Source organism: Convolutriloba macropyga, chromosome 8, assembly GCF_964194025.1.
Source record: "Convolutriloba macropyga chromosome 8, txConMacr16.3, whole genome shotgun sequence".
Lineage (NCBI taxonomy): Eukaryota > Metazoa > Xenacoelomorpha > Acoela > Convolutidae > Convolutriloba > Convolutriloba macropyga.
The window spans coordinates 4,964,724-5,036,812 of record NC_134475.1 but is presented as its reverse complement, the minus strand read 5'-3'; the positions used below and the strand labels follow the sequence as shown (position 1 = coordinate 5,036,812).

At 34.9% G+C, this 72,089-nt stretch overlaps 3 protein-coding genes across 6 annotated transcripts in view; 1 reads left to right on the top strand and 2 right to left on the bottom strand.

The window, feature by feature from the left end:
• LOC142344330 (uncharacterized) overlaps positions 1 to 19,317 on the top strand; it is a 46,570-nt gene extending 27,253 nt beyond the window's left edge. Inside the window, exons 3-5 of the mRNA XM_075395918.1 lie at positions 1,241 to 1,396; positions 11,174 to 11,954; positions 18,492 to 19,317. Coding sequence (XP_075252033.1) covers positions 1,241 to 1,396; positions 11,174 to 11,954; positions 18,492 to 19,210 — 1,656 coding nt within the window. The 3' untranslated portion in view covers positions 19,211 to 19,317. The remainder of the gene's footprint in view (positions 1 to 1,240; positions 1,397 to 11,173; positions 11,955 to 18,491) is intronic.
• Positions 19,318 to 25,879: 6,562 nt separating this feature from the next.
• On the bottom strand, positions 25,880 to 37,685 carry LOC142343887 (peroxisomal membrane protein PEX16-like). The gene is made up of 8 exons (XM_075395263.1): positions 37,520 to 37,685; positions 36,864 to 36,902; positions 33,573 to 33,649; positions 32,713 to 33,085; positions 28,559 to 28,784; positions 27,599 to 27,745; positions 26,755 to 26,819; positions 25,880 to 26,134 (listed from the first exon to the last, which is right to left on the bottom strand). The coding sequence occupies exons 1-8, from the start codon at positions 37,623 to 37,625 to the stop codon at positions 26,073 to 26,075; spliced, it is 1,095 nt and encodes a 364-aa protein (XP_075251378.1). The 5' UTR covers positions 37,626 to 37,685; the 3' UTR covers positions 25,880 to 26,072.
• A 10,226-nt stretch (positions 37,686 to 47,911) lies between these two features.
• LOC142344408 (patatin-like phospholipase domain-containing protein 4) lies at positions 47,912 to 68,936 on the bottom strand. Of its 4 annotated transcripts, XM_075396024.1 has the most exons (7): positions 68,808 to 68,936; positions 67,997 to 68,523; positions 57,530 to 57,774; positions 51,424 to 51,547; positions 50,396 to 50,551; positions 50,040 to 50,211; positions 47,912 to 48,354 (listed from the first exon to the last, which is right to left on the bottom strand). In XM_075396024.1, the coding sequence occupies exons 3-7, from the start codon at positions 57,588 to 57,590 to the stop codon at positions 47,956 to 47,958; spliced, it is 912 nt and encodes a 303-aa protein (XP_075252139.1). In that variant the 5' UTR covers positions 57,591 to 57,774; positions 67,997 to 68,523; positions 68,808 to 68,936; the 3' UTR covers positions 47,912 to 47,955. The 4 variants fall into 4 exon arrangements, with proteins under 4 accessions (XP_075252139.1, XP_075252138.1, XP_075252140.1 ...); XM_075396023.1 differs by lacking the exon at positions 68,808 to 68,936 and having other exon boundaries at positions 67,997 to 68,654; XM_075396025.1 differs by lacking the exon at positions 68,808 to 68,936 and having other exon boundaries at positions 57,530 to 57,791; positions 67,997 to 68,561.
• Between the last annotated feature and the right edge of the window lie 3,153 nt (positions 68,937 to 72,089).

The following is a 72,089-nucleotide window of genomic DNA, read 5'->3' as shown; positions in this document are numbered from 1 at the left end:
CACAATTCCAGTGAGCTATCTATATCAGTCATTTTAACTTAACGACTTAAGTTTCTACTTAGACAAATTCGGATGCTTTGAAACACGCGCCTGCAAGTTTCAAAATTGCAGCTGGCTTCAGTGCCAGATTCTACAATGCCCGTATAAAGTGCAAGATTTCAAACCTGCAGGCATTATAAAACTTGCAAAGCAAGTGTTTCATCCCGGGTCGAATTTTTTCGCCCAAAAATATTGAAGAGCGGAGCTACAATGGGGTGATTTTTTAGAAAAGCAGCTCGAAACTTGAATTTTTAAGTCATTTTGGGGCTTCCAAGAAGGGCAAAATGATAAAAGAGTGAGAGGTAAAAGATAGGATTTTGGCCAGGGGAAAATTCCTTAAAATTCCTCCCACTGCAGCCCCGCTCTTACATCTTTTTGCCCCCCCCCCCCCCCCTCAGACCAAATTACCCCCTCACTCTTACCTCAATTTACCCACATAGGACAAATTACCCATCCACTCATACAACAAAATGGAAGGACTTTAGGGAGGATATTCGACCCGGAAAGCTAGGTTACAAGACTATATTATAGTCGCTTCGAAATTCTGCTTTACATCTCGGGCCGCTTCCCGGTTTTCCATTTATGCCGAATTTTCTCAGTGACTCGTGTTAGGTGACTTCATCAGAGTAATGTAAGCTGTACATGTGAATTCAAGTTACGGTTATAATTAGACATACCAGAATTTATAAGCACCAATGAGAACGAGAGAGGGGGTGCTCTTAACTTCAATAAAATAGCATCAGATGAATGTTGATTTATTCGCGAATTGAGCAATCTGAGTCTCCCATTAGTTAGAATTTGATTAGAATTTTCCCAGATATTGACGGAATAAAGTTCAAGTATAATTTACATGACTCTGCTTGAAGTCACTGAGAACTTCTGACGTTTATCGAGAACCGCGAAGCGGTTCGAGATGTCCAGCCACAATTTCGAAGCGACTTCTGCAAAGTCACGTAACCTTGCTTAAAACGCGAAACGTGTGCGTTTTAAAATGTCGGAAGTTCAAGGAAATCAATTGCTGGCTAAGAATATAGGAACTTCTGGCATTGCAGACTTCGGCATTTTAAAATGTGCACTTGAGTGTTTTAACATTAATTTGAATTTTCTGCTCAATTTGCAACCTTTTCCGTCCATAACAAAATTGGGATCTATTCTGCCCCCTCCCCCACATTTTATCTGTTGCACCTTGTATCTTATCTAGGATCTTCCTGGTCTGGATGACAACTCGATGATGGAGTTGTTGACTCTGGGTTTCCGGACCCGCAACTGGCCAGAGGCTCTGAACCCTCACATCACAGCCCCAGACAGCCACACCCTCCTCACACAGACATTCGTCAATATGGCAACCTACCAAAAGGTACCAACCAATCCCAAAACTCCCTATGTTGAGGTCCCAGACCAAAGTGACCTCTAATAAGATCATATCATCGGATCTTTTCTGCTACCGCCCAAGCCCCCCCCCCCAAAACCCCCCCCCCCCCTCCCAAACCCCCCCCCCCCCCCTACCCCCCGCCCTCGCTAAGTTTGGCACCCCCCATTTATAAATGTTTAAACATATTGTTAAAGTTAAGTAAGTTTTTACATGAACATGCATGAACAATATGCATTTATTAAAAGCTAGCACAGCTATGGTTTGAAAGTATTACGTATTTGAACCGAATTTGTTGCATATAACGTAAGGATCAATACAAATTTCTGTATTAGATCATTTTTGGTTTTATCGGCTACAATAAGGGCTTGATTTAAAAAAAAGAATGTGGAAATTATTCTAAAAGTGCCTTCAATCTGCCTAGACACTCTTGTTTTAATGAAATACAAAAACTTCTCTTACAATTCGCCGAAAATTTAGATTTTGGGGGTGCTAAATTAACGACTATATAGGGCTGGGGGGCTAGGAGAAAAAGATCCGTATCATCTGCGAGAATCAAGCGAAAACTGCGCTCGAAATTGCTGGGTCTGACATGCGGTAAGAACACTGGAATGTCTGATCAGATGTCATTTTGTTTTGGTAAAAAAAGAAATTAAAAGAAAAAAGAAACTTTTAATTCATACTTTCTTTATCTCTTTTTGAACTGCTTCTAATTGAAACAATTTAATTGATAATAAATGTGATGATCTGAAAAAAAAACAATGAAGAGGGGGATGGTTTTGATTGGCTTCAATCTGCTGCCAAAACGCGCTGCTCCTTTATTTTTTTAAATGACTTCAGAAATATCCACTTAAACAATGAAAAAACTCAATACTTCTGCAGAATATAAGATCACTGTCGAAAAATGTTGACGATTTCAAAATACTTCAAACAGGCAATTGTGATTTGCTTAACTGAAACGTTTGCTTAACTGAATCTAAAGCCAACAGATAAGAAACGAATTTTTATCTAGCAAATTACAGTAGCTTATTTAGTTCGGAAAGAAAAAAGAGGGGTGGTGGCGTTGGAATAATTGTAAATTGCGGGGCTAATGCAAAATTGCTTGCAAAATTGGAAAAAGACTCAATTCAGGCTAGATCAGTTCTGATAAATTATAGAGGGACTGAATTGGTTATAACCTGTGTATATATACCACCAAACTGCACCAATGAAGCTACGTTTTCAACTTTAGGAAGTTATTTAGATGAAATAGTTCTCAAACCAAATACGAAACAAATACTTTGTGTAGACCTGAATGTTAATTTTTTTCACAAAGGTAAAAATATGACAAGCTAATATCAACACTTAGCGCTATTGGGCTCTCTTTTGTGTCATCACAAGATGCAACAAGAGAAACCAATTACTCAAAAACCTTACTTGATGTGTTTTTTACGAATTTTAAATCCTCTCAAAAAGTGCTGAAAACAGCTGTAAGCGATCACTATACCATTAGATTACTATTTTCTGAAAATACCAAACTTTCCACCAAAATATGTAATAAGATACGAGTAAGGTCAAAATTACAGAACACAGATACTCTCAATCAAATAAGAGCAAAATTGTGTCTTGCAGCAACTTTCTTCTCAAGAAAAAATTAAATTCCATCATTTGCAATGAGTCATTGATTAATTTCCATGAATTTTTAAACATTGAACTCAACAAAATAATTCCGGAAAAAACCCATCTGTTAGAAACAAGAGAAACTGGATCGACAACGAAGTAAAAAATGTTGCTACAAAAAACATCACGTAAGGCAATTGTATTTTAAAAAAATCTTCATCAGCCAAAAAGTAATATGGAAATCAATCCAAAGTAATAAAGAAAATTGTCAGGAAAAAGATGAGACAATACAATCAAACAAAAATAAATAAAAAAAACTGGTCGAAACACCTGAAACTTTTTTGATGCTGTGGGAAGAAATAATGGGTGGAGCCAAAACTCTAGAGCCAAAATTCTAGAGCCAAAACTCTAGAGCCAAAAAAAATGGGTGAAGCCAAAATGTTGCTACAAAAAACATCACGTAAGGCAATTGTATTTTAAAAAAAATCTTCATCAGCCAAAAAGTAATATGGAAATCAATCCAAAGTAATAAAGAAAATTGTCAGGAAAAAGATGAGACAATACAATCAAACAAAAATAAATAAAAAAACTGGTCGAAACACCTGAAACTTTTTTGATGCTGTGGGAAGAAATAATGGGTGAAGCCAAAACTCTAGAGCTCAAAAAAGTAGAGTCAAAACTGGAATCGTTTAATAGTTTCTTTGCAGACATGGGGAAAAACTTACAGAAAAGTTTAGTGCTAAACGCAAAAGTTTAGTCCAACAATAACGGAGTTAAGCAAAATTTTGAGTGATATGAAAAACAAATGCAGTGTAGATGCTTTCAATTTAAATAAATATTGCATACGGTTGCTTGCGCCATCAATTTCAAATTTTCTCTGCGAAGTCTTCAACTCTTGTCTAAATTTTGGTTTGTTACCTGATTGCCTGAAAATTGCGAAAGTAATCCCAATTTTCAAGGAAGGGAACGAAAGTGATCCATCAAATTATCGTCCGATATCACTGCTACCGGTGGTAAGTAAAATTTTTGAAAAAATTATTTACAACAGAGTTACTGTTTTCCTTAATAAAGGAAAAGTGTTAAATTAAAATCAATTTGGTTTTAGACAAAACCGCAGCACAATTGGTGCACTGATGGAACTCAGCAAAAATGTCCGATTAAATTGGCTAAATAGTAAACAGAACTTTTTTGGACCTCAAAAAAGCCTTTGACACCGTGGACCACCAAATCTTACTAGCGAAGTGCTCCAGTTGTGGTCTAAGAGGACATGTTTTGAAAGTTTTGAAGTCCTATTTGAGCAGTAGACTTCATTACACTCAATTAGGCTCGATGAAGTCATCCATGAGGAGCATAGAAATTGGTGTCCCACAAGGCTCAATAATGGGTCCTTTGTTTTTTGTTATATACATAAATGAGCTAACCCTAGAAACATCTGACATAAAATCCATCCTCTATGGAGATGACACTGTAATTTATATAAAAAGTGAACCCAAAACAAATGAAACTAAAATCAATGTAATTCAGAAAACAGACTCCTGGTTGAATCGAAATCGACTGACTTTAAACGTTGAGTAGACAAGATGCGTAGATTATTTGAAAAGAGTGCAAAAGAAGTCTGAAAGGGTGTATATTAATAGTAAAACAGTCTAAAATGTAGAAACTTTTAAGTATCTAGGTATTCAGGTAGACCATAAATTAAGTTTTCAAGAACATGCTACAAATTTAACGAAAAGAATGTTAGGTTTCTGCTCACTTCTCCACTGAATAGGAAAGTCCTAGCAACAAATCAGTTAGTTCAAGTCTGTCGAACAAATGTGCAATCAGTATTTCAATACGGAGTCTTAGTTTACGCTTACACAAGCAATCAGGTGTAACCCTTGAATCAAACCCTTGAATCAAATGGTGAAAAGAATAACCAGAATCATAACATACAAAAAAGTTTTACTCCACAACAAGTAAGCAGAAAGAACTGCTACTCTATAATGTATCAGAGCTCCACCTGTATGAAATACTCAAAATGGCAAAAAAATAATAATAAAAGAATGTGAAATCCCAGTTTTAAAAAACTGTTTCTCAAGGGATGAGCTTCTCAAAATAGCAAATGCGCGAAACATTTCTCGCAAATTGTGTTTATCTAAGAACAAGTTCGACAACATCTCACTGCAACCAAAAATTCGTTAATTGCTTGCTAAATTTTTTTCTCTATTTTGACAAATTTAATTTTGATCTCTCAAATGGCAAGTAAAGGACTTTTGTCACAAGCTTTTGCACTTATATATTATTGACAACGATGGGTTGCTATCTTGGTTTAAAATGTAAGAACACACCGAGTACTAAACTCGAAGCTTTCAACAGTTTTTTAATGTAGCTAGTAAAATTTCATAATCTTCAATATAATCTTTGATTTTTACGATCTTTTTCGCTAGAGACACTTGAAAACAGGCCAACCTTCGCCTAAAAGTGTTCTCCTGGAGTATTTAATTCATTGGTGAATTTCGATATTAACTTCTAAATGTAAAAGTGCAAGTTTCTTTTTTCTCTAATCAATACTCTGGAAACAATTCATTATTATTATATCAGCCTGGTGGGTTCAAGCAAGGATTGTCGGAAATTTTTTGTCTCCCTCCCCTCGCTCTTAGTAAAAAGACATCATCAGTTTGAAATACTTTTAGAGGGATTCGATTTATTGTTTCTGGCGCTCAAATAATCGAAAAAAGAATTAAGACGATCGATTTTTTTAAAATTTAGTTTTTACTAGAACCTGTTATTTTTTAGGTTAAAATCAAGGTAGTGCATCCCTAATTTTCAGGTAATTTTCAAGTGATATTCAGGTAAGTTAAGTTGATTTTTCAGGTAAATTACCTTGATTTTTTACCTTAAAAAGGGCAAAATTGCAGAGTGCTTCAAATTTTAGAGTAATTTTTGTTGCTTACACCTTCTTTGAATTACTAAAAGCTGAAGCCTGAACAAGAAAAACTAAATGCTGTTTGGCGCTCTAACGATTACGAGAAACAGAGCAGCCGACGAATTGGCCAACGGAGGGTTTAGCCGATAACCAGAGATTAAGAATTTAAGCCGACAACCCGACCGCACATCAATTATAATGGCATGACGAACTAGTTACATTTTGAGCGATCCGATTTGTCAAATAACCTGAATAAGGCGTCGGCTAAATTTCTCTTTTTTTACCTGTCGGCTAAACACCCTGTCGGTCAATATTCCTAGCACTGAGAAACAGAGACCGGTTTTGACTCAATTCGATGAAACTCCCACCCTTCATGTCTACGAATTTGTCGAGCAAATTGCTGTTATATCATGGCAATGTTTGCAGATTATTAAAGTTCTAATGAACTAGTGAATTAGTGAACTTTGAACCTAATCTTAAGTCAAACTAAACGTGACAAAATAGTTTAAATTTCTAGAAATTTTGTTTAAAACAATTAAATGGTGACATTTTGTCACCGCAATTTCTTGACAGGGGACATTAGTCTAGACCATTCTGATCTCAGATGTTTACCATGTCATTTCAGACCGCATACAATCAGCTGTCACGAGTTTGCTGTGCTTTAAGCCATCAATTCATCTAAATGTTGGCAAGCATGTTTTTTTTAACGAAAGCCTAGAAATTGTTCCGGCAAAAATCTTTGAAGCGAAGACGTCAGGCGAAATTGCTAATTTTTGCAATCATTTGAAGTGTTCATTTTTAGTTTGCAATCACGAACTTGAAAGATTTGTATTTGATTTTTAATTTTTATGCCACATTGCCTTTCCAACAGTGTCATTTTGTATAATTTTTTTTTGTCGAATTATAGTAATTGTTGTTTTATTTATACTCAACTCTGGGGTAGACTGAAAATTGGGCGTCTATAGCCCCGTTGTCTGTCCCCTCCAATGCAATATATTGTGCAGTAATTTGTACGTTTTTTCATTGGAGTAATTAATTTATACTTTCTTAGTTGTTCGGCCCAGTGAGCTAAATTTTTGTAACTGGCCGTGTAATTTTTGATTTGATTTAAATTCAGATGGTAGGTGATACAGAGCATTTTATACAGAATATTAAGTTTAATCAAATTACCACCTTGGACACCATACGAGTCAAATGACTTTACAAGAGGTGCCCAGAGAAAAAACGTGCAATACCTAAAAAAAACAAATCGAAAACATCTTAGTTATCCAAATAATATGCCCTAAGTTTAGTTCGAATCGAAAAAATCTGTTCTTTAGATACTTGTTTGGGTAAAAGACTTTCTTTAGCAATGTAGTTGAACATTTTTATTATTGAAAATCTCAGGGATTTCTTCTGAGTCTGTGTTTTAAATTTTGGTAAAGAGACGAGTGACTTAATGGATGCCCGCGTGTTCGGCCTCTTACTGTCAACATCAAGAAAATTCAAAGGAAAAACTTTTGCAACCTGATCCAGGATCTCTTTTACAAGAGCGTCAAAATATAAGTCAAAAACTGACAGCACGTTGTAACGCTTGAAAAGATAGCATACATGGTCTCCTCTCTTTTTGAAAAAGATAGTCTTTAAAATGCGTTTTTGTAGACAGAAAATCGAACTGAGTTTTGTTTTTTTTTTGCGGTACCGTCAGCTAAAATGGCGTACGATATCATTGAAATGGCATAACTATTATACATTTGTAATAGAAAAGTTTTCGTAAAAAAATTTCTTGCTCGGAACAGCATTCCGTTGAATTTTGCTAATTTTTTGCCAACATATTCAATGTGTATATCAAAATTGAGATGCTTATCTATGAACACTCCTAGATATTTGAATGAATTTACTTCTTCAAGCACTTCGCCTGATAGCAGATTTTTTTTTTCGTACATTCCGGCCAAAACCAACAATTTTACATTTCTTACTGTTAATGACAAGTTTGTTTCTTGAGGACCAATTTTCAATCTTTTTCAAGTCATTATTGAGCTTTTCCTCAATTTCCAAATTATTGCCTGATGTTAAAATTGTCGTGTCGTCTGCAAAAAGTGCTATTTTTGAATTATCTTGAACAATTTGAGGCAGATCATTGATAAACAAAAGAAACAGCAACAGGCCCAAAATTGATCCCTGTGGAACACCTACATTAATTTCCATTTTTTTTCGACTCTTTTGATCCGTGGACTACAAATTGTTTTCTATCTGACAGGAATGAAGCAATGAGTGTACTAATTTTTCCTCGAAAGCCTAGATTTTGTAATTTTTTTATCAGAAGTAAATGATCAATTGTGTCAAATGCCTTTTGAAAGTCAATGAAGCAAGCGAAACCCATTTTTTGTGAGTCAATAACATTTCGCATCAGTTCTGTAACTGATGCGATAGCGTGTGTGCATGAGCGTTTTGGCCGGAAACCGAACTGTTCGTTTGAGAGATGATGTTTTTCGAGGAATTCAACCATCCTTGTATTCAAGACTTTTTCAAACACTTTGCTTAGGGATGACAATAAACTAATTAGTCGATAGTTTGAAGGGTTTTCAAAACTTCCATTTTTATGTAGAGGAATTACCTTAGCTGTTTTGAGACAAACCGGAAAAAACCCTTCTTGAATGCTCCTATTTATCAGCTTAGCCACATGATAGCTAACTACAGAAGCTACAAGTTTTAAAAGTTTATTACTAATTCTATCATGACCCGCTGTGCTTTTGTTTTCTAATGAACTTATTATGTTGAATATTTCAATAGTGTTGACGGGAAATAAGAAAAAAGTTTTATCGTGACATGGTAAACCTGGCTCACTGTCTACATTGTGAAAATTTGTGTTACTCACTTTCTTCCCTACGTTGATAAAAAATTGATTAAATTCTTCCACATCAATGTCTTTTACTGATTTTTTCCTTTGCCCTAGGAATTCTTTGAACACTTTAAATTTTTGTGCTGGACTACCTGATAAAGTTAGTTTTTGATCATAGTGTTGTTTGCGAGCATTTCGAACTTCATTTGTTACTAAATTACGTAATTGCTTGAACCGGACTTCATTTTTACTATTTGGGTGAGATATGAGTGTATCATGTGCCCGATCTCTTTTGCTAATGAGATTCTTTAACCTGTTTGTCATCCAACTGTTTTTGAAGATTTTCTTCTTCGTGATTGGACATTTATCATCAAAAATTTGTAGAATGATTGAACTTAGTTCACACCATGAACTTTCAAGATCACAATTATTCATCTTGTTTAATCTATGTTGGAGAATGAAGAGGAAATTCAAATAATTCTGTTCATTCTCAAAAAATATAAAATCACGACTGTAATAAAATTCATTAGATTGAGAGCTAGAGACTGAAAAATCAAATTCATAAATTAGAGCGTAATGATCGCTGAAAGACCATTTCAGGTTTGATACTTATTTCGATTGTTTTGACAAAATATGATCGATACATTTGCTCGTGAACTTAGTTACTCTTGTGTTCTTAGGTTCTGCGTTTTGCATTTCATAATTAAATGAATTGATCAAGTTTTGGTACTGTTGATGATATGCATCAGAGATATCAATATTAAAGTCACCACAAATAATAGTTTCCTCTTTCATCGCGTTTATTTTGAACAATAAACTTTCAAAAGTCTCAAGGAAATTTTGAATTTTTTCCGAGGGAGGCCTGTATAGAACACAGAAATTTATTCGCTTTTTTCCGCTCTCTATGGATAGAAGATGTTCCAGATTTTCCTCAAAAAAGAAATTAGATATTATCTTACAATCTTCTCGTACAAAAAAGCCAACGCCTCCTCCTTTTTTGTCGTTTCTATTTTTTACTATCAATGGTTGATACCCTGTTATGAAATACATATCTATGGGATCGTTATCAGTGAGCCAGGTTTCGCATACAGCTATTACAGCTGGTTTGGTTTTGAGGTCTTCTAGTTGACAGCACAGTTGGTCATGATGGGTTCTTAGGGATTGCACGTTTATAAACGAAAGCGCTTTCGAGTGTTTATCCATTTCCAAGTAATAGATGATTGTCCAATTACTTGATATTAAAACTGTTACAAAAACACGAAGTCGAAAAGGAAGTGTACACTGCGCCTGTTTTTTGAGCCGCGTTATTTAATGTTTGGACAATCATCTATTGGGTGGAGTATTGTTGTCATTAATTTTTTTTCCAGCTGGTGTTGCTCCCATGTGATAAATATCGTCAAAATTATCAATTTCAATTGCATCGCCAGGTCGTTTGTTTCGTCGCTGATTTGACAATTGGTTAGTATTCCAGTTGTTGGCTTGGTTGCGTTGATAAGATATTTTCTTTATTGCCCGTGATTCAAGATTTTCAACTGCTTTAACACTATCAACAGGTTGTGTTACACGCCCATTCTCAGTTTTTAAAAACAGTTTTACTCTACAGTTGTAGGTCGTGGTGACCAAATCCAGCTCGTTAGCGCGCTTTTGAATAGCCAAATCATGTTGCGGGAAACGTTTTTTCATATATACGGGTTTACCATTTAGTGGGTTCCTAAAGTTTGCGAGCATTGGTCGACGATTGTATAATTCAATTTTATCGTTGTAGTAAATAAACTTGACAATTACCGCAGGGCGGGGGGGTGTTACCTTTCCAAATACCCAAGGGATGACAGGCTTTGATTGCGTCCGGAGACATCGAATAATTCAAGCATTTGTTAAAGAAAAATAGATTTTGATCCGTTATGTTGGCGTTACCAGGTTGCAGAGGGGGTTTATTTATAATAATTGTGTCTTTGGAACTATACCGCTCCAATTGAATCACTCTGGATTCCAGTTCGGTAACTTGGTTAGTCAGAGAAACTATTTGGTCGTCTTGTTCAATAAGTTTTTTATGGAAATAAGTAAGAATGTTTCGCATTTTTTCGTCAGTAATTGAACAAATTTCAGATTCGAACGCGAATTTGGCCATGATTTTTACGTAAGCAGTGTAATAGTTTCAATTCAGTTCATGAATTAGTAAGCGACTGTTTTCGAACGTTGCTCTTTTTCTCTTTTGTGAAATTGCGTGAACATTAAATTGCATGAAAATCATTTTTATAAATTTTTAAATTTATAAATTTATATTTTTAAATTTATTTTTTAATGGATATTTCTTGCAACTTTGAGGCTGTTTTGTCTCAAGATAACCATTTTATGCAAGAATCTTTCAAGATAACCATCTGGTCTCAACTGGGGAAGTTAATTTATCGTATTGAGTAATTTTATTTTTTGCTTTAATTAGGGAGCATGGCTATACTGGGGTGTGGAACAGCTCACAGATTTCGACACCGTCAAATATTGTGCCCGAAAATTCTACCATCAATTCTCGGTTGTCTGTGCCAATATGCCCCAATTTCTCAACCTCCTCAGCGAATGCACAGTTCACAAAATGGAACCCAAAATCTCCGACCCTATGGGTGTCGTTTTGACCTCTTGGCTCGAAAAAGGAGGAATGCCTATCGTCATGATATCCAAAACCGAATCCGGATCAATAGTCGTTTCTCAAACTCCGAGTTGCAAAGCTCTCGACGAAGCCTGGATATGTCCGGCTAAGAACTCTATATGGAAAGTTCCATTACTCATAACTGACGTCAGTGGAAATTTCCTTTCCTGGGAGTATCTTAATGCGCGTGAACAAATTTTTCCAGGGTACGAAAATGTGGAAGAAATGTTTTTCAACTACAATTTGACCTTTCCGTTCAGCGTTCAATACTCAAATGACCTCTGGGATAACCTTTGGAACGCGTTTAAGGAAAGGAAAATTGACACTTTTCAGGCCTGTTTAATCACAGGTGACCTGAAGAATAACATAGATGTTGGAACTGCCGATATTTACCCAGCTTTGAGAATGTTCCAAGTCTTCAGTGCTGCAGACTACGAGTACTACAAGATGATGAACCCGTTTCAATTTCTCTATTTTCTTCAATCTACAATTCGACTTCCCCAAGAATATGAGGAGCGCTTTCTTAACTTCTTCATTGAGACGGGAAACCTCATAAAATTCGATGATTTCTGTGGATTGTGTGAGTATTTTTGCATTTATATATTTATCATAACCCTAGTCAAACTACGAGGGTTAGATTGCAAGATCTTGCAAAATTATACAGAATCATACCAGGATCCTGCAAAAAAACCCATTTTTGTCAAGATTCTTGCAGAACAACCGTCTGCCACAATCACTATTGACACTATTGACCCCTATGCAAAATTTTCAGGTGCCTCTCTGGGGAAAATAAATAACATTGGAATTCTCTTATTTTTAAATTTGCTTATGATGACTTTTAAATTACTTCGCTAAATTAAGATTTCGCATGACGTTTTACTCATTTATAGATCTTTGCAGATAATGCGGAATCTTGATAATTTAAATCAAAGTTCCGATCATATAATCAGACGCGATTATGTTAAATATTTTAGACACATATCACGCAACATATTGACAACCATTATTTGTAGTAATTAAGGAAATGTTAAAATACCCCATATTGAAGTTGAAACGTCTGATCGGCACAAAACAGTCCCAGACAAAACAGTCCCGGACAAAACAGTCCCGAATAGCAAAATATTCCCAGACAAAACAGTCCCAGACAAAACAGTCCCAGACAAAACAGTCCCAGACAAAATAGTCCCAAGGCCATTATAATAGCTCTCACACGTATGATTTAACAAGCGGATAATTTAATCCCATGTTCGGTTGTGATAGTTTCATATCAAGGGTTGTTTAGGCTTTCTATGATATACCAGACATACCAGAACCAAGAATAGCAAACGGATGGTCGAAAATAGTGTTACAGAACAATAAAAATCAAATCCGATTGAAAATGAAGCATCGGTAAAATTGTTTTTGATTGGTCGTTCGAATTTCAGACAGTTCGAAATTGATTTTTGAATATTTTGAGTTACGCGTTCTCTGAAATGATCACTGATCCAAATTAAAGCAATTTTATAGACGTTTTCAAAGCAGGTTTAAATAACCTCGTTAGTTCCAGACAGCTGGAGTACAAAATCGGGATTCCTTAAATTGAAACTAAGAAAATCGGATCTATTCTGTCCCCCCCCCCCCCCCAGTGTTTTTATGACCCCCAGTGTTTTTATGACCCCCAGTTACAAATTATATGTTGTTATATAGCACGTTACTATGTAAGAAAATAGCACGTGCGCCTGGGGGTCATATAAAATTTATGCTCACTGAACTGGGGGGGGGGGAGACAGGACAGAATAAACAGAATAGATCCAGAAACTCAACAGCCTTGACCTCTTGCCGAAAATTGGAAATGAAAATTTCTGGTTTTTTCTTGTGATCATTATCCAGTTCATCTGAATGTGTTCTGATTAGATGGAAGCCGAGGATATTTTCCAATTGTGAAATTTAGCCAATCGTGCGAAGCTAGAGAAGCGTTTTCGGGCTGTGGCTGTTGAAAGGGTTCCACTCTGCTCGCGTCGATTGCTTTTAAAAGATTAATTAGGTCTTACGGTTAATTAAGTTTTATACAAGCTTAAAGCAATGTCCCGAGTGAGAAAACTATCCATATGCAAAAACTTCGTGTCCGGACAAAACAGTCCCAGACAAAACAGTCCCAGACAAAACAGTCCCAAATTGCAAAATATTCCCAGACAAAACAGTCCCAGACAAAATAGTCCCAAATAAAATGTACCTAATGCCATTATACCCAATGTACTTTGAAATGTTCGTTCAATAATCCGACAACAAATTAGCAGTCGCTATTACCCGTATGTTTTAACATACTTAATGGCCATGGCCATGCCTCAGCGGCCCGTGGGACTTGATATGAAACTATCACAACCGAACATGGGATTAAATTATCCGCTTGTTAAATCATACGTGTGAGAGCTATAATAATGGCCTTGGGACTATTTTGTCTGGGACTGTTTTGTCTGGTTTCTTGGGACTATTTTGTCTGGGACTGTTTTGTCTGTGAATATTTTGCTATTTGGGACTGTTTTGTCCGGGACTGTTTTGTCTGGGACTGTTTTGTCTGTTCACCAAAAACTTTGCCAAATTTGTCAGTTGATTAATATCTTCTTTATTAATATTAAAAAACCTTTTGCCTGCGTTGTCATCTTACATGCCGTGAAATATTCATTTCAACAAATTTCTTGCCAGAGATGCCAGTAAAGAGCTGTAATTTTTGCGGGAATCAGTGACTGTTTTAAAAAAATAACAAGAATTGGTCGCTCCCAGGACTTATTTGTGAGAAAATGTTATTCAACCGCAATTGATAGCATATGAAGAAATCATTCATTCATTGCGAGTAATTTTGAGGGAATTAGTGCTATCTGCACGTTGATAAGTCTTTAATTTCACAGCCCTAAAAAAAGTTATTATAACATTCTTCGCTACCATTGTCTATAACACGCGTTTTACTTTTTGATGTCACTCTAAAGAAATTTCTCTCATTGCATTTTTTGTTGTCCAGATGGCAAAAACTTTTATATCAAGATTTGCTTATATATTTTTTTTCAGAAAATATGGTTTAATTGCATGCATTCAAATTATATCAAACTCTGGGAGTTTACGAAGAGCACTTAAAATAAAAAATAGTTATAAAAACACCTGTCATTTATAAGAATATTATAAAATATCACAAAATTGCAAAAGCTGCACAAAATTTGCAAAAGTGGGGCAAGTCTATCCAAGACAAAGGAATTTCAAGTTCTCAGCTTTATGTATTGATCAAGTGAGTACTATTTTTCGAAAAAAAATAGTGACAAGGTGTGTCATAAGATTGATTAACTAATGAAAGATTTGGGTGCATTTCGACTTCAGAACATTAGCTGGACAATTTATTGCAATATGCGCTTAACTTTTCCGTCTTTAATCACGCGCGTGTCACAATGAGTATCTCTCCTGGCACTGAAGCAAAAAATAAGTACAAACAAATCTCTTTTCAAATCCTCACCACCATTAGTAAAATGACGCCTCGATCTTTCTCTCTCTTTCCCTCTCTGTTTGTGTGTGTGTTTGTTTGTTTGTTTATATGTTTGTTTGTTTGTCTCTTGGTTTATTTGTTTGTGTGTTTGTTTGTTTCTCCCCCTTTTTCTCCTCTCTCTCTCTCTCTCTCTCTCTCTCTCTCTCTCTCTCTCTCTCTCTCTCTCTCTCTCTCTCTCTCTCTCTCTCTCTCTCTCTCTCTCTCTCTCTCTCTTTCCCCCTCTCTCGCTGCCGTTTTTTGGAACCAGTTTTATATTTCGAAAAATAAAACTTTATAGGCTCAAAGTTGGATTCCTCAATTGCAAATTATTCTTTGTTTTATAAGAGTCCGTAAGTTGCGTAAGTTGTTGAAATTGGGTGAAGAAACGGTGTTTCTTACTTGCTCTTTTGAGATTTTTAACTTTTCTAAGAAACATTGTGTTCGGTCCAAATCGTAGATTTCCGATAACAACCTGTCGAACGTCTCAGAGAACTCTATTTTTTCTTCTCAACACAAAAATGTGGAAATCCTAATTTACACAAGACGCTGCATGTTGTTGAATGAAGAACAGATAAGCACAAGATTTTGCCAACTCAGCGTTTAATCCTCGATATCAGTTTGCAATCTTTTACATCATTTGATTGAGTTATAAGTCAGTTAGAACCTTTTTTAGGTTATATTTCAAATTTTTTTTATTGAAAAGTGCCTTAGTCAAAAGCACCAAGTTTAAATGCTCGAAAAATTGAAAGAATAATTTGTGATTTTTTTCAAACATAAAAGTACCTTACAACATGCTCTAGTCAGTCTCAGGTATTTCATACGGAAGAGAAAATCCAATGTTTATTTTGAAAAACGAAAGAAATCGTCAGACAATTGTCCGACAGCTTTTCAGTTTCAAAGAAAAAAATTTGTGGTGTTCGTTACGAAATATAAGAAACACTCGGTATTTTCAATACAGTTTTTATATAAAAAGTTGTTTATAGTTTAAAGTCAAACTTGTCTAGTATCTAGTTTCCTCAAATGTACGTTTAAAATTTTTATAAATGACACAAAAAGTAGCATAAAATTTGTTACTGTCCTAAACTGTCACCAACGTGTTGAACATTGAAAGAGAAACCGGCTCAATAACTGAGACTCCTCGAGTTTTGCAATGACCCTGAGGAATTTATTGGACCTTCTCATTTGTTTTTTTTTTCGTTGTTTGAAAACGCTAATGCTGTTTATTTTTCTGCCATTAAAATCAATTTTTTGTAAATAGTGGGTGTGCAATTTTCTAACTTGAATTTCACAGTATGCAAAATTGTCTATCGTTTAGTCACTCTAAAGAAATTTCTCCCAATGTTTTTTTTGTTGTCCAGGTGGCAAAAATTTTTATATCAAGATTTGCTAATATATTTTTCAGAAAATATGGTTTAATTGCATGCATTGAAAATATATCAAATTCTGAGAGTTTACGAAGAGCACTTAAAATAAAGAATAGTTATAAAAACACCTGTCATGTCTACGAATATTATAAAATATCACAAAATTGCAAAAGCTGCACAAAATTTGCAAAAGCGGGGCAAGTCTATCCAGAACAAAAGAATTTCAAGTTCTCAGCTTTATGCATTGATCAAGTGGGTACTATTTTTCGAAAAAAAATAGTGACATAGTGTGTCATAAGCTTGATTAACTGATGAAAGGTTTGAGTGCATATTGACTTCAGAACATTGGCTGGACAATTTAATGCAATATGCGCTAAACTTTTCCGTCTTTAATCACGCCCGTGTCACAATGAGCATCTCTCCTGGCACTAAAGCAAAAAATAAGTATAAACAAATCTCTTTTCAAAATCTCACCACCATTAGCCAAAAGACGCCATTCCCTTGATCTTTCTCTCTCTTTCTCTCGCTGTTTGTGTGTGTTTTTCTTTGTTTGTTTATTTGTTAGTTTGTTTGTTTCTTGTTTTATTTGTTTGTTTATTTGTTTGTTTGTTTCTCTCTCTTTCTCCTTCTCTCTCTCTCTCTCTCTCTCTCCCGCTCTCTTTCTCTCTCTCTCTCTCTCTCTCTCTCTTTCCCCCTCTCTCGCTGCCGTTTTTTGGAACCAGTTTTATATTTCGAAAAATAGTACTTTATAGGCTCAAAGTTGGATTCCTCAATTGCAAACTATTCTTTGTTTTATAAGAGACCGTAAGTTGCAAAAGTTGTTGAAATTGGGTGAAGAAACGGTGTTTCTTACTTGCTCTTTTGAGATTTTTAACTTTTCTAAGAAACATTGTGTTCGGTCCAAAAATGTGGAAATCCTAATTTACACAAGACGCTGCATGTTGTTGAATGAAGAACAGATAAGCACAAGATTTTGCCAAATCAGCGTTTAATCCTCGATATCAGTTTGCAATCTCTTACATCATTTGATTGAGTTATAAGTCAGTTAGAACCTTTTTTTTAGGTTATATTTCAAGTTTTTTTTATTGAAAAGTGCCTTAGTCAAAAGCACCAAGTTTAAACGCTCGAGAAATTGAAAGAAATCTTTTTTGTAATTTTTTTCAAACATAAAAGTACCTTACAACATGCTCTAGTCAGTCTCATGTATTTCATAAGGAAGAGAAAATCCAATGTTTATTTTCAAAAACGAAAGAAATCGTCAGATAACTTTCCGACAACTTTTCAGTTTCAAAGTAAAAATTTTTCCGTGTTCGTTATGAAATATAAGAAACACTTGGTATTTTCAATGAAGTTATTATTTAAAAAGTTGTTTATAGTTAAAATTCAAACGTGTTTTTCTTCTAGTATCTTCAAATGTACGTCTAAAAATTTTATCAATGACACAGAAAGTAGCCTAAAGTTTGTTATTGTTCTAACCTGTCGTATGGAACATGTTGAACATTGAAAGAGAAACGGGCTCAATAATTGATACTCCCCGAGTTTTGCACTGACCCTGAAAAATTTATTGGACTTTCCGGTTTTTTTAGGATTTGAAAACACTAATGCTGTTTATTTTTTTGAAATTAGAATCAAATTTTTGTAAAGTGTGGGTGCATTTTTCTAACTCGAATTTCTCAGTATACAATCTTGTCAATCCTTTAGTCACCTATACTTTTCATAAGCAATCCACTAAAATTAAAACACATTTTGAAATGATTTTCAATAGTTTGAGCTTTTTTCTTTTTATGGAAGCATTTTTTTAGGAGACTACACGACAAATTTATTTGGTCAACTGACACTAGCAGTGGAACTTTTCTAACGTTTCTCCTAGAAACGATTTCATACCTGAAGTAATGCATAGAAGTATTTTTCGACGATTTAAATCGAGAAAATTGAGAATGAGATTTATTGTCGAGCTAAACTCGCAAACTCAGAACCGCTTTCTTAGTTCCAGCCAAAGTCAGGGACAAATACTGCAGTCGAGCCAAATTCTTTTCATAACAATTATCAATCATGGATGATCTTATCTTACCTACTAACGACCGATGACGGTCTTTGCATCAGTCGATGCCTCAACTAAGGTACTTTTGTCACGAACGTATTGACACTTTTCGATGGCGGTAAAAAGATGTTCTCTAAGGCTTATAAAGCTTTGACTTTTTTTGCAAAAGATAAAAAAAATAGCCGATACAAAGGTCAAATTTGACATATTTACATTTTGTTTTAGCCGAATCTTTTGGAGGTCACGAAGGCAACAAGTATTCATGCATGATGTATCTGAAAAACCTCTGTCGTCACAACATTTCACGATGTCGAGAACTTCTAAAGGAACGCCGAAACACTCCAGAAAATCCGAACTCATTCATGTTCCCAAAAAGCGTGAACTACCTTAGCATTCTGCGTACTTTAGTCGACGATTATGACCGAAGTACTAAGCAGCGGGCAGAATTTATAACTAGCAATATTAAAGTTGATACCGAATTGATGACGTTAATAGTTGACGAATCTTCACTTGAAGTCATCTGGGACAAAATTATTGAAATTCTTTTCGACGAAGTTCAAAATGATGGCTATGTCAAAACCGATTTGTTCATTCGTGATGTTCTGCAAACGAACCCGAAGCTAAACGAAATCATAACCAGAAAGTTTATGACAAACCTCACCCAAACAGTATTGCAAAAATTTTGGGTGAAAAACAGAACAGATTGCGAGCTGGGATCTGTAAAAATATACGAAGTTATGTCCATATATGCAACATTAATGTTGCAAAGTTCACAGGAAAGTATAAAAATAGCGACCTCTGTGAAAAAAGACATTTTAGAGAAAACTAAACAACTCAAATCTGAATTAGTGCCAATGACATTAAGATTGAACACTTTCGATATTCATTCAAGAAATCAGAAAATGCTGATCAAGTTTCTTGATAATAAATTTAATAATGGTTAAATTTTGTATCAATTTACAGACAATTATTATGCTTGTATTTGATTGAAAATTGATTTTCCATTACTTTTTAATAGTACTTTTTGTCAATTAATTCTTTGGAAGATAAAGTTTTTAAAGCTGTCAGGCAGATCAATTTGAAGCAGAATTGTCCTTTTTTAATTGTTAATGTCTCAAACGAAAATTCGGGCGACGTCTTATTGAGATAATTTCTTCTGTAAATTACCCTCAAAATAGAAATATTTGTCAAATACACATCTAGAGCGGAAACAAAAAATTTTTTTTGGGAAGTGTGACAAGAAGATAAATGTCCATTTGGTGTTTAAGTATATATTAGAACAAACATCTCAGTCGCAGGAGTGACTTAAAACCTGCCACGAGAGCACCTGCGCCCAAGTGTTGGGAGGACTAGGCACGAGAAGATTAGGATTTAAGTTTTAATTCAATTCAAAACCCTGATCAAACTACTCTCCCTCTAATTGTTTCCGCACTTTTTTGAAATTAAAATGGGAGAACATTATGCTAGCACCTCTTTTTTGTTCCATCAATTTTTGACTTTTTCCGGGCATCTGAGGCTATCATATGTGATATCAATTCTAAACTCTCTGCGTCTAGAATTTCACTTCAAAAAGAAATTTTAGGAATTTAAGTTTAACGTCGTCTTTTTACAGGAAACAAATATCATAAATCTCTTTAAAAGTTCATTATTTCATTATTGATGAACGTTTAGCCTTCCTGTCCCAAACAAAGCAATTGAAGGGTCGGAAATGCCCTCCAGTAAAGTAAATCGTCTTCTTTCGACAATTGTACGTAGCTTAAGGTTCTACCAAAATTGATATTATTTTACGAGAGCTTAATTTGCTAAGATTTGTGGCTCAAATAACTACAGAATTCGTTCTCGGATTGTCAGAACCAAAAATACAACGTGTCTGTTACAATTTTTTAGATGATTCAAAGATTTTTTTATACAAATTTACAGTTATATATGCTATCAAAAATTTGTTACTAATTCAGTGTTTTCACATAGAACATCTCAAGATCTGAAGTAGAAAGCTGGACTCCACATTGTTTAAATCGCAAATCTTTGAGTGCCATTTTCCCAAAACTTAGTTTCGTTTGCATTTTTCATTCTTTATATTGTTGGTTCTTTTAGCAGCTATCAAATTTAGCATATTTAGGAATAAGTGAGACGCCACCTGTTTCGAAAAGCAGAATCAGATATGCCAATTTTTGCCCGCTCTTCAGCTCACCATAGAAGTTTTTATTATAACAATTTTATAACATGGTGTGGGTGCTGCCTCAGGATTATTATCTCAATCTGTGTATTAATATAGTTTTTGGTTCGTTTGCAACCACAGGTTCCAATTATTCAATAAAACCTTTTTCTCTATTGTTTAACGCCAATTGATTTATCTTTAGCAGAACCAGTCTGTAGTCATCAAATCAAACATTGGATCAGATGTCAATTTCGTTGTTGTTTATCTTGTTTAATTTGTATTCCAGGAATTTTCTGCCGTGTATATCAATTTCTCAAACAGATTGATTCTTCTCACCTGTTTTTGCCGCTTGATAAAACAACTGTCAAAATCAATTAGACTTTTTCATGCTATTCAAAATCTTCGTTTCACCGAAACACCATTTAGAGGACATTGCAAGGAAAAACCTAATAAAATTAGAGATGATTTTGTCCCATTGATAATGTATGCCACAAAATTGGAAATATCACAATCAATAAAAAAAAAGTCTCTGTTTCTAGTTTTTTGTAATTCTGGAACAAAATGTTACGCCTACGATACATTTAAAATGAGTAGAATTTCACTGATTAAAAGTGACGAGAAGCTAATGGTTTGTTATTGGTTTTTGGTTCGTTTTCATTATGTTGACAAAACAACAGAACATAAAAGTCTGTTGTAACTGCGACAGCCACATTTACCAATGTTTTCGACTAAAACAATTTAGCTCAGAAAATTAGAGTATTAATAACAGTTAGTTTTGAATCGGAACTAATCGATTTGGCCTCTGAATTGTTTGAGAAAATCGTTAATTTCTCAAAGAAAAATAGAAAATACTGGACCAAGCTTGATCAAATTGACAAAACTTATCTGATATTCTCTATCATAATTTAAGTGCAACTAAGTACTTTGCAATTAGAGGTTACTCGAGTTTTTTTGTTCCTCTGAAAATTCATAATTTTTTTCCTGCTGTTTCTGTTGCATTCTTCAGCTAAACAACTCGATTTATTTTTGTGCAATGTTTTGTGCTATCACAAACGATTCCGAAGTATCATTTTTAAAAAGTTTTATTCTCCAAAATGTAATTTTCTGAATGAGGCTGATAATATCTTGTTGAGTTTTTCACCGATCGACTGAAAATCATGAACGTGCATGGTCTTCCTCTTCAAATATTCACTAAGGATTACAGTTGTTGCAATTGTATTCAGTTTTTGTCTTGGCATGATTTCCTTGTTTTTTCTTAAATCAAGCAAAGTTTGTCTCCGGCCTTTATAAAAATTATTAGAAATTTTCATGAAAAAATTAAGTAGCCAAAAGCCCAAACAGTTAACCGAAGGTTGCGCACTTTACTAAGCATAGCCGGCAGACTGCCGGAAAAAACCGCGATAGACGCTTGTGGCCTTCCATGAATTGAAACAACTAAAAAAAATAAGACATACAGATCGACCACCAGTCCTTTAATAGACCACTAGACTTTTTTGGAATATATTCGGACTGTCAATTTTATGGCACATCCGGTCTATAAGGAAAAAGTTCTACAAGAGCTTCTCCAAAATTGATTTTCGAAATCAAAAATTCAAGACTAATACTCAAGAATTAGGGCATATAATTATGTCACTACTTAGATGCACACTATTGATCTTGAACTAGTTAATACTCATAAAATTTAAAGTTCCATAAGTGAGTTCAGAATTCATTTTTAGTGAGGTAAGTCACGCAATTGACTTAAATCAGAAATGACATCACGTACACAAATTTTAACTGCGAAGCAGTAGAAGTCACTGAAGTCATTGAAAAAGTCAATTCCAAGAAATCAGGTCGTAAGAATAATCGATGGAGACGAAATAAAAAAACATAGCAGGACAACTCCTGAATTATCATTCAAAGAATTGAATGAAAAACTGAGAAGTACTCAACCTGACCAGCAGATCAATTGAACAATGCCAGCCAAAACAAAAACAAAAGCATCTCAAAAAAATGAGAAACTAAAACAATCAAACTAAACAAAAATATACTTAATGCTAAAACTCTTAAAGTTTTTACGCCTAGGCAATCTTTGATTCCTTTAAATATACCTATTTCAAAAATATGTTCAAAATCAATTTTTTATTCTGAAATCGGTTCAGAATTTTATCTCAAAACCTGAAAAAAATTCATTGGCACTTGAAGATCGATTAACCCGAAAATGATCGAAAAACAAAAAACACAATTCTTTGCAAACTTTTATAAAAAGGTTCCTGAAAATTATGATAATAATATCTTCAGAACCATTTCTGTGTGAAATGATTGGATATTCATTATGTTGACAAAACAAGAGAGCATAAAAGTCTATTGTAACTGCGACAGCCACATTTACCAATGTTTTCGACTAAAACAATTTAGCTCAGAAAATGAGAGTATTAATAACAGTTAGTTTTGAATCGAAACTGATCGATTTGGCCTCTGAATTGTTTGAGAAAATCGTTAATTTCTCAAAGAAAAATAGAAAATACTGGACCAAGCTCGATCAAATTGACAAAACTTATCTGATATTCTCTATCATAATTTAAGTGCAACTAAGTACTTTGCAATTAGAGGTTACTCGAGTTTTTTTGTTCCTCTGAAAATTCATAATTTTTTCCTGCTGTTTCTGTTTCATTCTTCAGCTAAACAATTCATTTATTTTTGTGCATTGTTTTGTGCTATTACAAACGATTCCGAAGTATCATTTTTAAAAGGTTTTATTCTCCAAAATGTAATTTTCTGAATGAGGCTGAGAGTATCTTGTTGAGTTTTTCACCGATCGACTGAAAATCATGAACGTGCATGGTCTTCCTCTTCAAATATTCACTAAGGATTACAGTTGTTGCAACTGTATTCAGTTTTTGTCTTGGCATGATTTCCTTGTTTTTTCTTAAATCAAGCAAAGTTTGTCTCCGGCCTTTATAAAAATTATTTAGAAATTTTCATGAAAAAATTAAGTAGCCAAAAGCCCAAACAGTTAACCGAAGGTTGCGCACTTTACTAAACATAGCCGGCAGACTGCCGGAAAAAACCGCGATAGACGCTTGTGGCCTTCCGTGAATTGAAACAACTAAAAAAAAATAAGATATACAGATCGACCACCAGTCCTTTAATAGACCACTAGACTTTTTTGGGTTATATTCTGACTGTCAATTTTATGGCACATCCGGTCTATAAGGAAAAAGTTCTAAAAGAACTTCTTCAAAATTGATTTTCGAAATCGAAAATTCAAGACTATTACTCAAGAATTAGGGCATATAATTTTGTCACTACTTAGATGCACACTATTGATCTTTAACTAGTTAATACTCATAAAATTTAAAGTTCCATAAGTGAGTTCAGAATTCATTTTTAGTGAGGTAAGTCACGCAATTGACTTAAAATCAGAAATGACATCACGTACACAAATTTTAACTGCGAAGCAGTAGAAGTCACTGAAGTCATTGAAAAAGTCAATTCCAAGAAATCAGGTCGTAAGAATCATCGATGGAGACGAAAAAAATAGCAGGACAACCCCTGGATTATCATTCCAAGAATTGAATGAAAAACTGAGAAGTACTCAACCTGACCAGCAGATCAATTGAACAATGCCAGCCAAAACAAAAACAAAAGCATCTCAAAAAAATGAGAAACTAAAACAATCAAACTAAACAAAAATATACTTAATGCTAAAACTCTTAAAGTTTTTACGCCTAGGCAATCTTTGATTCCTTTAAATATACCTATTTCAAAAATATGTTCAAAATCAAATTTTTATTCTGAAATCGGTTCAGAATTTTATCTCAAAACCTGAAAAAAATTCATTGGCACTTGAAGACCGATTAACCCGAAAATGATCGAAAAACAAAAAACACAATTCTTTGCAAATTTTTATAAAAAGGTTCCTGAAATTATGATAATAATATCTTCAGAACCATTTCTGTGTGAAATGATTGGAAATGACAGAGGCTATCCAGTAAACCAGTTCCAAGCCTTAAAAAATTAATTGGCTCGAGAGGCAAAATTTTTTAGAAAATTTCAAAATTCAAAAATAGAAATTCATTCTTTTAAAATAATGAAAACCATTCAATTTCCAAATAGCAACTATTTAAAAACGTATTATAAAACCCTGGATGAGGTTACCCTGAGGCAAGAAAAAATCCATAATGAACAAATGCTCTGAAAAAACTTGAAATTGCAAATTTTTTTAAAAAAATTTCATAAGATTCAAAAGTTTAAATTGTCGAAAACAAATCCATTGAAACTAACAACCATGTATCAATTTTTCATCGGAACGTGGAATAAGTTTTCTGGCACTTGAGAATGGACAAATATCAACAATTGACAAAAACTTTAGGAAACCTTAAAAAAAATTGCAGATTTTATCATAAAAAATGTTAAAATTCTAGACATCAAAATGTTGAAAACCAATCCATTGTTACTAGAAATCATGCAGTGTCCTATTATCAGACCTTAAAGGAAATTACCTGGCCCCTGAACTTGGAAAACCTCAAACAATGACAAAAATTTTCAAAAAAAACTTGAAAAAAATTGCAAAATTATCATTTTGCGTGTTTGTAGTACCAAAATATATAGCTCATCAAATGGCCCTACCAAGTAAACTTATGACAACTTCAACTTAAGACTAATCAAACAAAAAACTCAAAAAATCTCGAAAAAACATGAAAAATTGCACCATTTTGAGCCCAAAACTCCTCGAAATGACCTTTTAACCTTAAATTAAGGCCATCCCAGCTGTTGCACCACTCTAAGAATTTGAAGGACTATTAAAGCCCACTTTGGGTCTCTATTGAAACTTAATGCCCGCTGGGCTTTACATGTTTATCCCATTTTGAAAGATCATATTGAAAAAAAAACAGCGCCCCAATACAATTCAAATTCTTTGAATTGTAAAAAACCACGATGTCCCCAATAATAGCCGCTATCGTTTCGCGGCTATTAATAAAATCGATTTAATGACACTAGCGTGCTTTCATTTATCTTCCGGAGCTGATATTCAAAATTATTTCAAAAATGATTCCTTAGTAAAACTGTGAAAGTATGCACCTAAGTGCATGTTATCAGAAATTTGCTGGAAACAACTATGTCACATATTAAGCAGCAAATTTTTACATACATTATCTAAAGGAATATTACTAATTGCAGCATCAATTATTACAATAGACGTGTTTACAATACAGATTTCATTTGTATTTACTTTGGATAGGTAATTCGGTTTTTTTTACTATCGTTGATTCGAACTTTAGTGTAGAATTTGGAACAGAACGAATGTTTATATTAATTGGCATCACCCTAATGTTTTTGAGCACTGAGAACAAACGCCCCCTTTTATTACTCTTCATTAGTTGTAAATGAACTTCAGGAAATGACTCAATCGCTGCAAAATTGCATTATGAAGCATTCATATCACTACAATTGTTTGAGAAAAACAAGAAAACTTTTGACAAAAATACTTAAAATACCAAATCATCCATTGGCGCGAACTAATCAAATATTTTTTTTACAAATATTGGGTACAAAATTGATAGGGTTCAGTTAGTACAAATATAAAATCATGCTCAAAAGTTTTCCCATTTTCAGCTTCTGTTTTCTCAAAATCTTCTGTCAATAAATGTCAATTAGTGGCGCTTCTATCTGCACCACACGCTGAAGTATGCTTTCTGCCATTGTGGTAGATAGTCCATCAGGGGTTCTAAACAACGACCGTGTCGATATTTTAAAGAGTTCTTAGATTCTTAGACAGATAATTTTCAAAGAGTCCAGATTAATGAACGGTTACCTAACTATTTTTCTTTCAATTAATTCTACTAGTTTTGCGCAATTGAAAGTTTCACTCACACTTCCAATTTTATAAGGAGCAATATAGAACTGAATATTTTTTTCCGATAGACTTTATTCACGGTTTTTTGTGGGAATTATTTTGTGCAATAGTTTAGCTAAAATGCTGTATTCGTTGTACAATAGATGATCGTAATATAGTTCTGACACAAACTGACACAAGACGGATTAAAATCAGAGGCAGGCTGGTTTTCTAAAATATCTGCTAAATTTTGCTGATTAGCTTGCATTAGGACAAGATTCTGTCAAAAATTGGAACTAATCCCATCTATTGCACAAATGACTACATCATTTAAGCTCAGCTGATGTCGAAAAATTATTCATAATTTGACAGAAAAACGGATAATAAACTCTATCTTAAAAAAGTTATAAAAATAAAAAAAGTTATAAAAAAGCTATACTATAATTTTGCAGTTTTTTTCATATACAACTGATGAGTGAAAAAAATGGTGAGCAAATAATTGGATAACTTACTCAGAAGAAAATAGCTGCCCGGAATACACGAAGTTACAATCAGAAAAGCTGTCGTCAGATTTCTCCTAAAACAGGAAACCAAGCAGTTGATCTTTAGAGTTGATGAAATTTAAACAGTCTTGCATTAATGGATAATTTGACATCTAAGCGAGTTTGACATGACCGCCTTCTTCTCATTCTGACAGCTTGTACGACTTATTCAGCAAAGTCTTCGAGCAAAAAACCCTTAGAATACTATGAAACAGTACTGATATAGCATTTTAGCATTGATATTTCAGTACTGGTTTACAATGACACGCGGGTCCGGGTTTAACCCCAGGTAGAATATCGCAATCTATAATTGATAGTTTCATAGGCGTATAATTCCACTTGACCTGGCGTCATCTTAGTCTATATAAACTAGAAAGAGTTATTTCCCATTATCGCCCTCTTTCTCGCTAACCACAATTTAGCAGACATAGTACGCGCCCCGCCACCCCACCCCCAGATTTCCGTGAACATACGATAATAATTTGTTTGCATAGGTATATGGAAAACTTTGAACACCATTCCAAAGATTAAAATCAACCACAGCAACCCTATTTAAATTAGCACTTAATATCATTTCAAGGGTGTAAAAAGAACAATAGAAAAGAAAACTGTTCTGGAGAAATAAGTGACACTTCATATTTCATATTATTGACGCCAGCTGTTTCAACATAACAATGTAATATAAAAACAAAACACATAAACCGCAACAATGAGGCAATATATTGTAGGTGGGGGGGGGGGGGGGGGTGTGGGGGTTGTGAACAAAGAGTTTGGGGGAGGGGTTGTGAACAAAGAGTTTAAAAAAGTAACTGACTCGCATATATTTTCATAGAACGGAGATCTGAGTAGATATAGGAGTAGAAGGACAGTCCTCCTCTTCAACTCCTTCATTTCACCATCACTCCCCTCTCCATCCCCTTCTTCCTTCCTCACGTGCAGTCCAAAGTCATGTAGAAGCAAACTAAAACACAATCGGGTCTTTCCCATTATAGCCCCCCAATGAAATTATAGCCCCCCATTATGGTATAATTACCATTATTGGGGGGCTATAGGTTATCTGACCACAAAGCTGGGGGGGGGGGGGGCTCTAATACGAAAGACCCACGCAATCAGAGCATAAAATACTACAAGACCTCTTCCATCAACTTCGTTCCAAAAGTTAGTTAAAGATTGAAACCCAATTCCTAAACCAGTTCCCAGATAACACATTGTCCCAAATTAATGGGGTTGGAACACTAGAACCAATAACTGAGTTATCAGCATTTCAGCTAAATTACCATGGAAAATAAAAGGTGCGCTTTTCGTCGAACCCTAAGAGACAAGCAAGGTCCAAGCTCGAGTAGCATTAAGTTTCATGGACGCCGATTTGACAAACAACCCACCCATTAAATCATAAATTTAGCTACTACAACAGTTGCGGACAGTGAGGGGGGAGGGAGTCCGGTTGCGACCCAACTCCGGTTGTGACCCAAATTTTGATCGCGCCTTCCGTAGTGGCCAATACCAAATTTAGTTTTGTTCGGTCTGGCCAATAAGCACACATCGGTCCGGCCAATCATAAAAATTGATTTGGGACTGTCATAACTACAGCAGAAAAAACGTTTGAACATCAATTCTTGATATAAACATTTTGCAGTTTATAATAATTAACTGCACTCTTGATCTCCTTGTATTCACTGTATGCACTTAAAAACTTCGAGTTATGCCGAAGTTATTTATTGCAAGCTTTACATGTGTCGTTCTATGAACACGTGAATCAAAAAAGGTTTCATACCTGGATAGCTCAGCGGATAGTGAAGCAAACCAAGGTTTGTATGAGTCTGCAGATGAGAAGTATTTAGTTGCCAGGAATAGGAGAGGACGTGAAAAATAGATCACCTCGGCTGCCACCTGGAACCCATTCAATGATTTCTCTTTCTGTTTCTCTTTTCTCGCGTTTGCGGAGCCTTCTTTAGTGGTTATGGAGACTGCTTTCCACGTCCTCGTCTTCTCTTTTGCAGCTGTAAAACGTGAAACGGTTAGAAAGTGGCCTCAAAATTAAAATTCAAATTAGGGAATTATTTCCTGTTCCCCAATTAACAAAAAAAAATGTCATAACCATGTCTAGTAAAACTATTTCGCTTTTATGTACTAGTAATGGCTAGCATCGCCTGGTAAAAAGCGGGTATAATGAGTTCAATTAATGAAAACGATTATAAAGGTGAAAACATCAGTCAAAGATGGGGCATCAGGTTAGAAACAGTTTCCAAATAAGCGCAAATATAAACTGCATGCTTATAATTTATTATTACTTTTCAAGGTGCTCAAAAACCAGCTCAATTTAAAAAGTTTTCAAAATGTTTTTGGGTGTTCCACATACAATAGAATCGTAAACTTTTAAAAACCATTTTTCTAGGGCAAAATAATTATTAAGAAATTACACCGAATAACGTCGGGCGAACTGCTCCCAAATGACTGGCGCGGCAACCAATTTAGAAGGGCTTGGAGAAACTTTTTTGATGCAAAAACTTCTCATTATAGAGGGGTTGAAACCTGCAACCTCCCGGGCCCAGTAACCACTACGGTTTACAATCCGTTTTATTTCATTAACAGACTTAATTTCTGAATGATCGCAATTAAGTCAAGCAAAAAGTCAAGCGTGAAGGTTCACTCAACAAGTGAAATCGGAACCATGTTCTAGAAGAAAACGATGAAGCAAAAAAAGACGCACAATCACAATAATTGCTTTATACTTTGGTCGAGAGCAATTGAAAAAGCTACTGAACTAAACGTTCTTATACAAATCATCAATAAAATGTGAGAAAAAAATCTTTTAAATGACGTTACTGCAAGCATACATGATGCTTTTTGAAAAACGAGTTTTACAAATGATTTTGAAATATCCCTCAAAAAATCCGACGGAAAAGACACAAAGTACCGCGTTCAAAATTCTCAGATAAAAAATTATAAAAATCATAATGAAATTGGATATATTAGCGCTGCTATGGTATTGAAAACCAACTTCTTTCACAGATTATTCGGCAGCTAACTGAAACACTATCCCTTCAGGAACAAACACAAACAAGGCTTGTAAAACATGCATAAATTTATTTTTCAAATAGTGTTCTCAGAACCAAAGGCAACAAAACAACTGCAGATTAAGCAAACAATAAAGTTGAGGTTTCACACACAATTTAAAAATATCTCATAAGAAGTTAGACACGCAGAGTACCGTGTTCAAAATCCTCGGATAAAAAATTACAAAAAATATAATGAAATTGGAAATATTATTGCTGCTATGGCATAGAAACCCAACTATTCGGTCAACAATGTTTGAAAAAAGATCATTTGACAGCTAGCTGAAATACTCTTTTCCTCAGGAACAAACACAAAGCTCGCATAATTTTAAAACTTGAAACATTTGAATATTTATTTTTCAAACTGGTGTTGTCAGAACCAAAGGCTACAAAATGACCAGAATCAGGGTAAAAGAAACATTGCATATAAGTTACAAACAGACGCAGAAAGGACAAAAACTGAAAACAATATTTATTGTAAATTGTTTCTGCCAATATTGTAAGACCGATATTATAGAGCTAAAAAGTACACAGTAACCGACAATTTGTTGTTGTTGAGTTTGGCAATTTCATACATATACCTTAGCAATTTTAATTGTACGAGACCAATATGAAAATTGACGGACGCTAAGAGCAGAGCAACTGGTCAAAAAGCACTAAAACGTACAAAACAGGAAAAAATTCAAAAACGACTGTTTTCAGCTTAACGCACTCCCAGCCCAACATCAGCACACTTTGCACTTAAAAAGCAAACCTCAAGTTAGACACCACCACTCTGCCCTGATTGATGAACTCGTGCTTTACCAGGTACCCTTTTTACTTTTCAAAATATCAGAAATCCGTGAAAAAATGTCGGAACACCTCTTAAAGAAGAAAAAAGCTTTGTTAATAATTGTTAACAAAAACAACTATAATTGATTATTAAAAAGGAAGAGCATCAGTACAATCCATAAAATTTGGATTAAAAATGAACCATAATTACACCAACAACTCGTCTTCACCGCTGTCAAATAAAAAATTTATATCCAGGAAAACTTCTGGCCTATAAAAAATTGAGATTATAAAAATTCAAATAATAACTCCGATTATTGTGTCAACGAATGCATTGGAATTTGTGGTAAAATAAACATAGCCAACAGATTGTCACAATAGCTGCGAAAGAATAGACTTGCGTGCCGTATAATAGCGAAACAAAGATATAAGTTGAAAAAGTTATCGACCCCGCTCAAAAGAACTATGTAAAAAATATTCCGAGATAAATTATTAAAACTAGTTAAAACTCATTGCACGGAAGCCTTCCAATGAGGAGCAGTTATTACAGATATGGGTTCCTTTGTCGTGAAACAAATTCAAATTAAACTTAAGTTTTAAAGTGCAAAAGTCATTTAAAGGAGTGAGGTAAGTCACGTATGATCAAAATCTAATCACGCAATTGACCTAAAAACTTTTGCAAGAGAGAGTGCGCGCAAATGCCGTTAGTCAGAGGAAGAAGTCATTCAGAAAAGTTGACCTTTGCAGTTTTGCTTTGTGAACAAACATAAAACGAAAAAGAGCGTCAAAAGATGAAAAAAAACATAGAAGGACAAGTCCTGAAATACAATCCAAAGAATTGAATGAAAAACGTAAAATTAATCTACCTGACAAGCAGATCAATTGCACAATGCCAGCAAAAACACAAACAAAATGATCAAAACGTTCAGAAACTAAAACAATCAAACAAACTAAACAAAAAAATACTCATTGCTAAAACTCAAGAAAACTCAAGAAATTCATTCTATTAAAATTTTAAAAAAATATCCCATTGCCCCCTAGCAACTATGTAATAACTAAAATTCTAAAATTCGAAATGCTGTTGAAAATTCGAAATTTGTTAATTTGTTGAAAACACTAACTATCATGCAGTAACTTTTTTATCAGACCATGGAAAAGGTTTTCTGGCACTTGAGAATGGAACAATATCAAAAAAAAATTTAGGGAAAACTTAGAAAAATTGCAGATTTCATTTTTAAAAAATGCTAAAATTCGAGCCATTAAAAAGCTGAAAACCATTCCTTTGTTACTAGAAACTATGCATTGCCCTATTATCAAACCCTAAAGGAGATTTTCTATCCCCTCAGGCTGGAAAAACTCAAAACATGACAAAAATTTTCAAAAAACTTGAAAAAAATTGCAAAAATTAGTATCGTTTCGCGTATTTGTGTTTGTAGTACCGAAACATATAGCTCATAAAATGGTCAGAACAAGTAAATTCGTCTCGCAAAAGACCCTCATCAACTTTTAAAAACTTCAACCTAAGACTAATCAATCAAAAAAACTCAAAAATATCACAAAAAAAACATGAAAAATTGCACAATTTTGAGCCCAAAACCTCCTAAAAATGACTCTAACCTTAAATTAAGGTCATCCCAGCAACTGCACCACTCTAAGCACTTGAGGGACTACTAAAGCACACTTTGGCCCTCTAATGAAACTTAATGCCCGCTGGGCGTTACCTGTTTATCCCGTTTTGAAAGATCAAAGTCATTGAAAAATGTGTAAAAACATCTTTAAAAAGTTCCCCAATACAATTTAAATTCTTTAAAAAAACCAAGGTCACCGCAATATAGCTCCGCTCAGCTTACAGCTTCGCAGCTATAAAAAAAGGTTTATAACTTTTAAAATTTCGTTAGTTTACTTCCATGTACTAAAAACTTCTAGTAAGCTCCTCAATTTAATTTAACTTTTGTGCCAAGGTTTACCCTGTGTGGTCTCATAAATAAAAGTTGAGACCAAAGATTGCGGATGAGAAAGGTCAGAATATTTTGCGTTAACTGTTCAAGTATTTTCCTGTACTTGCAATGTCGACCGCTAGACAATTAAAAAGCTATCTTACCACTAGCGATAGTTCTTATTTGAACTTTGGATCTGGGCATTGTTAAAATTCCCTGCGAAGAACTCTGGTCTTTAACGTCTCTTTCACTTTTAGCACCCGTCACACTTCGATCACCATCACCACCCTCCTCCTCGGCTTTTGTCTCGATTGCATCCTTACACATCGTGTCATGCTGTTTACTTTTCAATTGTTGTGAAAACATTTTGGGCTCAAGCAGTAAAAAGAGCTGAATTGCAAACTTGACAAGCTCTATAACTGAAATGAAGAGCCAACGTAATTCATTGGAAGTTGACTCGACACTGACTTCGAAAAACACCTCAAAACACTCCAGGGCGGATAGGGTCAGTTTCAATGATTTGAACAGCTTGTTGTTCTGAAACACATTTCGACAAAATATTGCCTCCAAATTTGGGGAAAAATTCATTAGTCATACAAAAAGAATAATCTAACTTTCGGTCAGACATTTGAGAAACTTGTTTTGAAAATGGAGCGTCTTTATTTCTACAGTTTCGGAATTCGGAGACCATTGTGATTTTCATTACAGTTGAGTTCAAATAATGACCATGGGCTTATTTTATCAAGCTGTTCGAGAACAAAGTTTAAAATAACAATCTGGGATCCCTTTTCTTTTCATTGGCAGAAACATGACTTCCTGTTGTTGATATATATTAGATGATAGAAATAATTATCAATGCAAATATGTTCAGATTCTTGGTTTCTTCAGATCCGTTTGAAGAAATCGAACATTTACAAAATTTCGTACACGCGCAGGTGGAAGGGGTTTGGGGTTGGAGCTGGATGCGGGGGGGGGGGGGGGGTTGTTCGTTTTGAGTTCAGAACATTTAAACAGAATGTCTTACATAAAGCGATTTGTAGAGTGCGTCTGGATTTGAAATCTCCGCCAGAAGACTGTTGATCAAGTTAGACGCAGAATACACTGAAACATCCATGATCCAACTACTAAACCTAACCGTGATTTAAATGAACCCTTTTTTCAAAGAATTCAATTATTAATTATTAAGTTTGTCTAATTGTTCGGACCCCCACTTTAGTGGGGAGGGAGGAACTATATACTCAAATGGATTTTTTGTTCAGTCAACTTTGGCCGATATATTTATCGTAGAGACTTGTGAGTGGTATCATTAGAAAGCACTTACATCCTAGAATATGGAATTTATAAAGTTTTTCGAATTTCGTTTTTAAAGGAAGTTATCGAGGTTTAAAGTTTTGTGAAGATTCCACAGTTTTCATTCACATTTTTTTAGAACTTTCGATGAAATTTGGCTCAATTTTGCTAATTTAATTAAAAACATGTTAAAATGTTTAATGATAGAGTGTTATTATTTTCATTAAAGATCGAAGAGAGTTGCTGAATTGTTTGATTGAAGTCTTTTTTGGCTAAAATTTCTGACAAAAATTTCAAAATTGGAGCACACATTTTGCTTATTCTAGTCCACTTTTTGTATCTTTGTGTAAGTAGAGACCTAGAAACGGTTTACACAATCTCCGTAAACTTTAAAAGAGCTAGTTGACCTTTGGTCAACTCAATAAATACACATCGTTTAAATACAGAATTATACAAAATGAATAAATATTTTTGATTTTTGAAATATTTAACATAACAAGTGTTAAAATTCACAGGCATTGGAAACAATTGGGCAGTTTTTGGGCGGGCGGCGGAATCAGGGATAGGAGTGATCTCATTGATTCTTACAATCAGAATTTTTTTTGGGCGCTGACAATATTTTTCAAAATATTTTGCCTTTTTTCTTTAATGTTAATATCTGACAAAAATCTGAATTCGCGGCTCAATTAAAAATAACTCCAATTACGTGAAAACCTAACGGTTTTTATGGCTTTGACGAAGAGTTTTATTAAACTTTAACTGAATTCTTGTGTTTTGCTTTCATTTGTTAATTTTGCAGTTTGCTTTTTGATTCTAACTCATCAAAGATAAAAATGGCTTCTTCAGAAGGTGTAAGTGAACCTATACAATGCAGTCGGTTCTTGTCTAAAGTCTCTTAAGACATTGAATATAATTGTTCCAAGAAAACTTCAGTGATAAAACCCAAACTAATCTTTGTGGCAGTTTTTCTTGAATAACGACTTCTTGGTTCTTAAACTACGGGTTGGTGATTTTTGTGCATTATTGACCATTTTGACGTTCTTTTTTGTCCGTGGTTAATTGTTACATTACTGAAAACTCCAATCAGAAAAAACGCTTAAAATATGCATTTCAACACATTTATTGGCTTTATAACTTATGAATTTAAGGGCTGCGACACTGTTCTCTTGCAGAAATTGGTAGTCCTTTTTAATTTTGTTCTGTATTTGTTATTTTTGTCGTCGAAGCCCATATATTGGGTAATAAAAGGTGTCAATGGCAAACAATAGATATATAAATGAACTCAAAAAATGATATCCGTATAGAGCAAACTGTTTTGACTTTTAAATTAATTTTCTTCAAAGAAAAAGTAAGTCTAAAAGAAGAAAAAGTTTCTCATCTTTTCCCTTTTTGTTCTGGTTTTCGTCACTTTTTCGTGTTTTACATTTTTGTATCATTTCTGTAACTTAGCCTCTTACCATTGAGAGATCTTGTTAATTTTTCGTTGCATCAAATAAAAATTTTTGTGTTCGTCTAACGTTTTGACTGATGTCTTTAGGGCTTAATCAAGATTTTTCAGAAAAATTTGTGAGTTTTAGATGCTTTTCAATGTTCTTGGTTCTTTTGTAGTCATCTTAAAATAGTCTTGTTATAAAAAGACTTTATGATGTTCTATGGAGACGCAAGCGAGGATTTAATTTCCTTGCGGTTTATAAATTTGAGGGCAAGGTTTTCTAATGGTGGCAAGATAAACTGTCTTTTCTTTTGTTTGAATACTTCTTTTGTTATGAAAATATTTGTTTTTAGAAAAAACAATGAACTTTTGAGATTTGCCAATCTTATTTCTGCTAATTTGTCGCTCAGTTTCTCTATAGACAAGTCACATCCTTTATCTAGTGAGCTACATTTTGCTCTTCATAATAGTTTCATTTTCCTCAAATGGTCATTGTTCTTGGTCCTATGAGTTTTCATAAAATATTCGTGTTTCTTGCATATTTGCCCATTTTTCTTTAGATTTTTGTTTTCTTTCCACAGTATCACAATATGGGGCGAGTCTGTTGCCATTTAAAAAATTGCAATTACAAAATGTTAATTTCCTTAGAGAACAGCTTAATATTTAATTGGCTGCGACACCTTTTTCGTGCAAATTTTGAATTTTTAAAAATTTTTCCAAATTTTTTTTTGTAGTTGTATGACATACCCTGAATAATGAAAAGTCTAATTCACTTTCTATGGATGAATAAATGAATCCCTCAGTGGTTTCAGTTGCTACATAAGATTTTTAATCAGTTTGACATAAAGGCAACTTTTGTTTAAACTTGGCCCTTTTGCTGTTTTTTGTCGACTTGTTATCAAGTTGCATTAAGGAAAAGTCTAATGAAGGTCTAATTGTTCTAATGAAGTACAGCTTTTTGTCTTTAGTATAGGTTTTATTTGATGCCATTTTGACTTAATTAACTGTTTTAAAAAAATGGACAACGAATGTTGGTCGTAATTAATATTTGTAGTTACTTGATTTTTATCGCCGTCTTTTCTGGTAGTCACATTAATTAAAGGTCTCATCGGCCCTCTCAGGTAAATTGTTTTATTCATTTAGTGGTATGTTGGACGATATAGTAATTGTTTTTTATCTCTTCCCATTTGGTACTCAATTAAGTGAAAAAGGTAGATGAACGGGGTCGGAACATCATTCGCGAACGCACATTACCGAGCCTCTTTGTTCTTTTTTAACTTCACATACGCAAGACAATATATATGAGCTTGACCATAGCCTGACTCAATTTGGCTGCAAATAGGGTACAATGGTAAAGGTCTCAGACGCAAAAAAAGTTGCCATAGTCAGCAAAAAAGACGAACACAGCTCATGAAAAGAACAGTCTGAAATATGGGCAATAATAATAAAAAGGTCAGCCGAGAATAGGCCTAATGCTGTTCCGCTGCGAATACGCAGAACCGACAATTATTGTGATTTTCAACTTTTCAAAACTGACTGTTTTTACATATTGCTTATGAGACGTTTTCAAATTATCAAAAGTTGCGAACTTACTTAGCTCCGACACGTGACGGGCCCCTGAAAACTGTTTCCCTGAAACAAACAGAAGAAGCTACACGTGCTCCAATTTCTTACGGTTGAACTTATGATACATTTTAATTTTTTTTTCTATGTATACCTATCCTACCAATTCGCGTTTTATTAAAAAGAAACTAAAAAGAAATTTAAATAGGTGAACCGAAATATTGGATAATCAAAACGTCGGTTTCAACTGTCTCAAAATTTCTCAAATGCATCAATAATTAATTTTCGTGAACTGTACAATATTTAAAAATTCAAGTGATTTCGGTACTAAACAAAGATGGAAGGTTTTAATCTTGTGTGTTTGTTTTTCCAAGGCCGCGAATGCAACCCGATTTAAATAACATCAAGAAAGGGATCTATTCTGTTTCGCCCCCCCTCTCCCCCAGCTTAATAAGCATAATCTTTTATGACCCCCAGGCGCACGCGCTATTTTCTTACATAGTAACGTGCTATATAACAACATATAATTTGTAATTGGGGCTCATAAAAACACTGGGGGGGGGGGGGGGGTGGGGTGGGGGAGGACAGAATAGATCCCAAAAAAAGTGTAAGATACCGCTCAATTTCAACAGCTGCAAAATTACAATAAACACGATTGTATATTCTACCAAATGATTTGTACATACGTGCTAGCATGTACGATAGCAACCGCAGAACTGTTTCGATTCTGGAGCAATTTTTCTGATTGGCCGAGATCCATTTCATGATCTGATTGGCTGTCGCAGTCGACATCTTCACAACTGTTGCAATCGGCGCTATAAACCTTACAACAATAACAAACTGTTTTTCATTCGGTCTGAAATACACAGACGAAAAATTATTCTTTTCAAGACATGAAAAAAATCAACCTCAATTGTATCAGCACCTGTCTCAGTATAGCAAACCCAAAACACGACGCTGAAAGATTTGTCCACCAAAGTTTTTTTATTCTGAAACATTTTAGCCCGTACTGAAAACAATTCTTTTGATAACCACCAATCTAACGCCCTCTCCGTTAACCATTAGAGGGATAGGTTAGCAACTGTCCAGAAAAAAACTTCACCAAAGTTTCAGAAACGAATTTTTTTTACAACGTTTACCTCGGAGACAGCAATAATTAATTGTTGAAAAAATAGCTTATAACATTAACAATTAGATGGATCATAATTTACAATTCAAAAGTATTTGTAGAATTCTCAGTTAAAAGACGTCATCGACAGTATATTTTCAGAAAACTAAAACAGATGCAAAAAGTATTTTGAAAAACTTATGTCAAAAATTTTAAATGAGCAACCAAAATTTACATAATTTTGCATTTACCATAATTTCCATGCCATACGCATTTGTGATTATCGTTCGAAGGCATTATTAAAAAATTTCATATAAAATTAAACTTCCAACAAAAATTGCAGGAATTTCTCTTGCATATTGTTAACCTCGGCAACGATCACAATCAGTGTTTTAATAGAAAGGACACCTTCCGTAGATACGAGGATAGTGTGTAAAACATGCTTGCTTGATTTAAAATATATTACGGAAAATGTGATAACTCTTAGCACAATCTTGAAAAAATCTCCTTTTTGCGTGTCTAAAATTTTAGAAATGCAAAAATCAACTTTTGACAATTGAGCACTTACGATATTACATTTTGTCCACAGTGCCTTTTCAGATTGTCTATCTTCGAAAACAAAGGCCTTTTCATAAACAAACAAATTTAAAAAAAACCCGCAAATTTTACATTTTCTTCTTGATTTCTTAACGTCTGACTACCTTGACTTGATTTTCAGGGGAGATATCGAGCGGTGGGGTATAATACTTGAAAAATTTTATTTTGATTATTTCCATTTCCATACGTTGACTCGCTAAATTAAGCAGCCAACTGAAAACCATTGGAAGACTGAGAAAACTTGGCGGACTCTTAATATTGTCATTTTGCTTCTGTTTCACCATTATAGGGCTCGATACAAAAATTTCTCACCCTGGCTCTATTAATATTAATACATTTTAAAAATTTTTTAATATTTTAAATTTTAGGGCGCCAAATAATTCAAATAAGCTGCCAGTGTGGCTCCTTAATTCAACAAATGGATCTAACTAACATTTGGGTACTAGATTTGCAAATGTGTTGTTTTGCTCGCACAGGAGTACGGTAATCTTTGTTTCGAAATAAACGAGGGAAAAATACTTGGTAGCCGCTCGTTGGATTTTCAGACATCTGTAAAACAACCAACTTCTAAGCAATTAGCCAATGAAATGTAAAAAGGCTGGTGGAATTTGACAGTACTTCTTTTATTTCTTATGAACCAACCTATAGCATGACCGCAAAATTGAACCCCTAGCTTTGTCAATTAGAAAAATAAGGTAAAAATTTTATGAGGGAAATATGACACAGGCAAGTTCTGAAATACGAAACAAAAAAACTTTCATAGCGACAAACCAAAAACTGAAAGATAGACTTCGACATAGCTAAGAATAGCCATAGAAAATGATTTGAAAAGAAAACGAAAAACCCCACAAAACAGCGAAAACAGAAGTCTGCTGCAAGTGAAAACAAGAACCTATATCAAAAACCGAATATTTGCTCAAACAGTGTTTTTTTTTCACTCAAATTTATAAAAAGTTTGAAAAAAGTTTACGCAGTAGGATAGACAATTTTTGCTAATTGACATCGCCCACTTTAACCTACTAAAAATCGCCTTCTCATTGACAGAAGATTGTTTCAAAAGTGCAAACATATTTTGAAAAGTCCTGAAAAAGTTTTATTAAATAAGTAAAAACAAAAGACCAGGAAAGCAATTGAAAAATTAATTGCAAAAAATAAATAACTCAGAAAATTAGTAAAGTAGAAGTCAAATTGCCGCACAATTGAACAAAAGTCACTATCTAGAAAGCGGGAAAAAACCTATCGAAATCTTTGCTCAGACACCATTTTCTGTTAGATGCACAGGCGTGTAGAACAAGAGAAACAAAAAAATGAAGAAGCTTAAAATTAGGAAAAAACAAAAAAGAATCAATCAACTCGACATGAAGATGCAATTAAAAATTCAATTCTCAATTTTTAGCGACCAGCGTTTCTGGTATAGAGAAAGAATTTTCAGGAGATTACTGCAGAAAAAGCGAGATAAACTGAAGAAATAGGCAAAACGCATTCAAAAATCCTCAATTTTCACGAAAAAATAATTCCAAAAGGAAAGAAGCCACAAAAAACTCATAGACAAGACCAATTACAAACAACGAAATCTTCTCAAAATCCAAAACAAATCGACAAAAAAGAACAAAAACTTCTTCAAAAATTAGAATAACAAACCAGCCACTCCCACTCTTTTCTCCATTCCTAAGAATGTTCATCAGAGCAGTTTTTTTATACCTTGTTACTCACAGAGCTGCCTCTTTCAATGTTTGCGCCACCGATGAAATAACAGTCCTCCACCATAAACAATTTTAAAGAGTTTTCAAAACTACAACACCCTCATTACTAATCAAAGTCAAGATTAAAAAAACAAGATTTTCTCTCATTTAGTTTCTAGCCCCAGAACAAGTATTGTGAATCATTGACGCTACTTAAATTTCATATACAAAAGTAATTCGAGCAATATAAGTAGCGGAAGTGTCGGGCATAATTGGCGACGGGACGTTAAATTTACCGTGGCAGATTCGCTGCGGGAGGTGGACGATTGAGCGTGGAGAGAATAGTGTAGAAGGTGTCTCGAAATCAAAGTATTGCCGTTCAGACTTGCCGTTCAGAATTTCTGTCCCTCACGAATTTTGTCAAATCTTAACTACTTAGAGATTAGTAAAGCTCTCAAAGAACTGCTCAGCAACTATCTCTTTCGATATGTACTAGTTCATACCGTTTCTCAAGACAAACGTCATGCAAATTTGACAATCAGACCAAAAATCTTGGGCGAAAAGCGGTAGTAACAAAAATGCATTAAACAAAGACCAACAGGACTTAAAAAATTGCTGTAGTAAACGTAGTTTTCGAGCAATTTATTAAATAGCCTAATTGTTGCCTAATTAAATAGCCTAATTGTTGCGAGCAACAATTAGCCTAATTGTTGTGATAAACTTATTAAATAGTTCCAGAGTAGAACATGAGCACTGATTCAAATGTTGATTTGGTTTGGGGAGATGAAAACAACACACCCATCAACCGCCCAGATAAAAAAAGACCCTGCACCGAAGTAAGCCCAGAGAGCGATGCAGGAAAAAATCTTCTCGAATTAGTGCAATCAAGCATCGCGGACGCACTAAAAAACAGTATTCCCGACGTGGTGGAAGCCGTATCTATCAAATTGAAAGCCACCATCGAATAAATCGTCAATCAAGCAGTGTCTAAGATAGAAGATGAAATTTTGCAAACAGTTCGGCGGGAGTTTAGCGATGAAGTTGAGAAGCTCGATGTTAAGGCACTATCTGAAACAGAACTGCTAGAATCTTACAATCGACGAGAAAATGTCAGAATTACTGGAGTAGCTGAAAAAACTTTCACTACACACGACGGCAAACTGATTCCGGAGCGAACTGAAACAACAATGAATACAGTTCTTGAGATATCGACTTGTTTAGAAGCAGGACTGCAGCTGTCTGACATCTCAATAGCTCATCGACTACCATCCAGATTTAGTAGTTCAGCAAAACCAATAATTGTGCGTTTTTCGAGGCGTGTTGCGAAAATAGAGCTGCTGAGAAGGAAGAAGGACCTGAAATCTATTCCTGAGCTGAGCCATATTCGGATATCTGAAGACATAACAAAAGCCAGACTCAATTTCCTTCAAATGATGCGACAAGATCAACGTATCGATTCTTGCTGGACCAAAGAAGGCACTATTTATTACGTCTGGAAAGAAAATCATATGATATATAAGATAAATGGGCTATATCAAGGTGCTATTGATTTACAGTACTCTTTGAATGATGTTAAAAGCTGCTTCGGCGAGGGGGCTGCTTTTTTACCACCACTAAATTAAAACTAAATGAATCCAAAGTAATTGAAAGCAATTTTGATACTACGGTAAAGCATGTGTCTGTCCTCCATGTGAATGTGCGCTCCTTAAAGAAAAACTATCAGGAATTGGAAGCACTTATAACAAGTCTTGAGTCTCCACCTGAAATTTTGTGTCTTACAGAGACATGGCTCTCCGACTCTGAAGAGCCTGAAAACTATCTTGTTTGTGGATATATAAGATACTGCGTAAAAAACCGCGCTCACACTGGTGGCGGTGTTATGATCCAGATGCGGGACAATTTGACAATACTAAGAGAAATAACAACAAAATTTAATGAAGCATTGTTTTTAGAAGTTGAAATCAACAGTTATAAGTTCAAAGTACTCACAATTTATGTTGCTCCCAGAGTCAACAAACTTGAGTTTGTTGACACGTTAGATGTTTTCCTGGAATCTTTCAGTGAGTCTATTGATCCCATTGTAATTTGTGGCGATACAAATATTGACATCCTTAAGGAAAACAATCTAACAAAGAATTACAAAGGCTGTATTGCAAGTAATGGGTTTGTAATAAATGAAGCAATACCCACCAGAGTTGTTGACAACTCCTCAACGTGTCTTGATCATTTCATTTTCCAAAATATTAAACAACCTGAATTTTTCGTATTGGATCACAATAATTTTACAGATCATTATCCTATTTATCTTAAATGGTACTACGGATCGGTGAATCGTAAACTAACAAAAAAATATAGAGACACAAGTTTTTTGAAATGCAATATAAGAATACAAGAATTTTCCCATCAATTCTGTACGGAAATACAATCCTTGTGGGAGTTAATAAACGGTGACATTGAATCATCCTATGAATTTTTTGAAAATACTTTCCTGAAAACCTTAAATAAATTTGCACCAATCAGGACTGGCAATGTTAATCGAATTAAGAAAATTCCTTGGTTATCAAACAGTATAAAAAACTTGAAAACAAAAAGAAACAAAGCACATCGGCAGTGGAAGTCATCCCTACTTGAAGCTGACTTAAATACTTTTAAATATCTAAGGGCCAAATTAAATGCCCTGATTACTAAGACCAAGCGAAATTATTACAGAGATAAATTTAATCAAAGTATTGGAGACTCAAGACAAGTGTATAAATTATTAAACGATATAAGAGGTATCAATAATAAATCGGAAGTAGTTCCCAAGCTGAAAGACTCAAACGACACTGACCTAACAGCGAATGAAATTGTTGAAAAATTCAACATGCACTTTACAAATATTGGCTGTGAGATTCAAAAGAACGTTCAAAATAGTGAATTAAAAACATTTGCGTCTGAAAGTCAGTCCTTGTTTTTATTTGAAGTCACAGAAAAAGAAATTTCTGATCTCATTAATTCGATAGATAACAAAAATAGCTCAGACGATAATTTCATAAGCAATGTAATAGTAAAGACGTTTAACCGTGAACTATCACCTCTCCTTGCTGCTCTTGTTAACCAATCCTTCAAACAGGGTAAATTTCCTTCCAATTTGTCGCGTGCAAAAGTTTTTCCGTTGTTTAAAAGCGGCTGTAAATCTGATATCAACAATTATCGACCTATATCGTTATTGAAAGTATTCAGTAAAGTTTTTGAGAAGGCAATGTATAGAAGAGTATACAACTATTTTGAAAAATTTGGATTATTTTATTGCAAACAGTATGGATTTAGAGCAAAGCACAGTACGATTAACGCGGTAGCTTGCATTACCGAAAAATTTAGATCTAACTATAAAAGAGAAGTAGTAACTTTCTTTCTTGATCTGAAAAAAGCCTTTGATACGGTAGACCATGAAATTCTGTTACGTAAATTAGAATGTTATGGAGTTAGAGGACCTTGTTACAATTGGTTCAGGTCATATCATAGTGATAGAAAACAACGGGTGGAAGCTTGTGGCATGTCATCAAGATGGCTTCCGATTAAATGTGGGGTTACGCAGGGCTCAATTTTAGGTCCCTTATTGTTCCTAATATATATAAATGACCTTCCATATGTTTGTAAGAGCTCTGAAGTCTGCTTGTTTGCAGATGATACAAATGTAACATCATTTGCCTGCCTCCGAAATGATATTGAAGAGGACCTAAGTAGAATAAGTCATTGGCTAAATGCTAATAAGTTAGCGCTAAACTTAGACAAAACAGTTCAAATGACTTTTGGTAAAAGTGCTTCCAATCCTAGTACAATGTTTGCGTTTAATAATATTGTTGTTAAAAATAATTCATCGTGTAAATATCTTGGTATTTTTATTGATACAAAGCTCTGCTTTCAGACCCATATAACAAAACTTATCGGAAAGTTATCTAGGCATTGTGGCATTATATCGAAACTTAGGCATTATACCCCAAGAAAACTACTTCTAAGATATTATCGTAGTAATATTAATCCTGTTTTACAGTATGGAGTACTAATTTACGGGTGCTGCAGCTACAGCTCACTTACACCTTTGTTCCTGCTTCAAAAGAAAATTCTCAAATTCATCTACTTCCGAAAACGAACCGACAGTAGTGAAGATATATTTGCTGATAATAAAATTCTCTCTGTGTATGAACTACATATTCATGAATTGTTAAAATTTGTCCTAAAATCTATCAACAATTTCCATTCAGATGAGTTTTTAAATAGTATGTTTGCTTTTCATAATTTCTCTTCAACACGCTCTTCTTGTTTAAATTTGCTTAAAGTGCCATCGTTCAAAACAAAAATTCAACGTTCATCTATTCAATATCGTTCAACTATTTTGTATAATAAATTAAGAAAGGTTGATATAATGCCTGACTTGATCGGTTGCTCGTATAAGGAAGTGAATGATTTTTATCATACATTCAAAACTACTTTCCTTGTTAGTAATTTTGAATTAGTACGGTATGTATTTAGTGTTTGAGCTGCGGGTAATTTTTTTGTGACTTCTACTTACTCCTGACCTTGCTGCTTGTGCTCAATCAGATGGTCCATGACCGGTTGGCTTCACTAGTTGAATCCAGAGGCTCATTCCACCGTCAGTAGAGGCAAGGTCGCTAAGGGAGTAAGTAGGGGATCAATCGTAAGATCTCGCAGGCCTATCATTTAAGTTCCGATTTTTTTAAGATTTTCAAATTTTAAAATTAAGCTTTAAACTGCATTAATGTATGTAGGATACCAGATTTTTTCTGTTAACATGTAGCAACCCATGACCGACGACAGAAAGCAGAGTTTTTTTCTACAGTCTCAGTTCATTATGTGAAATCCTTGTTTACGTTTGTTTCGACTACAGTTTAACTTTTCATTCCAATTATTTCTAATGTGATGTTTTGTTTTTTCATCAATCCTGGGCAGGTCACTGTAGACCATCTGGTCTTGTTATCTGTCCTCTTCATGCTACAGTTTGTATAGTGCCAGTCAGTCCTTCTTATCTATCTAATTTTGTGTTAAATTTTGAAAATTGCTGAGCTAATTTAAATTTGTAATTTTCAATTATGCATGAAGAAATTAATTCTTTCTTTCTTTCTTTCTTTCAATTTAAAACACCCTGACTACAAATATGGTCACGGGGGCAATATAGCCACAAGAGCTTTGTAAACCTTCGTATAAATGAACCAAGCAAAAGGAGAGTTAAATCTGCGAAAAGGTATAGATACTTCACTGAAACCAATTCCAGTCAGTTCAGTTAAATCGAGGCAATATGACCAAATACAAGAAACCAAAAAATAACATCAGAAAGCGAACAGACGACTTCTTTAATTGAAAACGGCAAAAGAAACATCCATTTTTGATTTGTGAATTTTTCATTAGAGTATAATTTCCAAAAATGGGGGTATACGTTATATGGCCACTAAGCTGAAGGGGGCTATAATGAAACCCAAGGATTCTGTCTTACAAATTAATCTTGATAGTAAAATTAAGACGTAATTTACATATATGTCCTAATTTGGAAATGCTGTCTCAATTCTTGCAGTCGTTGCCTATACAAGCTTACCTTTTTTTATGAATTTCACTAGTTTTAAGCATTAAGAAATGTCAACTTATTGACTGGGCACAATTAAAGTTTTTGGACATAGCCTATATAATTTTTCATCAATTTTGTTAACTGATCACGTTACTGTCGTTGATATTTCGCCACAAAATGAGCATATCTCTTATAAACTAAGTTGCAAGCCACTCAATATTTACAAAATATTTGAAACAACAGACTAACGTCAGGCGAATTGCTCTCAAACAACCGGCGAGCTTTGGAAGTCGCCAGCTGGGGTTTAGGGGTGCTAGCATGAGGGGTTGACCGGGGTGTGTGTTCGAGGGAGGGGGGGGGGAGCGTTCGAGGGGGGTAGGGTTGCGAAGGCTAGTTGAGAGGGGGGTCCAAATCGACAGGTGGAGGACGGTCAAAAATGGGAGTGTTGAGGGGAGGCTACTGAGGAGGTCAAACTTTTTAGATTACGAATCGCCCTTCACACCATGAAATTGTCTTCTCAAAACAATCTTTTGAATCGCATTTTTAGAGTATAATAAGGCTTAGAGCTCTACGAGAACTTAACGCCCTCCGGGAGCTACCTGTTCATATCGCTTTTTGAAGACGAAAAGTCAAATGGGTCAGACGAACAATCGGTCAAGCAAAAAATCGTATAAAAAGACCACAGGACTAATATAATTGCAGTGGGGGAGGGTGGGGGTCAACTTCTGAGAACCGTCATTCACACCATAAGTAAAGTCTCCAAAACAGTTTCTGTGAATCGCATACTTGGAGACTACTGAGCTGAAAGGCTCTAAGAGCACTTAATGCCCACTGGGCGCTGCCTGTTTATCCCATTTGTGAGGACGAAAAGTCGAATGGGTCAGACGAAAAATCGGTCAAGCGAAAAACTGCATTAAAAGACCCACAGGAATAATATAATTGCTACAAACTTTGTTTGAGAGCAATTAAAAATAGTCTTTTAAGCACATAAAATTGTCTTTTTAAATCTTACAGGATAAAAAATTCATGTTATAATTTTTATGACATCACATAGTCACAAGATCACATAGTCTTAGGCCGGTAATTAGATTAATTTCAATTCAGAAATATACAATCAATTAATATTGGAATGCTGCTTGCAAACAACACTGAGGGGGGCTCGAATTTATTTTAAACTGCTTCAGCCAGTGGAATTGGAGGGGGGTTGGCGAGGTTAAGAGGAGCCTGGCAGTAGCTGTAATAAGTAGCCTTCTGCAGAAGATGTCATTAGAGCTTTTATAGGCCACTAGCAAGATTTACAGCGAAAAATGAAACCAATTTCGGCGCAGTTTTTATTTGACTTTTAGTAGTAAACTGCAGCCATCTGATTTCAACTCCTATATATTGCTGTATAACTTGTATAATCTTAAAGTAAACGCCTTGTAGGTTAATTAGAATACTCAAAACGGTTTCAAAAACATTTCATTTTTAAGAACGTTTCTAAAATGTTTGTTTCTATTTGCGAATCGAATGTTTGAAACATTCTCATTTCAAAAACATAGCCGGCATTCGGAATAGCTGCGAAAGAATAGACCCGCGTTCCGTATAATAGAGATAGAAACAGAGACAGATCCAAATCGACGCCGCTCAAAAAGCTAGGTAAAAAACATTCATTGATAAAATAATAAAGCGTGTTAAAATTCATCCCAGAAGCCTCTTATTAGGGACCTTTACAGCACATACGAGTTCCTTTGACCTTAAACAAATTCAAATTAAACTTAAGTTTTAAAGTGCAAAAGTCATTTTATTGAGTGAGGTAAGTCACTTGTGATCAAAATCTAATCACGCAAAAAACTTTTGCTAAAGATAAAGAGAGTGAAAAATGGCGTCACACACGCAAACGCCGTTAGTGAGAGGAAGAAGTAATTCAGAAAATTTGACGTTTTCAGCTTTGCTGTATGAACAAATGTAAAACGAAAAAGAGCGTCAGACGACGAAACAAAAAAACCAAGAGCACCGCAATATAGCTCCGCTCAGCTTACAGCTTCGCAGCTATAATTAAACTTCAATATTATTCATCATATTATTGAACACTCTCGAACACCTAACAGTAACGGGGACGTGGTATTCTGAAAAGCCTTTTGAAAAAAAACCAATTAGAGAAATTAAATTTCTACGCAACAAAACAACAACAATTTAGCTCTCACGATATTCATTTGTCCTTTTCAAGTAACTCACACCATCTTTAAAGCCCATATTGTAATAATTCATTAGCACCTCTTTTCGGGGCGGAAACAAAGCGTGAACGCCTCTTCTGATATTATATGCACTAAGGTGAAGGGGTAATTTGTTCACGGTGATAGATAGTCGTGGGGAATTGGAATCCTCTTTCGGGCAAATATCCATTTTGCCGCTGAAGGGGGAAACTGATATTGTTGGTATGTCCTGAAACATCGGCAAGTTGTCCGAGAAGCCCCCGTCAATCATTCGGCTCCTCTTGGAGTCATCTCCCCCCTCCCCTCGCCCAGTGGGACCATCAAGAGATGGAGCTTCTGATTTAGCATACATTGGGATGTAGCACGAAGCCAAAAGGCACTAAAACACGTCAAATTGATTTTAGCAAAGTTCCGATTTACCCCTTTATACACAAAAATATACTCTTTATGATATAATTACGATAATGGGGGTACATGTTATAAATGAAACATTTGAAGTTTTTAAATTAACTTAGTTCGATAATTTCCAATAATATTCAGCTGGATAACTGGGAAATCAAATCTCACATTATCGTACTTTTACAGCTGGCTTAGTTTTATTCACAACAGATATAATAAGCTGTTCTCGCTCTTCATCTGAAAAAAAATAGAGCACAAGGGGACTATCGTGCACTTAAAATTGAACGGAGCAGAGTCTGTCCGTCAACTGATGATCAAACTTTGACCAAAGCTCCCGTGTTGCTCATCATAATTGTTTCTTAACAATCATACAAAGTCATATATGATTCTTAGTAATCGTACAAAGTCATATATGACTTGTATGAATTCTTGACATTCATACTAAGATCATAAGAAAAATAAACTCGACCTAAAAAAACTGGCACAGCAACACTTCGTACCATAAGATCATCTAGAAATTAAACAAAAGACCAAAAAACACCTACATTTACTAAAGCATCTTAGTAATCATACTAAGTCATATATGGTTTTATGAAATCTTGACAACCATAATAAGACCATCAAAAATGTTACCATTGCAGTATATACATGATGTTAACGTGTGGCTGACCTCCAAATACTGCCTACATTGAAGTTTTGGCCAGAGAAAGACAGAGTCAAACTAATAGGAATCAGCAACAAAGCAATTCATATTCTTACTATTCATTTTTAAGAAAAGCAACATTTAGGCTCTGCTGGCCAGCCGGTAAAGGTCGGCATAGACTTTTTTTATTGTCTGGCATGTAAGTTGACCCAATTGGACCTAATAAACTCAAATAAAACAGTCATATATAATATAATGCAAAAATGTCACCTCTCATAATGTTATCAGAGCTGTAAGTAGATAGAAAACCTCTTAAAAGCTGGTAGAGAAATTTCAATTGTCCGGAAAAAATTTTCAACCCCAGATAGTAAGAGGTATCACGAAAAAACCTGGACAGATTCATCATATTTCTTAAAAATCATACTAAGATCATATATGATTTCTTAAAAATCATACTAAGACCATATATTATTTCTTAATACTCATAGAAAAATCATATATGCTTGTTCGATGTTTCAGCGAACGCCATTGCTTATGGTTTCTGGGTTTTAATACAAAGATCATTTATGATTTCTTAAAAATCATAGAGAGTCATATATGAAAAAATGGAAATCCTATTAAGATCATACTAAGATATAGTCTATGATTTGTATGGTATCATATGATCTTAGTATGATTATTAAGAAGTGGCGACACGGGTAATAATTGTTCGGATGCTTCCGATGATCAATAAGATTCTGTCCGATAATGAACTAAGTACTGACCGCTTATGGGTTGTTCTCACAGGATAGATTGTCATAGCAGATCAAATCGTCCTCAAATTTTCCCTAGTTGCCCGACCTTGGAAAACTTGGTAAGGCCGTAGTATGGCACCGTATAAGTCTTACATAAAACAATGCTAAGACTTTGTTGTTTAATACTGCCCTTAGTCAGACCGTATCAAGTTTATTAAGGCCAAAAATAGACTAGGAAAAAGAAAATTAGCTCAACTAAAAATTACTTAGCGTTTCTGTAGCTCTTACTTTGATTAACTCTTCGTTAGACTTGTATGTTGATGACACGAAGTTGGACCTTTTTGAGATTGAGACGGCATTGGTGATTGACACAAACAGTCTACCCTGTGCCCTCATGAATGCATCTTGGGGTAGAGACTTCCGAAGATAGGACTCCAAGTCCAACATGATATCGTAGTCCCTGCAGAACAATTTTTTTTTCATAATTGACGGTAAAACATAGCTACCAAATTGTCAGAAAATCTCGAAATCATTTTCCAAAAGCCTTTGTTCACATATAGTTGTTGACATATGGTAATGAAAACCATAATTTTGTTCCCAGGAAAAACAAACAGTTCCACGAACCTATATGATTACATATATACCTGTTGAGTGGTCCGTGCTTGAGAGTGTTGATATGTTCGCCAGTCTCCATCAGGAATGACTTGGCCTCCTCCAGTTTCTCAGGTGCCACTGCCATCAAACATGCAGCCAGGGAACCAGCAGATGCTCCCGCAAACCTCGTGATCTTCCTCGTCAGGCTGTTATCACAACATTCGACGCATAGTGAATTTTTGTTGACATTTAAACTGTTTGATACATTGTGATAAAGCCGACTTTTTTTTTTTAAAAAAATGGTGAACTGTACACGAAAATCGGTTCAAGTCATTGAAAACTATTTGACAGAAGGAACAATTCAGTGGCTAGCAATCATAATGAAAGGACTTCAAATGACGTCATTAGAGGTTATCTTAGACTACTATTAAGAATTAAGAAAAAAACGAATACATTTCGCCGCACTTCTTTTCAGTTTCAGTAGTATGTAGCAGCCAATCGAGTTCAACTCCTTAAAATCGTGAATGAGAGAGTAACTTATAGTTAGTCCCATAAATTTGCAACGCAAGCGAACGTTCGAAAAACTACCGACATGCAATTGAACAACGAAGTGTTGATATGCATATTTTAAATTTGAACTGCGGCTGGCTTCGTAAGTAGCTAGCCATGGTATAGTGAGGCTAACTTTGGCTTAATTGAAGGGGCGTGAGGTGAGCGTAACGTGGGGGGGGGGGGGGGTGCACCGGAAGAGGGGGTTATGGGGGGCAACGGTAGGTGTCTTTGGCTACACGGGCCCTTACGGCCTGAACGATGTGCAGGGGTGGGGGATGAAGTGAAGGAGCAACAGCTGGGGGGGGGGGGGGGCAACAGAGAGAAGGGAGTTCTTCAACCTCTAAGAGCCGCCCTTCACAGCATAAGCATAAGCCCTCAAAACAGTTTCTGCGAATCGCATACTTAGAGACTAGGGAGCTGAAAGGCTCTAAGAGACCTTAATGCCCGACCAAAATAATTGTTAGCCAACTTCGTTCGAGAGCAATTAATAATAATATTGTACGTTATAGCAAGTATAGTACAGTACCTGTGCCCGTGCTTGTAGAGAGCATTTATGACTCCAAAGTGGTAAATTCCGAGGAAGCCAGCCCCACTGAAGGATATTCCCAATTGCACAGGTGCCACCACCATCTCCCACTGATCATCACTACCTTTAACCATTGCACCAATTACTACACCCGGAAAGAAGGCTTCAATCTTCATTTAACTGATAAACTAACTCGATTTGATACAACCCAACAACCCCCCCCCCCCCTAAAAACTTCAAAATTGTTACGAACCAACAATTAACTAACTCAACATCAAAGAGACCTGCATGAGTTCGTACGATAAATAAATATCAATTTTTTAAACTATGGAAGACGGGCGCGATTGCTAGACAGATAAAAATAATAGAGCATAGCAGTTCTCTGAGTTTCAAATTTGAACACTCCGCGATCTAATTTAACACTCAAGTTGGGGGGGGGGGGGGGGGCTTCCATATTAGTGGGCGTAGAATCAATCATCACGCCCCACGCATCGGCTGTTTTCACACATCGCAACCTACTACATAAATTGCAACTGGATGTCAAAAACAGCGCTGTCGAGGTCGAACCCTGACGGATCCAGAAATCTCACCCTTGACACTTTCTGTCGTATCGACAATCTGACAACTTTCCATTTCCCCGCATGCGTATTTCATAATAATATTGTACAATAAACCCAATTTATGCAGCGAAAAACCCAGAGAGGTATCAAAACATTATCGATATCAACAAGATAAGCACAAATCCGATCATGCAATTCAGAAAGTTAGAGCTTCAGAAATCCAGATGAAGGTCAACAAGAACTGTAAGAACCTTTTGGCGACTTGATTCTGTTCGATTCAACAATGGCACAAAGCTAAGATAAGTTTGTATTTCAATTACTTCTGACTTTTGCTGCCTTTTTGTCAATATTGTAGCCCAGTTTAGGGCTCCACGGCTGCTGCGAAGCTTTTGTTTTCTGAACTCTGAAGGTCAATTAGAAACACATTAGCAGCCCACACATATTGAAGTATTTATACCAGATATGCCCTGGGAGAAAGTTTCGGTCTTTCCCATTACAGCCCCCCCCCCCCCAGCTTAGCGGTCAGATAACCCATTGCCCCCCATCATGGTAAATATACCATAATTGTGGGCTATATTTTCATGGGGGGCTCTAATGGGAAAGACCCGAAAGTTTAAAGTTTTGTCTATGAGTTCAATTAAAACATGTCTCGATTACAGAGCCTATTTGAAACAACAGATCACAGTAAGGATTGATATCTGCAGAAAACACTGAAAACACTCATTGAAGAAATTAAATATTAGTTACTCGGAGCAGTAATTTTGAGGGTCTTTCCCATTATAGCCCTTCACTATGGTATATTTACCATGATTGGGGGGGGGGGGCTATAGGTTATCTGACCACTAAGCTAGGGGGGGGCTATAATCGGAAAGACCCAATTTTGATTTGATTTTTTTTTGTTTTTAGTTGGTCCAACCTTAGTATTAAAACTCAATGATTAAATTGAGAGGCCTATCATTTGCATAAAGCCTTTTCAGGGCCGCGCAGTGAAGTTGAGCAGAGTATTTACTACCAATGCGTTGTGCATTTTTATCATCAAAAATTTTCTGATATAGTTCATTTCTGAAGCTATGAGGAGAAGAATAACTGTGTTCAACACTAAATTATCATTTCCAAAACACTTCATTCGTAAAAAAAAACTCGATTATTATATTTGCACAACACAACAGCTGAAGAAGCGTTGCAGCAATAGTCCCAAATTTTTAGTTAATTCTATTTTAAAAAAAGCCTCCTTATTAGTTGCTGCTCCTAATCCAAATTACACTCTGCAAAAGACTAAGAGCAGCTTCTTTCAAAGTTTTGCTAAGAAGTTTAAGCTTCTAGGGCATCAACATTGCCAAATATGAGCTTGCAACTTTTGAGGTCAAATCTGGGGCAGTCGAATAAAAAACAAGAAGACGGCTATAAGAGCACCCGAAATTGCCGCCCTCTATTCTCACCGTTTCAGCCAAATCGCTCACAGGTCATTTTTAAAAAAAATCAAAATAAAACTAACGGTCGTGGACCGACTCTTCTGTTAATTGCAAATGTATTTTAAAATACAGTCCTTGAGCACATAATAATACAGGTGAACTCATTAGTATAGGAGATATAAACAAAACAACTTTTCATTTTTAACTTATCCACCATTTTGCGCTAAATCACTCTCAAGAATATCAAAGCCTTTGCTAATGCGACTTATTACTTGGGCAATAAAAATAAAGACTCTATTTTCTCAACTTTTCAATTAGGCTAAAATCATTTTTCAGATAAAAACATAAACCGACTAATGTCGGAAGAATTGCTCTTCGAACCATTGACCTCCCGCTTTGCAACCATGTGCACTACCGACTGTGCTATTTGGCCCTTTCTATTGCTATGCTGCAACCAACTTTATAATAGCAACAAGAATGAGAGCAATAGAGATCAATCAAAAATGAAGAAGGAAAGCGTGAAAAAGTCACTTGAGAAGTCAAAAAATGTTCTAGAAGAAAAGCGCAAAATGCCACGCGAAAAATTTGCATAAAAAACCAACACGTTTACAATAATTGTTATGGACTTCGTTCAAGAGCAATTAAAAATTGTCAACCACAGAACATAGTGAATGGCAGAAAATCTGACTGAGCGCAGAAAATATTGAAATACTTTTTTGTGCAGTCATCTTATGCAGTCATGTGTAATTGGACAGCTGTTAATCAGATAAATTTGAAAGCCTTAAATATGTAAACGAATTAGTATAAAAACTCTTTTTACATACACCCAAATTGTCAGGAATTCTGAACAACGTTACAATCATTATGATCTACTAAGTATCGGGGTTATCCCCTTCAGTGCAAACTTTAAAACTATCTTATTTGTAGATGCGTTCCAATTAATGGCAAAAATTTTGTTCTATTGCTGAATACTCGGCTTAGATTCTCAAAAAACAGTACCTGATAGCGATCACGAATCTCTTTACGAGAAAAAATTGATTGGCAGAAATTTTGCGCTTTTATTATTATTAATTCAGAATTCTCCTCTGACAACAGTAAGTTAAATAAATTGAATCTTGGAGCATGAAAATAACCTTAATTGCATACACAGCACCATAAAAAATTGCGCGAAACAAAAACCTCTATCTCAGATTCCAACACTTATCTTATATGGGCAAATCAAAATATACTAACATAAATGGAGTCTTGTTAATATGCGTTTGCACAATGGTTCAAACCCCTCTCATCCACAAACGTCCAACACAAAAAACCTTAGGCAAGTTAAAAAACTTGACGTTTGTTTGTTTTTTTTTCATTTAACGTTCTTTTCAGGAGAGCATTCCGAAAAACAACTACAAAATTTTAAAATCTCTAGAAAGCACTTTGACCTTTCGATTAAAACAAATTAAAACATTGATTAAAAACAAGGCAACTTTTGATTAAAAACTTACGCCACGTCATTCAATGCAAGATTTCGGAATTTTTTAGAAAATTTAACGTAAAAGTCTTAGTGTCTTTTCACTTAAATGAGATCAGACAAAAACAGCTTTCATCAAAAAAGGAAAAAAAATTGACAACCAAACAACTTTTAAGACATTGTGTTTAATCTTTATTTCTCTATGCTGACACCGAAAAAGTAAAAGGAATAGAGAGCAAAAAAGCAAAATAACAAAAAACTGTTGAACAATGCAAAAGTGTAGTAAAACGTTCGGGGTCTCGGAGTTATTTACGTAAGCATAAAAGTTCCCGTAGGATCTCAACTTCAGCGCACTAATTGACTATCTTAATTGTAGATCCGTAAATTTAATGCAAAAAAATTCCACTCGGGGCCAAAAATAAGAAGATTAATGACTGAGAAACGAAAAACATAGTGAATGTATTACCTTTGCGCTGTTTGAAAGATGCTAGAACATAAGCGTACAAAATTATCTAAAAGCCAAAAAGGAATTGCTACATTTGACATAGGAATTGCGACGTTTTTAGAAAATTCGTTTTCATTCAGCATTCACCTCGTTACAAACACTCAATAAAAGATACTTTTCGAACTCCCGCGATTCGTCAACGATGGCAGGCGCTAAATAATTGATAGGCAAAAATGATCTATCTTTTATTCTCTTTTGAAATTTCACTTTGCATTTAATTGTTTCTGAATAAAGCAAGATCTAAAACAAGCTAAAGTTCGCTGAAGAGTTCGTTAGTAGTAGCAATGGAGTCAAGATAATTTCTTAAATTTAAATGTCCGCTTTTCCAAAATAGAGGTATTTTGCAAAAAGTTAGAACTTCAACATTATTTTATCTAATACCTCAACCTACCGGAGAAGCAAAAGTAATTTCTAAAAAAGCTGCCATGGCGACAATGACAAAAATTCTAAAATTGTTTAAAAATCCAGCCGCTTGTTTTAACTAAAAATTTGATCTATGGTAGCTCACATTAAAGTTTTTACTGAAAATATTATTCGAGAGATTATTTCTACAAAGTTTCATGGTCTGTATTTAGTCTGTAAAAACCAGTATAGTTCAATCGAAAGTTTCGTTGATTTTTCTGTTTCTCAAACAAAAGGGAAACATTTTGATACCTTTAAAACAACGCAAAACTTTAAAGTACATTGAAATGAGCCTCATAGCTAGCTGTCTTTAGCTGTGTATGACAGATTTAGGAGACTCACAAAATAACTTTTGTGCAAAAATTCAGATAAAAACAGTATGCGCTGGGATAATTTCAAAATTCTGCTAGAAAGATAAAAACTCTTGTCTTGAACGATTGTGCAGCAATTTAATTTGAATCTCAATTGTCATAAGGATCAGTTTTCATTTAAAAGGAAATTATTGGAAAGTTTTTAGTAAACAAGGTTGCATAATCGGAAGAATTAGCCGCAGTTTTTGCAAGAATAGTCGGGACAAACAACTAATCGACTCGTCATCGCTTTTCGAGCTACAAAAATATTACTCTTATTGAGAAAGAAGTCAAACATAACGGAGCGGTTGGCTCCGTCAATACCTGTCCACGGTTTGTGATATTTAAGAAGTTGAAAACTATCCCGTGGCCAATAAAAATTTTTCAGTAACTTATTATTAAGCCATTAAGGAGGTTTTCAGCCCACGGGACTGGTAAAATCTGAATAATGACAATAAATAAGAAAAAACTTGAAAGTTTTGTTTAAAAAATGCTAAAATTCGTTATGTTAAAAATGTTGAGAACCAATCCCTTACCACTAGAAACTATGCAGTAACATATAATCAAACCCTAGATGAGGTTCCTTGACACCTTGGGCAGAAAAAACTCAAAAATTGACAAAAAATTTCAAAAAATTTGCGTGTTTTTGAAGTACCAAAACATATAGCTCTTAATATGTTCATAAAAAGTACTTATGTCTTGCAAAAGACCTTTATCAGTTTTACCAGCCTTAATTTTAGACTGGTCCAGAAAAAATTCAAAAAATGACAAAACACGAAAAATTGCAACATTTTGGGCTCAAAGACGCCTAAAAATGACCTTTTAACCATAAACTACGGCTTTCCCAGTAGCTTCACCACACTAAGCACTCGAACGACTACTAAACGTGGCTAAGGGCCTCTAATGAAAATTAATGCTCGCTGGGCGCTACCTGTTTATCCCGTTTTTAAGGACGAAAAGTCAAATGGGTCAGACAAAAAATCGGTCAGGCGAAAAATCGCATAAAAAAGACCAACAGGTCTAATATAATTGCTACAAATTTCGTTTGAGAGCAATTAATAAAATAGACTTCTACAATAATTACTCAAGAGTTTCTGATTTGGCGCAGTTTTGTATGGATAGAAATGACACTATGCTGTTAGCCAAAATTTAAAATGGCGGAAAAAAGAAAATTGCGATCATGAGACGAATGTTACAAAATTTTCAACCTGGATAACTCCTCGAAAAAGACAATATTCGAAAAAATTCCAAAGAAAAATTCCATGCTCAAAGGGCTTTCTAATCATACTACTCGCATGTCTCTACGCAAAATATATCGACCGGCTGAAAAAAAACCAATTGAGCATATAATTCCTTCCCCAATAAGGAGTTGGAACAATAAAGTAATATAAGCACTAGAACGCATCAGAGTAACCACTAACCATCATGAGAATCCTTTTCTGAGGAATCACCTTTTGCACCAGTGACCTCGTCAATTGTCATAATCCACTTTTTGATTTTCCCTTTTTCTTAATAATTTTCAATAATTACTCAAATCTTGACAATAACTTTCACACGAATGTAAATAAGAGCAAAATAATAAATATCAACCTTTATAATAGGATCCTTTATAGATAACTATATTTGACACATGTACTTCAGCTTGACCAATTATCCTAGGTTACACCTACGCAAAGGTCAAACCTTAATTCAACTGCGTCGAAACACCTTTAAGCTAACAAGCCCTTCATTTACTTTCTCAAGGATTGATTTACCGTTTATTGGACAGATTGTAAATCAATCCAATTAAACGATTGTTTGAAAGGTCGACTCTCGGACAGTAAAAAGTTTCATTTGACCACCTGGGAAATATTACTGTTGATTAGTCGCTTTCATTTCCCTATTTTATAGGATAACTGGAGAAACATGAACACCTACGCAAATGTCTCAGTTGAAAGAATCGAAGACAGCGGGAATGACAAAATAGGTTGAAACTTTGAAACAGGGGTGTCTGGTGTGAACATATTTGCGCTAGCTTAACTAGACAGAATACCTTAAATGGAAGCATAATTAGAAAGTAAGCTATCCTTAAATGACTTCGAAATGTATTTTCCAGTTCATACAAACAGCACTTCGAGACCAAAGAGACAAAAAATTCCAAAATTTATAATTGCCAAAAAGACTGATTCACAAATAACGCTATCAGAATGAAAAACAGACATTAAAATTTAAGAAAAAATAACGAACTATCATTTCAGTTTTGGTTGTTGAATAGATGGTTGCGCGTTATTCCTCGCAAAAAAAAATAGTTCAGTTTTAGAAAAACCTTACAAGAATTTTAAGTTTCTCAAATTTTTTAAATCTTTGATAAAAAATAAATATAAAATACAACCCATAAAAAAAGATTGGTTTTTCGTTGCTACTCAAATATCTGTCATTTACAAGGAACGAAATTATCCCCTTTCCATCTAACTACAATTTAAAAATAAGGAACTTTTGGGTGTTCCTATACTTAAGGAACTTTTTAAGATCATATACATTTTATGCTGCTTCCTGTTCTGCAATTAGGATGAAGCAAAACTAAATGAAAACAAGATGTCTCGCGCGAGTCTGAGTGAGCAAGCTAGCTCAGGTGAGAATAGAAAAAACCATAAATTCATGCAAACAAACTTTTGACAAAAAACCAAGAACAGATAATAATTCCTGGGAAAGCAAAAGTGTAACAAAACAGATCACGTTGTAAAACTTTGGCGTACAAAAATAAAGAAAGCTACCAGCAGAACAATTTCCTTCGCACTGTTTACATGTAGAAGCACACAAACACAAACAATTGGTTCAAAACCAGGGCCATCTGTGATAGCAAAGTTACCACTTTTGAGTATAAAAACTTTTGCCCGCGAAATGGCGAAACTGCTAATATCTTTCTGACCCTGTAACGGTTGTCTTTCAGAGCGGCATATAACTTTTTTCTTAATAAGAAAAAAATTTAATGCGCATTAAGTGTACTGCTTTAATTTTTGCAGAGCCTTTAAAAATCATTAAAAAATTGTGACAAAACAAAATCACAAATTTGGGGCTCCTCTTAAAGCAGAGGCAACATTTTTAGAGTAATTTATATCTCAGATTTAAGCAAAACAGTAAACGTGACGAGTTCTCCACAAACATTTCCAAAAAATCACGTCAAACTAAAAATACAAGAATAACATTTTTTTCTTTTAGTCACCAATAAAGAATTAAAAAAAATAGCCGCCAGATTGCCGGAAAACAGCCGCGATAGACTACTGTGACCTTCCAATGAATTGAAAACAAACCCAGCAATTGCCGGAAATTAGTCGCCGTTGATTCCCATAACCAAGACTAGGATTGAAAGAGAAACTAGTGAAAAAATTATTTTCGTACAAAAAATTTTAAAGTGCGAACTGTTTTGATGTCATTTTGGAGCTAAACATACTCATGCTTCGTAGTGAGACAACACAGCGGTTTGTATCAATACCAATAAGCATTAGGGGTGGTAACTAAGAACAAAGTTCGAGTAACGGGCATCTAAAATCGGGCTTTATGGGTTTATCCCGTTTCTATTTCTGATTTCGTTTTTTAATACCTACTCTGTTCATTTTGAATTGCTTCGCTGAGCAACTGTTGTCTAAGAGCACTTTGAGCAGAATGAGAAAAGAGTGAAACTAGCCTAGAGAAGTAAAAACGATTTTACGCAAAATGTCGAAAAAGCGGCAAAATGGTAAAGCGAAAAAAAGTTTGACGAAGTAAAAAAAAACATAGCAGGACAAGTCCTGACGTACAATTCAAAGAATTTTCATTGACTAAACAGAAAAACTAGACCAAGAAGCGAACTATTTTTATGTCACCTTGTAGTTTAACATACTCCTGTTCATGGTGAGACGATACAGAAGCTAGTATGAATATCAATAAGCATTAGAGATGGTAACTAAGAGTTACAAGAACAAAGTTCGAATAACGGGAATCTAAAACTGTGGGCTTTATCCTGTTTCTATTTCAGATTTCGATTTTTAATACCTACTCTGTTCATTTTGAATTGCTTCGCTGAGCAACTGTTGTCTAAGAGCACTTTGAGCAGAATGAGAAAAGAGTGAAACTAGCCTAGAGAAGTAAAAACGATTTTACGCAAAATGTTGAATAAGCTGCGAACTAAGATAAAGCGAAACATTTTCATTCGACGAAGTAAAAAAACATAGCAGGACAAGTCCTAACGTACAATTCAAAGAATTGTCAGTGAATAAACAGAAAACTTGACCTAGAACGGACTAGAGTGAATTGGGAAAACCATTTATAAAAAAGTCAGATAAAAAACAATCAATGTCAAAATGCCGCAAGTGAACAAAAAAACTAGCGAGAAATGAGCATTTAGTTGAAACAAAGTGCATTTGATTGCGTAATTTCATTCCAGTTTGTCACTTTCGACATTAAATGAGTGTCAAGCATTATGAACTAGAGCCGAGGTTCCTTGATTTTAGAGTATTCGTTTAGAGTTATATGATCACAATACATTCGAAGTTGGTTATAATTACTTTTACTGTAACACGCCACAAACACCAAATGTGATTTCAGGTTTCAAGATTCTTCGTAAGAAAGAAATAAAGAATTTGTTTCACAAATAGGCATAAAATGGGATTATGAGTAATATAAGCATTGCGGTGGAGGGAACAGTCAACGAGGGTATTCACATCTTCTTTTCAGACTGCCCTTACGTAAACTTCTTAAAAACGTAAAGCTGTAAAAAAAAAAACTGTAAAAAAAACGAACTTGCTTACCTAATATATACGAGCCAGGCAGAATCTGGAAGAACAACAAACAGCAACAAGTTTGAAAAGATTTTACTAAAAACATGAGCTCAAGAAATAAAAAACGGCCGCAGAAACTCGGAAGATTGCCGGAAAATAGCCGCCATTGACTCACATAACCACGACTGGGATTGAAAGAGAAAAAATAGTGAAAAAAAAAATTTGTAGGAAATCAATTTTAAAGTGCGAACTATTTTTATGTCACCTTGTAGTTTAACATACTCCTGTTCATGGTGAGACGATACAGAAGCTAGTATGAATATCAATAAGCATTAGAGATGGTAACTAAGAGTTACAAGAACAAAGTTCGAATAACGGGAATCTAAAACTGTGGGCTTTATCCTGTTTCTATTTCAGATTTCGATTTTTAATACCTACTCTGTTCATTTTGAATTGCTTCGCTGAGCAACTGTTGTCTAAGAGCACTTTGAGCAGAATGAGAAAAGAGTGAAACTAGCCTAGAGAAGTAAAAACGATTTTACGCAAAATGTTGAATAAGCTGCGAACTAAGATAAAGCGAAACATTTTCATTCGACGAAGTAAAAAAAACATAGCAGGACAAGTCCTAACGTACAATTCAAACAATTGTCAGTGAATAAATAGAAAACTTGACCTAGAACGGACTAGAGTGAATTGGGAAAACCATTTATAAAAAGTCAGATAAATTAAAAAAACAATCAATGTCAAAATGCCGCAGGTGAACAAAAAACTAGCGAGAAATGGGCATTAAGTTCAAACAAAAACTTAGGCTTAAAATGAACTCTGAATGAATTGGGAAAACCATTTAGAAAAAAATCCGATACAAAAAACCAAAAAAATCAAAGTGAAATTGACGCATGTGAACAAAAAACCACTAGCGAGAAAGCGAATTTTTGTTCAAACACCGTTTTCTCAATCTACTTTAAAATTAGAACAGAAAATAATCACCCCGCAAAACCACTCGCTTTTTCGCTCTACTTCCTGTTTCGGTGTGACCAAAATCACTACTCCAATTTGACTTCAAAAATCATGAAAATGTGTGAACAGATCTTAAAAAAAAGACAGCGCCCCAATACAAGTAAAATTCTTTGAATTGTAAAAAATTAGGAGCCGACTGTGAAGCTGAGCCGGCCATTAACAACTAATAAAATAAAATACAGATCGACCACCAGTCCTTTAATAGACCACTAGACTTTTTCGGTTAGATTCGGACTGTCAATTTTACGACATATATGGTCAAAAATAGCTCTATCAAAATTGATATTCGAAATTAAAAACTCAAGACTAATACTCAAGAGATAGGGCATAAACGTTTTGAACTACTTAGATGCACACTACTGATCTTTAACTAGTAAGTGTTCACAAAATTTAAAGTTCATTAAGTGAGTTCAGAAGTCAATTTTTTGAGTGAAGTAAGTTACGCAATTGACCTAAAAGCAAAACAATTGACGTCACGCACCCAAATTTCAACTGCAAAGCAGTAGAAAAAATGAAATTGAAAAATTCAATGGCCGCAAGAATCATCGATGGAGACGGCGAATTAAAAAAAACACGATGTCCCCAATAATAGCAGCTATCGCTTCGCGGCTATTAATAAAACATGCTTAAAGCTTTAAATATCCGAAATACAGCAGTTAAGGGTAATGCTGCTTCTCAGACAATTCTCAATATTGAAGCAAAATCGAAAACTAATTGTTAATGAATTGCGCTATACATATAGTAAAACGCAAAAACCTAACTTTTATTAATAATAATCAGTGATTTCTAGTTTAACGCGAGGATGCAAAAAAAAAATTCAGAGAAACCACTTTGAGTTTAACAAGGTCTAGTAATTTTATTAGATAAGCCGGCTCTCAATTTTCATTGCAAACATTTCATATTCAGCATGTGAAAAACTTTAGGCTTTCTTCAGTCAACTGAAACTTTTTCATTTAGTAGCATATATTACATATTTAACTATCTATTCCTAGGTTTACAATTATTTTTAGTTTTTTGAGTGGCAGCTAAGAAATCAAGTTAGCTTAGCTTTTGCAGTTAGAAAACTCTCAACATACTCCTCCCCCAATCGGTTCCTCTTCTTCTTTAATTTTAACCTAATATTTTCAAGTATTTCATTTAAAACACTAAAAACTTTGAGTAGATTACTGTAGCTTTAGAAGTATGTCACTATTTTTTTCTAAGATGCGTTAAGTATAATGGATGGCAAATTCAACTCTCATTTCACTTAATGAAGCCACCTACTGCGCACGTCCACTTGCAACTGACTTCCGCTTCTAAATAAAACTTTTTAAAAGCAGTGTGAACAACACAACGGCAGCAAAAATTGTTGTGATAAACTTATTAAATAGATCGAATTGCGCTCGGGACTTGAACAAAACATATCCGCTGGTGCCAGCATTCTTTCCACAGGATTATATTCCAAAGACCCGTCGTTCCTAGCTTGACGGGCACTTTTTGTTGCTGTATCTTTTCTGCGTCGTCGGTGCCAGTATTGGTTCCATAGACACTACCAGTCTTTTTATCTACTTAAGCCGCCGGTGCCAATGTTGTTTCCAAAGGCTATTTATTAAATCTTAATGCCTCCGCGAACACGTAACAATATCGGTTCAACCAGCGATGATCTAGTTGAAAAATTAATAGCATGCACGACTACGAACTGTCCTGTACATACAAAAGTTTTGGTGCCCGCTAATTTTGACTGCTCTCAACCTTTCACTTGCGGCTTTTGTTGTGCTTCTAATCAGTCGAAACATTCAAAATGGTACTCTGAAGCGGTTACGAATTCCTAGAAAAATGAGCAGCAGACTCGAGCAACATTGTTTGCTGAAATTCAGCAAGAGCAATCACGTAAAGATGCAAAAAGATTAAATTTAATCGTAAAAGGGACAAAGCCATCTGAGAATTGTGCTGGCTACATTGTTGAAAAAATTGCAAATCAAATTGATGTATCTCTTGTGTCATCTGATGTTCAATGTAAATGGATTGGAACACCACAACGTGATACAGGAAATCAGTTATTGCTTCTCAAGTTTAAAGAAATAATTAAAAAAATCAGTTTCTGCGTAAGTCAGTAGCATTGAGGGACTGTGAGAATTTCGATTGTGTATATGTGTCACCAGACTTAACTAAAGCTGAGAGAGTGCAGCAGTACAATTTGCGATTGCAGAAACGTCAACTGCAAAGTTAAAATCCTGCGAACTTATACAAAATTCGTCGTTGTCGTGTACAACAGAATTGACTACAAAATGATCCTCTCAAACTTCGATCCTTCTTCTTAACGTTCAGAGCATTCTATCGATTGAGAGAAGACTAAACTTTTGCCAGCTCTTAAGCTTAGTTTCACCCTCTGTTGTCTGTCTGACAGAAACATAGCTTGATGATTCGGTCAGTGATAATCGAGTTTTCGCAGGTCACCCTTATACAGTCGTTCTGCGATCAGATCGAACGGCCGGTCATCATGGTGGACTCCTAGTAGCAATGAGTAACGCTTTCTGGGGTACTATTAGCTTAATTTATTATTCAAAGTGTGAGCAATTTTGTTTTCTTGTCTTAAGTAACAAGATTCTTACTCTCTGCATTATACTTGCATATTTACCTCCTCGAGGATCGCTGTTTTATGTCAAACCTGGTGTTAAAGAAGACAAATTGCGAAGTATTTTTGCCGATGTGGAGGCAAGCCTAAGCTGTGATCAACGCAAAGCTGTCCAGTGGATTCTACTTGGTGATTTTAACTTTCCCAAAGTACGTTGGGAGTCAATCTCGTCGCCTCATTCTGACGAGAAAAAATTGTTAGAATTTTTATGCAACGATTTATTGCTTACACAAATTATTGAATTGCCTACTCATAAGCTTGGAAGTATTTTGGATCTAATCTTTTGCTCCCATCCCGACAATTGGGACTACAATATTGTAGAGCGATTGTGCTCAGATCATTATCCCATTCTTTTAATAAATGTTGACCTAGATTACCAATATGCAAGTGGTCACGCTTATACGATCAGCTCTTTTAACGAGGCCTACGTTTCTTCGCATCTAACACTCTCACAATCTTTCGCTCAGGAATGCCACAACTTGAATCCTGATTTTCTATCAATGTTCTATCGTAAAGTATTTTGTGCTCTCAATCAAAGTCTCAACAGAAAACGGAAAAAGCGCTTCGAAGCTCCATTCTATTATTCGTCGCAGACAATGCATTGTTTAAATAAACTACATACAGCTCGAAAACATCAGAACGATACAGTTGAATGACTCGAAAAGGAGCTAATGACTCTTATTGACATGGACAAGCAGGTCTTGTTGAACAGTGTACAGAAGTTTAATACAAATGAAGCGTTTGCTATGTTGAAAAGTTTAAATGGTAGAAGTTTCTTCCCTAAACAAATGTTCTACAAAAACGAGGTGTCTTTTGAAGGCTCAGTGAAAGCAAATCTGTTTCAACAAATTTTTTCAATCAGTTTTTCAACCGAAAACTGAAATACGATTAACTGACTTTGTGTGCGGCAATGAGATCAAGTTATCTGATGTTCACTTCAGCCTTGACGAAATTCAAAATTATCTTTCAAGGGTCCCTAGTAGCTCGACTCCTGCTTTTGATGGTATACCGCCGACTATTTTAAGTAAAGCGGCACATACATTAGTACCATTCGTCCATCTTGGTTTTCACATATATTATTCATTCACAATTTTGGCCCGAGAATTGGAAATGTGCCTATGTAACCCCTGTTCACAAAAAAGGACCTCGAGCGGACGTTGAAAATTATCGGCCTATTTCAATACTCCCGAGGTTATCTTTAGTTCTAGAGAAAATTCTATTTCTGTTCATTTATCCAAAGATTAAAGATCGGCTGAATCCTAGACAACATGGATTTCGTGCAAAACATTCTACAGTTACGCAATTGCTCACATTTCTGCATGAGGTATATCTGAATTTTGACTGAAACGTTGAACAAGTTTTTGTTTATTTAGATTTCAGCAAAGCTTTTGATTCTGTGGACCACTCCACGCTGCTTTCAAAGATTATTCATTTTGGTTTTCACGAAGATTTTGTGAAACTTATTAATTCTTATTTATAATCTAGACGTCACTGTGTTAAACTAGATGGTGTTTTATCAGAGAGCCTCCCAGTTACTAGTGGTGTTCTTCACGGAAGCGTATTGGGACCGCTTTTCTTTTTAATTTTCATTGATGATATGATTGACGTGACCGAAGTATCAAAAGTTTTCTGCTACGCTGACGACACGAAATTGCTCTGCAATGGCGACCTCGGCTTGAATAGTGCTCAAAATGATCTATGCTCGTTGCGGTTATGGGCTTATTGTAACTATTTGTCTCTTAATTCAGCTAAAAGCAGTTATTTACATATTAGTAGAAGTGCATTGGATAATATACTTCTTGATGTCGATTCCTTCGCTTGATAATATTACGGATCTGGGAATTGAGGTATCCAAAACGTTGAAATGGAGTCTTCATATTCAAATAAAAATGGTAAAAGCTCGTCGATCGTTTAATTACTTGAAGCGCAGTGTTCCGTTCAATCTCCCGTCTGGAATTAAATTCAATTTATTCAAGGCATACGTTTTGTCGGTTCTACTATATGGATACCCTGCTTGGTTTCCTGAAATTTCTGATCTACGGAAATTAGAACAGCTCAATATTCAAGGCCTGCGTTGGTGCTTTGGTTACAATGACTACTCCTCCCTGCTAAAATTATCCAACTCTCTGCCAATATGCTATCAACTCATCGAGCGTGACATACGTGTTTTTACGGCAATCTTAAACAGCGAGAATTGCATATCTTTTGACAAATTTTTCAAGTTGGACTCAAAGGTCTTAAACCTACGAACTCTTGATCGTGAACGTCTGGCGCTCACACGAGCGAAGAAAAGATGTACAGAAAAATCGTTTTTCTTCAGAGTTGAAAATATTATAAATGACGCCGCGGATTTTCTTAATGTCAGCATCAGTTTTTTCAGGGATACTTGCAAATCCAAAACCGCAACTCAAAATCTACTAAAGGGCATGAGAAATGATAAATATGATTTTGAATTATCTTGCACGTGGTACCTTAGGTGTAGATGTAGTTTTTGTATAGCATGATTTTCTGTTCAATTAATGTTTTTTCTAGCTGTTACATAATTTATATCATTTTTATCTTTGTTATATCATTTGTATCATCATCCTTGTTTATACCCTCAGAAAGTAATTGAAGTCTTATACTACTACTACTAATACTACTACTACTAGGTCAAAGAAACTTTGTAAAACGCATCGGGACAACTTGAAAGGTTCTCACAGGGACATAAATGACCTTTCATTTTGTATCAAAAAATTATTTCCAACTCAAAGTAGCCAGCCATACCGAACAAGTAGAAAAAAACCAAGACGATGAAGCGGAAACGAGTTTAAAAGTCCACATAAGGAAAATGTCTGCTTCAAGTATTGAAAAGGTGAAAAACATTCAAAAACGCTGAGATTATATTATGAAAAAACTGATCTGCAATCTAGTATCGATAGCGCTAACCAACTTTCCCTGAAAAGCAGAGCAAAGTTAGAGTACCACGCACCAAAAATTAGTGATGTTCAGGAAAAAACAAGAAGTTGAAATGAAATTACAGACCTAGGTCAAATTCATAAAATACATATAGTATATTTGGTTTTTTTGGCAATCTTGTTCCAAAGTATTTAAAAACTGGAAAAAAATGCCAGCTATTTACTCTTTATTATCTTGGCATCAGCTGTAATACGTCTGTTCATGATAGCTCAGACATTTTGTCCATCATATGGTAAAAGAGCTCACTCATTATCAATTTTCCTCAAATTTTAGTGCAAATTTTACTTTGTTCTAAAACAATCTCAACAATTCGATAAAAATGAATTGATTATTCGTATGTTCTTTCTCGGTAGAACGTATTAGGAAGCAAAAACCACTTAAATAATTGCACAAAAATAGCATACATGCATTTAATGATGTCGAATTCGTTTAGCTCGAATAATGTGTTTATCAGTTTAATTGAATCTGAATTTCATTTTTCCTTAGAACGATAAATTTTTGTAACATATTGGAAAAAAGTTTTGAAAAACAAAACGCAGTTTTCAACGCAGTTGAGGGCAAACAATTGGAAAACTATTGTGGACAACTTAAACATATGCAGACCAGAGCAACAAAATGATGACAAAATCGATATATAGATTTTCGAATCTCGATAAATAATTGGTTTCAGAGCTAAAGGAATGCAATCAAATACAACAAACTAATAACCAATGCGACCAATAAGACTATTTTGAAGACAATTATAAGAACGTTTCGACAAGTCGAATGGCAACTTTAAAAAAATTTTTGAATAGGAAATTCTCAAATATTTGTAATAAAGGGATTAAAGACAAAACGCCAGGCTAGACAAGATCTGAAATTCATAATCGACGCAAAAAGTAATTTAAAAAATATAAATATCAAAGTAGTTTTGGTTTGTTGTCCTCGAGTAATCAAATAACATTAGGAATTTCTATAGATGGATTTTTTAACAAACGGCATGTGATGAAATTTACGCTCAGATAAATACGAGTGAACAAATAATGAATGAATTGGAGTTAGTCAAATAGAGCAAAGCGAAATAATGGTAAGTTACAAATTCAGTTTATCACTTCAACACATTTGTGCTATTAGTTTACTAGATAGTGGCTTATAAAAACCATGAATAGATTTGAATACTAAGCGTTTAAAAACTAGACCAAGTTCAACGCGATAATTTGTTTTTCACCAATATTACAATTGAATTTCCCCAATTTCACACGCTTGTAAGATTTCGGGGGGGGGGGGGGGGGGGGTAACTCGGTCAACAGATGGGAAATTTGGACGCTGCGATTGTTTTTCAACTTGAAAACAGTATCTTTTAAAAAGCTAGCAAAAATAACAGCAGAGCTTAACGTTAGCATAACAACTTCAAGACGAAAGAGAACCGCATTCAATTTTGAGCACAGCAACATCATACGCCATCAATTCGACATAAAACCTTTATCAGCGTAACCATTTTTGTTAAAGGTCAGCTTTATAGTAAGTCCCATAAAGTTGCAACGCAAGCGAACGTTTGAAAAACTCGAGGCATGCAAATGAGCATCTTTTGGAGAGATATCTACATGATTTAAAATTGACCTTCGACCTTTGAAACGTTCGATAGCGTTGCAACTTTATGGGACTGACTATATCTTGAAATCCCCGATACAGAACAGATCGACTGCTCAAAATATAGCGTGTCCCATAAAGTTGAATTAAGCTAACGTTTCAAAAGCCACAGGTTAAAGTTCAAAGTTCAAATTTAAAACATGTAGAAAAAATTGATGAATGAAAAGTTAATGGAGAAAACGTTGACATTCAAATGAGCACGTTGATGCTCAATTGCGCGCTTTTGGTGTTTTTCGACTGTTCGCTTATTTCAACTTTATGGGACAGACTATATAAGCTTATATAGTCTGTCCCATAAAATTGCAACGTTATCGAACGTTTTAAAGGTCAAAGTTCAAACTCAAAACATTTAGAGATCAAGCTATTCGTTGTCCATTTGCATGTCGAGAGTTTTTCGAACGTTCGCTTACGTTGCAACTTTATGGGACTTACAATATATATAGTCTGTCCCAAAAGTTGAAATAAGCCAACGTTCGAAAACGTCAAAAACATGCAACTGAGCATCAAATTGGCCATCTGAATGTCAACGTTTTTTCCATGAAGCTTCCATTCATCAATTTTTTCTACATGTTTTAAATGTGAGCGTTGACTTTTGAAATCTGTCCAGTAGTTTTTGAAACGTTCGCTTATTTCAACTTTATGGGACGCTATATATAGCATGTCCAACGAGCATGAAATAATCACCGTTTTGAAAAAAAAATCACTATACATTGCTCCATCGCATGTTTTGGGGGTTTTCAAATGTTCGATTATTTCAACTTTATTGGACAGACTACAGTTACCACCACTCACTTCGAGCTGTTTATCAACTAAAACTATATCCAAAAAATCATATATCTACTTAGTACCGTTTTCTACTCTCCCCATCAATTGAATACAGTAATTGTAACTGGTAATATTCGAGGCAAGCAAATTTTATCCAAAATAAAAGTTATATAGTTTATTCACGCTGCAATTTTTTCAATCGTCACGCAAACTTTTTCACGAATGTTTCACGCTCGAAAACCAGCAAGGAAAAACTTTTCAGTGTCAAGTAAAAAAATGTCGCCTGAAGAGAGCTGAACAGACAACCACGTTGATATCCTAAATGTATAAGCCAAGTATAACTAAAACTCAAATGGATGGTGTCTAATTTGATTTAGAGGCATAACAACAGACCAGCAGCTTTAACCTTTTAGTGTAGTCAAATTTCCTAATGCATAGAAGCTTAGAACGAAGCTTAGATGAGAAAACCATTAAACTGCTAAGAGATTTGGGCAATCAATAGAGAACTAATACTTGCACTGTGTCTAATCTCCTCCCGATTCAAAGCAAAAAAAAACAAATTCAACCCAAAAAAAAATAACACCCAAAAAGAATAACATCACTTCATATTACACAGTTATATGTACGCGTTAAAAATAGAACTTTGAACTAAATAGTTAACCCATAGATATACCCTAACCCTAAACTATCTCTTCATCCTAAAACTATTCAGTTCAGATATACATATCTGACATTTGTAAACAAGGAAGAACTCACGGAAATGTAAATTGATATGACGAGACTCTCTATCCTAACTAACTACTACCAAAAAAATAACAAAAAACCATATGATAAACAGTATTCAATGAGAAATAAAGTGCCCTGAAATACAACCCTAAGCATAATCTGGGGCAGATAGCAGAAATTTTCGACTTTTATAAGCGTAAACACAATTGTGTACACAAAATGTACCAAAAGGAGGACAAAAAGAAAATCAGCAACCCGAATTTTCAACGACCATTATTCTCGTAACAGTCAAATCTGGGGCATAAAAAACAACAAATAAGACAACCCGTTCATGTGTAAAGGCACAGAAGGCTCCAGCATACAATAGTTCTCGATGGACGCACGGGTTGGGTGAGTACACTATAATCAGAAAACAAACTCCTGATAAAAACTTTTGTGTCCAGAAATCTGTGAACGACCGTTGATTCAGTAAAAGCCAAGCAGGTTGAACAGGTTCTACTTCTTTTCACCCCTACTCATTTAACCCCGATTTATTCACCCCTCTATAATTTCACCACTCTATCATTTCACTCCTCTATCATTTCATCCCGCCAATAAGCAGTCGGCATTAAAGGCATGTTTTGTCATAATTAAGTGGATAAATTAATCCCACGTTCGGTTGTGATAGTCTCATATCAAGTCCCACGGGCCGCTGAGGCATGGCCATGGCCCGCGAGGCATGGCCAAATGATTATATTGCTAAATTAATAATCCTTAGGGCTACCAGAAAAGACAAAAAAAATCAAATAATAAACATTAATTACGACCAAAACTCGATGTCTATATTAAAACAATAACAACAAAATTGAACTCATCAGATAAACGCATCAGATAAAACTTAAACAAAACAAAATAAGCTATGCTATAACAAAATAAGTTCAAAAATACGTTTGCTTTTTGGAGAACAATTAGATTCACAGCTATTAATGTCATTAGATATCAACTGAAATCACTAAAATGATCATTTATATCTACATAGGAAGCAATTGAGACATGTCATTATCCATTGTTCGATCGCGCAACATTTCAAAGCCAATGGGATCAACGATTATTTTTGTTCCGACCCCACTTGTGGGGGAAGGAACTATATACTCAAATGGGTTTTTTTTTTTTGTTCAGTGAATTTTGGCCGATCGATATATTCGTCGTAGAGAAATGTGAGTGGTATCATTAAAAAGCTGGTCCAGCGTAGAATTCAAAAGTAAAAAGATTTTTTTGAATTTCGTTTTTTTCGAGGAGTTATCGAGGATTGAAGTTTTGTGTGAACAATGGGATCTTTAGCATGATTGTTCACTTTTAGTACAATTTTCTTCAAACTAAGATCTTTTTTACGAAAACATTAATTCAAATTTCTATAAAAAGAATAAATTTTGAGTTCGTAAAAGTTGAATGCAAGGCGATAGAAAGACTAGTTCTGGTCTCATAGGGAAGTTCACTATCAAAAAAAAATCGAACTCTAATTGAGAGCCCTTTTTTTAATAAAACTTTTCTCTTTTT

Coding starts and splice junctions, on each gene's coding strand:
- LOC142343887 (XM_075395263.1), bottom strand. CDS start 37,625: ATGTCGACTGCGACAGCCAATCAGATCATGAAATGGATCTCGGCCAAT. Junction 33,086..33,572: donor CACTCTACAAATCGCTTTAT/GTAAGACATTCT, acceptor AATGTGTTTCAG/AACAACAAGCTGTTCAAATC. Junction 26,820..27,598: donor TTCTATGAAAATATATGCGA/GTCAGTTACTTT, acceptor TTCCTGTTTTAG/GAGAAATCTGACGACAGCTT.
- LOC142344408 (XM_075396024.1), bottom strand. CDS start 57,590: ATGACAATTGACGAGGTCACTGGTGCAAAAGGTGATTCCTCAGAAAAG. Junction 51,548..57,529: donor AGAAAAGGATTCTCATGATG/GTTAGTGGTTAC, acceptor CAATGGTTAAAG/GTAGTGATGATCAGTGGGAG. Junction 50,552..51,423: donor CTCTACAAGCACGGGCACAG/GTACTGTACTAT, acceptor TTGTGATAACAG/CCTGACGAGGAAGATCACGA.